We start from the raw sequence: 67,979 nt of genomic DNA on the forward strand, positions 1-67,979 counted from the left end.
TCAGTTCTCCAAACCTCTCTCGGGGCAGCTAGGTGGCGCAATGGATAAAGCACTGGCCTTGGATTCAGGAGGACCTGAGTTAAAATCCAGCCTCAGACACTTGACACTTGCTAGCAGTGTGACCCTGGGCAAGTCACTTGACCCTCATTGCCCTGCAAAAAAACAAAACAAAAACAAACCTCTCTCCATCTTGTCCATATCTTCACACTTTCCATTTCTCCCTATCTGCATCTCACTTCCCTCAATCTTCCCACCTCCTCCCCATTTTTCTTCATCCCCATATCCCCTATCACTCCTTCTAGAAAAATTTTGGTCAGCTCTTTTTATTTTATTTTAATTTATTTTAATTTAATTTTTTTTTTCCTTTTTGTGTGTGAGGCAATTGGGGTTAAGTGACTTGCCCAGGGTCACACAGCTAGTCAGTGTTAAGTGTCTGAGGCCAGATTTGAACTCAGGTCCTCCTGACTCCAGGGCTGGTGCTCTATCCACTGTGCCACCTAGCTGCCCCCAGCTCTTTTTAAATACTCAATATCTCTCATCTCCATTTCTCCCCAATTTCTGTCCATCAACTTCATCATTCTCCCTTTATTTTCATCTCCACCATCTCCCTTCTTATCTCTTTGTGTCTCCCCAAATCCTGTTTATTTTCCCCTGCCTCTTCCATCTCCCCCTAGCTTCCTCAAATCTTCATTCTTCCCATCTTTCCAACACCCCTTCTCCCTGTATATTTGCCTTTCTTCCGCATTTCTTCCTAATATCTCCCTAGCTTCTATGTTTCCCCATATTTCTCCATACTCTCACTATATGCCCCATATTTCCATCTAGGCCAATTCTCTTAAACACTTCACTTTCCCATTTCCTCCATCTTGCCATCTCTCTCACCTTTCCACATATATACCTAATATCTTTCTGTCTCCTCATATCTATCCCTGATTTCCACATCTCTCTCCATCTTTACTTCTTTCCCTAATTTCTGCCCATCTCTCCCATTTTCTCTCATCTTTTTTCTGTCTCTTTTTATTTCTCATCATGTCTGCCTATATCTTATTTTATTTTCCTATTTCTTTCTACTTTCCCCTAGTATTCTTCCTTCCCTTAATTTCCCTATCCATTTCACCTTTACCATATCTCTAAACTTTTCTTTCCCTTCCTTCACCATCTCTCTCAAATTCTCTCCATATCCCATCTTTCCTCATCAAATTCCTTCTCTCCCATCTCCCTTTGTCCTCCATTTCCCTTCATCTCCCTCATGATCTCCAATTTCTTATTTTTCCATCTTCCACATAACCTCTATCTCCCCCTATCTCTTCCCATCTCTCTATCTCCCTATCTTTTTTATCTCCCATGTGTCTACAATGTATGACAATGTTTTATCTTTCATCTCTTTCACTTCCCTCTCTCTTCCATCTATCCTCATCTTCCTTTATCTCCCTATCTTTCCATCTCCTATGTCGCTGAAGTATCTAAAAATGTTTCATTTCCCCCTCATATCTTTTCTATCTCTCCCATGATAGTTTTCTTCAAGGATCTGAAAGTTGGCCTGCCTGAAGAAGGCTTCCTCTTATCCTATTTGGCCTCAGACAACAGAATTAAATGCAATGGGTAGAAGCTGCAAAAATGTGCTTTAGACTTGATATAAGGAAAATGTCTCAATAATGAGAGCTATCCAGAAGTGTAGTGGACAACCTTAAGAGACAGAGGGGGGAAAAGAAAAAGAAAAAAAAAAGAGATAGTGGGTTTCTCTTCCAGGGAAGTCTGTAACCAAAGACTGGTGGCCAATTTGTTGGGTAGGTTGTAGAGAAAATTCTTGCCTGGGTACAAGTTAAACTAGATGATCTCTTTCAAATGTTAACTTCTATCACTCTTTCAACTAACTCTCTATGCCTCCCCATATTTCTACATCTTCTCCATATCACTACCTTTTCCCTATTTCCTCACATTTCCTCATTTCCTGTTTTCTACCATTTTCTTATCCCCCCTTCCTCTCCATCTCTTCTCAGTTCCTTCCTTTTCCTATTTCTTTCCATCTGCCTCACCTTTATTTTCTCCCCGTATCTTCTTACATCTACCCATTTCCCTTACTTGTCCTACCTTCTTCCACCTCCTGCCCCCTCTTATCTTCCCATCCTCTCCCTACCTATCCCTTATCCTTTCCCCCTCCCCATTTCATCATGTCTCCTAATGTCTTCCATCAAGACTTTTCTCTTCTCTCTCCCCAGCTTTCTACCTTATGTCAGGTCAGGAGATATAGCTCTCACCCTTCTTATCTCCCTACAGTGAGTTACCCCAAAACCCTACAGTGTGCTGAAATTCAACTGCGCTCAGATGAGGAATGTCACTGGAACTACCCAGGGAAGATTACTCCCAACATGCTGTGTGCTGGATCTGAAGAAGGAGGGAAAGACTCTTGTGAGGTGAGATGGAGTCATGGGAAAAGCAGGCACAGAGTCACAGAGGGATGGCATAAAGACCTGGGGAGTTCATGAACTGGGCTTCTCATAGAACATAAACTATTAGAGATGAAACCGACTTTAAAAAAGATTTTATGCAACCATCCTATAGTACAGTTGAAGGAATTGAAACTTTGCTATGTTAAATGCCTATCCCCTGTTCCAGATCATACTGGTGGTGAGTAGAAGAGCTCCTTCCCTATCTCACGTCGAAGAGAGAGAAGGGGGATGGACACAGATATTTGAAGAGAGATAGAAGAGACGGATGAAAAATAGAGAAAGGGAAATGGCAAAGTAGATACAGAAGAAAGACAGAGTGATATGCAGGCAAACATAAAACTTTACATAAAGCTAGACATGGAAAGACAGAAACAGTCACAGAGCCAGAGAAGATGGCAAGATAGAAAGACAGAAAGAGACAGGAGAGAGACAGAGACAAGGAAACATCCATTTGGATATAGACAGACATCAGGGAAAAGAGGCAAAATGTATTGAGGCAAAGACTGAGAATTGCAGAAAAATTGATATAATTTTTTGTTTTGTTTTGTTTTGCGGGGCAATGGGGGTTAAGTGACTTGCCCAGGGTCACACAGCTCATAAGTGTCAAGTGTCTAAGGCCAGATTTGAACTCAGGTACTCCTGAATCCAGGGCCGGTGCTTTATCCACTGTGCCACCTAGCTGGCCCCGATATAATTTTTTGAGAAAGACAGAAAGACACAGAGAAAGAAAACAGAGACAGAAAGAGAATAGGAGAAGGGCAAGAAGACAGTGGAGGGGTAGAGAACAAGCTGGAAGGGCAGAGAGAAAAGAGACAACATGAAAGTGGCAGGGAGGTAGAAATAGAAGGCATGTGGAGGGACATAAAAATGTGAAAACAGAATGAGACAAAGACCTGGAATGAAACACAGATGGACCCCATTCCTGAGAGGTGGGCAGAGAAATAGATGTTCAGAGACAGAGGTAGAAGAGATGTAGAGAGACACAAAAAGAAATGAGAGGCACAATTGGCAGAGCCACAGAGATCAAGCAAAGAGAAAAAAAGAAAGGAATGAGAGAAAGGTACAGATAAAAAGCCATCATTTAAACACATTGGGATTGCTAGAGCTCTCAAAGGTTTACTTCATTTCAACATTTGAGTGGAGAGTGAGACATAGACAAAGAAAGGGACGGAATAGAGGTGGGGACAGAGAAGAGAGAGTCAGAGATATCCCGAAATTAAGATGAGAGACATTGAAAGAAGAGAGATAGAAGGATACACAGAGGGACAGAGATGGATAAAGAGAGGGAAGGAGGAAGAAAAACAGCCAGATGAGAGAGAAAGAAAGACAAGGAAGGAACTAGGGAGGGAGAAAGAATGGGGGAGAGAAAGAGAGAGAGGAAGGGAGACAGGGAAGGAGGGAGAGAGACAGAGCCAGAGAAAGACAGGAAGGGAAGAGACTGAGAGAGAGGAAAGCATCTGCTGTGCAAAGTATGAAAGGGGCACAGGTCCAAATATTAGCTCTTCCATGGTGCTCACCTCCCATTCCTTCTATAGCCCTGATCCTAGAGTCCCCGGGAATAGCCCCTGTATAATATAGTCCTTTCTCTGGTGCTTTTCTCTCTTCCATCAGCACCAGCACCAGCACCAGCACACAACTTGTCCCCTTGGGTCAGTAACATAATAGATAAGGAACTAGACTCAGTGTTGAGAAGAACTAGGAACTAACAAATTCCTCTTCAGAGAGTAGGCATGTAATGCTGGCTAAATTACTTAACCTCTGGGTGCTTCAGTTTCTTCATCTGAAAGAAATGAAGGGAATGGACCCAGTGGACTGAGAGTCCCTTCCAGCTCTGAAGAGATGTTCCTATGATGCCCATCCCTCGATGGGCCAAAGACAGAAATAATTGTTTTGGGTTTTTTTTCTTGTTTTTAATTTTTGTTACCCTATCCTTATCCCCAACTTTACTTCCCACCCAATTCCTTGGGGAAAAAAGAAAGAAAGAAAGAAAGAAAGAAAGAAAGAAAGAAAGAAAGAAAGAAAGAAAGAAAGAAAGAAAGAAAGAAAGAAAGAGAGAGAGAAAGAAAGAAAGAGAGAAAGAGAGAAAGAGAGAAAGAGAGAAAGAGAGAAAGAAAGAGAGAAAGAGAGAAAGAGAGAAAGAGAGAAAGAGAGAAAGAGAGAAAGAAAGAAAGAAAGAAAGAAAGAAAGAAAGAAAGAAAGAAAGAAAGAAAGAAAGAAAGAAAGAAAGGAAGGAAGAAAGGAAGGAAGGAAGGAAGGAAGGAAGGAAGGAAGGAAGGAAGGAAGGAAGGAAGGAAGGAAGGAAGGAAGGAAGGAAGGAAGAGAAAAATAAAAGCCTTTGTAACAATTATGCCGAGTCAAACAAAAACAAATCCCCGCATTTCCTCTGTTCCCAAAATACATTTCATCCTGTGACTTCAAAAGTGAGTGTTCCAAAAGGATCAATCACCAGACACTGTACTAAGTGCTGGGGATAAAAAAAGAGGCAAAAGACAGTCCCTGCCCTCAGGGAGCTTACAATAAGAAGGTTCTATGGTAGTGAAATTATGGGGCCCTGGTGACCTTCAGATTGAGAGTCAAGAGATACCTTAGGAAACATCTTTTTGAACCTCATAGTTTGAGAAACTTAGGCCCAAAGGTTGAAGCGATTGGCACGAGGTCATGCAGGAAGTAAGGAACAGAGCCAAAATTCAAGCCCTGATCTTCTGAGTCCAAAACAGAGACCTTTCCTTTAACTCACATTCATATCTTCTTTCATCTGGCTTGATCACTTTGTCCAAGTTTCATGACCTTCCTGACCCCCACCCCGACCTTCCCAAGGCTGTAGTTTGGGGCCTTTGGCACTAGGAGGGGCCATCTTGGTGTGGGATCATTCTTCCAAAGGGGCTCCTCCAACATCTCCTTGTACCAAAGAATGCCTCCCATGAGTAGACCTACCCACCATCTTCCCTGTAAGAACTGATGGCCATGGGGGCAGCTAGGTGGCGCAGTGGATAAAGCACTGGCCTTGGATTCAGGAGGACCTGAGTTCAAATCCAGCCTCAGACACTTCACACTTAACTAGCAGTGTGACCCTGGGCAAGTCACTTAACCCTCATTGCCCTGCAAAAACAAAAACAAAAACAAAAACAAACAAACAAAAAAAGAACTGATGGCCAGGGTACAGGGCACAGAGCAGTGGCCTTCCTGCTGATGGTATTCCACCAGAAGGGGCCCATGTCAGCCTAGATTTCTTCATCTACCACTCTAGAGTGATTGGGACAGTGTTGAAGTAATGATGGGAGCACCAAACACAATATGTAGGTGTTGACTCTATGTTGACACAGCAAGGGTGGTTTCTTTATAGATACTAGGGGAACAAGGAAATTGAGAGAAGGCATATGGGATGAAGCATAGGAAAGAAGAAAGGCTTGTCAGACAGCATGGTGACTGATGGCATGATCGAGGTTCTGTGACCACTCTAGCTCTCTCCATTGTAGGTCTCTGCCTGAACCCCCCCCCCCAATACACACACCCAATCTTTCTCTACTTTTCTCTTGCCTTTGTCTCTGTCAACCTCACTCTGCATGTATTTCTCTCTGTTTGTTTCTTCTACTGTCTCTGTACCTCTTCTTCCATTTTCTATCTCTGCCAGAATTTCCTTGATTCAAGATTTTGTTGTTCAGTTGTTTCCCAGTCATGTCTGACTCTTTGTGACCCCGTTTGGGGTTTTCTTGGCAAAGATACTGGAGTGGTTTGCCATTTCCTTCTTCAGCTCATTTTACAGATGAGGAAACTGAGGCAAACAGGGTTAAGTGACTTGCCCAGGGTCACATAGCTAGTAAATATCTGAGGCTGAATTTAAACTTATGAAGATGTATCTTCCTGACTCCAGGCTCAGCACTCTATTCACTGCATCCCTTAGCTGCCCCGATTCAAGATACCTCATTTGAATTTGCTCTACCTTTCTTTTACCCCCTTCTGTGTATATTTTTCTCTGTCTTTTTCCCTGGACTAGATATCTTTTTGTCACTGAGTTTGTGTCTTCCTCTCTTCCCAGGGTGACTCAGGGGGCCCACTGGTCTGCAATGGGACTCTACAGGGTGTGATCTCCTGGGGGGACTTCCCATGTGGCCAGCCTAACCGGCCAGGTGTCTATACTCGTGTCTCCCGTTATGTGGACTGGATCCGGAATACAATCCAGGCCTGGGATCCCCGGAAGAAGAAGGGCGTAAAATAAAGTCAAAATCCCGAGATCACCCAAGCCACTTCATTCCTCCCATAGGCTTTACCTGCCTTTCCCTAGCAGTTCTGTGATACTCTAGCATCCTGAGCCCCTCAGAGATAAGATTCTGGATTGTTCTGGATCTGATCCAGGCCCTTCAAAAATGCTGACATTCTGGATTCATTACCGTGTCCATCCATGAGGTTCTGGATCCTCAAGATGGAATCTTTCCTTTCTATTCTTGACATTCCAGGCCCCTCAAATCTCACTGTCTCTGATCTGGACATTCCAAACCCCTGAGATTTTCCACTTACATCAGTAAATGTGCAATAGGCCTGTGCCCAGAGGTGGAGCAGAGACAAAACTTAGACAAGAGATGACCCCCTCACCCCCACCCCTGCCCTTGTGGAGCTCAAGATTTATGGGGGAGGAAGAAAGAGGGGGAACAAGACATAAGCCCAGAGAAGTCGAATCCATTCATCATGTGAGAGTCTGAAATCTGCCTCCAACACTGATTGGCTGAGTGCTTTACAAACTATAAAACACCAAAGAGATGCTATTGCTCTTCTTCATTATTATCATAGAGGAAGAAAAAGGAAGGGACTTGGTTCCACCAACAGAAAGATTGTTCTAGACCAGGAATGGCAAAGGAAGCTTCCTGCCGAGGTGGGTGGGAATCGAGCAGGGAGTTAGAAAGGAAGGACAGTCCAGGCATGGGCAACAGCCTGGGGAGAGGTTTGGAGGCAGGAATTTGAATGAAGGGGGCAGAGAACTGACTAGTCCTGATGCAGTCTAGGGCTCCAGGGTTAGAAAGATCTTCAGAGGTCATTTGGTGCAACCTCCCCTCATTTTACAGGTTAGGAAACTGAGGAGCAGGGATGTTGAGGGACTTGCTCAAGGTCATGAAGGTTACTAGTAAGTGGTGGAGGCAGAATTTGAATCCAGGTCTTCAGATTCTAAATTCAATCCTCATTCCATTTTGAAGGGTATGCATGTGAAGAAAGGATATGGTACAAGACTTTGTATACAAAGGTTTTGGGGAACAGTGCCATTGAATTGTTGAGGGACTTGAATGCCAGGGAAAGGAGATGGAGCTACTTGGAGCACAGTAGTGGATTTTTACAGAGTCTGGAGCATGATTAACATGTGCATAAGGAAAGGGGGGGGGTGTTCTCCCTTATCCCATAGTCCCTGAGTGTTCAGTATCTATAGTCAATGTCTCTGGCAAGGTTGTATTCCTCAGGCTAATAAGGTTGTAGTCCCAGACTAGTGAGTGTGGTCTTCAAATTATTACTCCCAAGATTCCAAGTCATTACTGATCGAATAACACATTAACAACACTGGGTGCATAGAACGACAGGAATGTGGAATGTCAGAGCAAGAAGAACTGTCAGAGCAGAGAACACAGGATGTCAGAACTGGATGAGGCATTAGGATGTGATGGGAGATCTGGAGGATCCTGTGGGACAGAGGACATCAGATCTGGAAGGGCCCTGAGAACAGGGAATGTCAGAGCTGGAAGGGCCCTTGGAACAGGGAATGTCAGGGCTGGGGGGGCCCTGGGAACAGGGAATGTCAGAGCTGGGGGGGCCCTGGGAACAGGGAATGTCAGAGCTGGGAGGGACCTGAGAACAGGGAATGTCAGAGTTGGGAGGGCCCTTGGAACAGGGAATGTCAGATCTGGAAGGGCCCTGAGAACAGGGGATGTCAGAGCTGGGAGGGCCCTTGGAACAGGGAATGTCAGAGCTGGGAGTGCCCTTGGAACAGGGAATATCAGAGCTGGGAGGGCCCTTGGAACAGGGAATGTCAGAACTGGGAGGGCCCTGGGAACAGGGAATGTCAGAGCTGGGAGGGACCTGAGAACAGGGAATGTCAGAGTTGGGAGGGCCCTTGGAACAGGGAATGTCAGATCTGGAAGGGCCCTGAGAACAGGGGATGTCAGAGCTGGGAGGGCCCTTGGAACAGGGAATGTCAGATCTGGAAGGGCCCTGAGAACAGGGCATGTCAGAGCTGGGAGGGCCCTTGGAACAAGGAATGTCAGAGCTGGGAGGGCCCTTGGAACAGGGAATGTCAGAGCTGGGAGGGCCCTGGGAACAGGGAATGTCAGAGATGGGAGGGGTCTTAAAACAAAATGTCAGGGCAAAGAGGATCTTAGAACACGGGATGTCAGAATTTAAAAGTCCCTTAGAAATCTTCTAGTGCAACATTTCCATTTGGGAAGGGAATAAACTTAGGCTCAAAGAGGAGAAGGGACTTGTCTCAGATCTCTTAGACATGAGTGAGGCACCGTCTGGACCGCAGGATTGTGAGCTCCCAATTTCAAGTTTTTCCCCCTACTGTGATACTGGATCTCTCTAATCTAGAGCTAGAGAGGAGCTCCCAGGCCTGGGTGGGTTTTAATTTACTTTCCTCCTCAATTCTTTGATGACGTGTGTGACTCTTTCTGTGTACTTGTTGGTTTAAGAAAGGAGTCTTTTCTAACACCGAACCAAAGGCACGAGCTTCCGAAGGCAGAAACTCCCCCCTGGATCGGAGCAGAAATCTCTTCTGCAGTATCCTGACAAGTAGCCACCCACTCTCTCCTGGGAGATTTCCAGTGAGGGAGAACTCACTGCCCCCAGAGTCAGCCCATTCAGCTTTGGGCTGGTTCTTCCTGGGACATTTTCCTTCACATTCAACTGAAATGTTCCTCCTTATTGGCTCCACTCATGCTCCTAGTCCTGCTCTCTGAGATCTAACAGGACAAACCTAACTTCTCTTCAACAGTCATTATTCAGTCATTTTTTAAATCCTATCTGACTCTCCATGACTCCATGGGAGGTTTCCTCGGCAGAGATATTAGACTGGTTTACCATTTCCTTCTCCAGCTCATTTTACAGAAGAGGAAACCGAGGCAAACAGGGTGACGTGATTTGCCAGGATCACAAAGCTAGGAAGTGTCTGAGGCCACATTTGAACTCAGGTTGTCCTGACTCCAGGGCTGGTGCTCTATCCACTGTACCACCTAGCTGCCTGTATGTTTACTATTCATATTTGGAACACAAGCCTGGGACTCTCTTGGAGACTAAATGGAGACCTGGTAGAGATTCAGGGGCTTAATGGTGGAAGCTAACTCTGCTTACTCAAGACTATTTATTCTCAGCATCATAGAATTTTTTTTAAATTTTTTTGGGGGGGGCAAGACAATGAGGGTTAAGTAACTTGCCCAGGGTCATACAGCTAGTAAATGTTAAGTGTCTGAGGCCCAATTTGAACTCAGGTCCTCCTAACTCCAGGGCTGGTGCTCTGTCCACTGCACCACCTAGCTGCCCCTAATAGAATTTGAAAGTTGGAAGGACTCTCATCCACCATCTCATTCAACCTCTACCTAATAAAGAACCTACCTATGACATTCCCAGCAAATGGCCATTCAAATTCTTCCTAAAAATCCACAGTGAAAGGTCACCCCCTCCCTTCAGAGGCAGCCTTTTCTTAGGGATAACTCTAAATATGATGACTTTTCTCTTATATCAGGTTTAAATTCAGTTTGCAATTTGTTAAGGCACAGGACCAAACACTGATCTCCAGGGTGCTCCATGGAGATGTCCTGCCCGGTGGACATTGAACCATTAATGACCTAAGATGACATTTATGAAGTGCCTACTATGTGTCAGTCACAGTGTTAGGGATACCAAAAAACCCAAAAGTCAGTCAGGCTCTGTTCTCAAATCGCCCACAGTCTAACATGGAAGATAACATGCAAACAACCATGCACAAGCAAGATATAGGAAAGGTGTTGTTCAGTCATTTTTCAGTCATGTAGGAATCTTTGTGACTATTGTAATGATTGGAATGACACCACCTGCTGGAGAGTTACTGTAGGAAAGCTCCACCATGAGAAGGCATCTGAGGGCAAGCCATGTGGTCAAGGTCCTTGGCGTCAGGAAGTGACGTTTGCTCGTGGGTACTGTTGATCAAAGCTGCCAGCCATTTAGCTTGGAGCTGTGTGTGCGTGTGTGTGTGTGGGGGGATGTTCCCAGCTTCACAGGAGGCGTTGAGTCTCTTTTGGTTCCTAACCTGGCCATGGCAGGTTGGATGATGGGGTCTCTTAGAAATAGATTTTCCCCTTTCTCTCTGATCCTAATGCTCTTTAATAAATACTTAAACACTTAAAAATACTTTTGCTAAAGCTCATAATTTATTGGTGACCACTCATTAGATTTTAGATAGTATAGCTAGAATTTTAGCCCCATACACTCCATTTGGGGTTTTCTTGGCAGAGATACTAGTGTGCTCTGCCATTTCCTTCTCCAGCTCATTTTAGAGGTGAGGAAACTGAGGCAAACAGGGTTAAGTGACTTGCCCAGGGTCACATAGCTAGTAAATGTCTGAGGCTAGATTTAATTCGGATCTTCCTGACTGCAGGCTCAGAGCTTTATCCACTGCACCATCTAGCCACCCATTTAGAAAGTACAAATTGTAGGTAATCCCAGAGGGAAGGCACTAAGATTAAGGTGGAACAGGAAACTCTCTCTTGGTGAAGGTGAGATTTTAGCCAAGACTTGAAGGAATTCAGGAACTGGAGATGAGAAAGTAGAGTTCTAGGCATGGGCAACAGCCAGGAAAAATTCGCCTTGTTTAGAGATGGAGTGTCTTGTTCAAGAAACAAGAAGTCAAGTGTTGCTTGATTGAAAAGTAAATGGAGGGGCAGCTAGGTGGCGCAGTGGATAGAGCACTGGCCCTGGATTCAGGAGGACCTGAGTTCAAATCTGACCTCAGACATTTGACACTTACTAGCTATGTGACCCTGGGCAAGTCACTTAACCCCCATTGCCCTGCAAAAAAAAAAAAAAAAAGTAAAGTAAAGTAAAGGGAGAGGTGCAAGGCACAAGAGGATTGGGGAGAGAGGAAGGGAGCAGATAATGCAAGGCTTTAAAAGCCAAAAAGAGGATTTTCTATTTGATCCTGGAGGGAACAGGGAGCCACTGAAATTTCTTGAATGGTGGGGGACTTTCATGATCATATCTGTGCTTACAGAAGCTCACTTTGGCCGCTGAGTGGAAAATTGCCTGGAGTGGGAAGTGATGGGAAGCAGGGACACCAGCCAGAAAGCTATTGCAATAGCTCAGTCAGCGCCCTTGTCAGGCATAATGTGATGATTGCCTGTACCAAGATGGTGCGGCAGTGTCAGAGGGGAGATGATGTAGTGTACAAAAGAGAGTACTTAGCAACTGATTGATTGGGGGATGTGTGGAGAGAATGAGGAATTGAAGATGATACCAAGATTGAACCAACTATTATTCAATTTGAATTCTTTTTTTATTTTATTTTTTAAAATTTGAATTCTTGAAATAGCTCCGTAGGAGGAACCCCATTGATTTCTGGAAGAGAGAGGTCTAGGAGGAAGCGAGTTAGAGACATGGTTACTCAGTTCTAGAATAATAACCCAAACTTCATTCTATGATAGCTTTTTCTTGTTCAAGATTTCTGTGTTACCTGAAATCTTGGGACAGAGGACCATGTCATAGAGCACAGAGGACTATGCAGTTTGGATCTCCTATCTCTCTCTCTCTGTCTCACTCTCTCTCTGTCTCTCTGTCTTTCTCTCTCTCTCCCCAATCTAGAAATGTCTTAGATATACAGTAATGTCAAATTTAGTAAAAATTATTTCTGGTAGACTTGAACATAAATCACAGAATACACTATAGCTATGATTTTCTTCTACAATGTTGACAGTTTTCAGCACCCCATACACCCCCTTCCTTAATCCCCTCTTTTCCCCAACTTGTTTTTATTTATTTATTTTTTTTGTTTAGTTTTGATTTGAAGGGCAATGAGAGTTAAGTGAGTGGTCCAGGGTCACACAGTTAGTAAGTGTCAAATATCTAAGGGTAGATTTGAACTCAGGTCCTCCTGAATCCAGGGCTGATGCTTTACCACTGCAGTGTCAACCTAGCTGCCCTTTTAATTTTTGTTTTGTTTTTCCATTTAAAACCATTTAACCAAAGCAGAATTTATGTTCATCTTCTTTTCTTCCTAACCTGAAGACCTTATAGCAATTTGTTCTCCTCTCTCAAATATAGCCAGAGAGGAAAGCAGCCAGTTTGAGGGTTAATACCTTTTGTATTCACATCTGGTACCAGCTCCAAAGACCGTGCAAAGGTCTCCTCTTTGCCACACGGTAACCTGACAGGAAACAACCATAGCATTTCTGCACATGCTCAAAGTTGGGATACAAAGTTTTCCATTACACATGCCTGGAAGAAGGCTTAGCCCGTCTTCACCAAGGCTCTCACTGGGTAAGCTTTGAAGTGTCAGGAGAGCAAGCATTTGTGTGTCTGGCTTTTACTTGTTGGAACTGGAAGCGTTCTGAGCTCTTTTGGAGTGGTTTTCCCTTGCATTATTTTTGTTGTCACACATACATTGTTTTCTTGCTCCTACTCACTTCACCTGGCATGTCTTCCCATGATTCTCTGAATCCATATTTGTAAATAATATCCCACTACATTCTTGTGCCACATTTTGTTCAACCCCTCTTCAATTTAAAAACACATTTAGTGGTGATTGAATTACCTGAGACAAGCTTCATTTTGTGACAGAAATAACTGAACCAAGAAAGATGCCTGTCAAAGAGTGAAACCCTGAAAGGATAGCTAAGACACAGCAGCCTGAGTAGAATCTAGTCACTGAGTTACGTCCCAGGCAGCAGCTATTTCCTTAGCCAAATAACCTGCTCAGTGTAGCCCAGAAGCAGTGGGGCCCCAATGAAGGGACAGCTCAACATCCTTGTGACCTACTTGACCCATCCCAGTAGTAGACTGACACATCCAGCTAAGACACTGTATCCTTTGGAGCAAGCCTTACTGAGTTACCTGTCTATTAGTGAAGCTGTCAACTCTGAAAAATAAAACAAAATATCAAAGAGCTCACAAAGGTTATAGCCCAAAACCCCTTATTTATTCTGTTGAAGGAAAAATAGGCATGCATGCCATGGTCTGCTCTAGGTTCAAGGATACTCAAAGCAGCAAGGCTAAGCCTTGATACATACAGTTGTAGCAAGAAAACAATCAAGCAGTGAGGTATAACCGCAGCAAAAGCAACAATGTGGCAAGTTTGCCTAAAGACAAAAGTATATTCATAGCAGAGTTTTGTGACTGAGACATGATTCCTGTAGGTGTTTGCCTGAGCTCAGGGACCACCATTTCTATGATTTAGTTGAAGCAGAGTTCATCCAGAGGGTGAGTACAAAGGACTGTTGTTATGCCAAGCTCAGGACACAGCTTGCTTGCTGGGCCTTAGCCCTGGGAAACAAGGTGTCTCCTAATAATATGATAAGAGAAGAATGAAGAGAAGTGATCTTGGGGTGGGGCCCTTGATAAAGCTATGCCTTGCATCTAGGTAGCATAGAGATTTGTCCATCAGTGAAGCTGTGTTCTGAATCAAACTTTAGGAAGATCTCCAGAAAAAGAAAGGACATTGAGGCCCTGCAGCCCTGGAGTTAAAAGCTGTCTTGGCCAAGTGCATTCCCTATCTATGTGCCTTGTTACATTTATATTACATTAGTATTTTCTTTTCTTTTCTTTTCTTTTTTTTAGTGAGGCAATTGGGGTTAAGTGACTTGCCCAGGGTCACACAGCTGGTAAGTGTTAAGTGTCTGAGGCCAGATTTGAACTCAGGTACTCCTGACTCCAGGGCCGGTGCTCTATCCACTGCGCCACCTAGCTGCCCCTTACATTAGTATTTTCAATTAATTCCTACTCTAACCCCAAGAATGCTGAGTGTATTTATGGGAAAGTACAAACCTGATTTTGACATAAATGCTTTGTAACTAGTGCTTTTGACATTTTAGTAAATGCCTTTGGCCTAAAAAAAATCAACTGGGTCTACAGGCTAATTTTTTTTTTAAATCATCAAAGTTTTTTTTTTTTTTTCATTTTCCAGGTACATGTAAAGATAGTTTTCAACATTTTTTTTTGGTGAGGCAATTGGGGTTAAGTGACTTGCCCAGGGTCATACAGTTAACAGTTAACTTAACAGCGTTAAGTGTCTGAGGCCGGATTTGAACTCAGGTACTCCTGACTCCAGGGCCGGTGCTCCATCCACTGCGCCACTGAGCTGCCCCTCAACATTTGTTTTTATAAGATTTTGAGATCCAAATTTTTCTCCTTCCCTCCCCAAGACAGAAAACAATCTAATATAGGTTATATATGTACAATCACATTAAACATATTTCTGCATTATTCATGTTGTAAAAGAAGAATCAAAACAAAAGGGGAAAACCTCAAAAAAAAAAAAAAGGTAGAAACAGCATGGTTCAATCTGTATTCAGAATCCACAGTTCTTTTTTTGAATATGGAGGACATTTTCCATCATGAGTCCTTTGGAATTGTCTTGTATCATCTTTTACTGAGAAGAGCTAAGTCTATCCTAGTTGATCATCACAGTGTTGCTGTTACAGTGTTCTCCTGGTTCTGCTCACTTCACTCAGCACCACTCCCCTTAAGTCTTTCCAGGTTTTTCTGAAATCTGTACTGGCTAATTGTTTTTTGTTTGTTTGCTTGTTTGTTTTGTTTTGTTTTGTTTTGCAGGTCAATGGGGGTTAAGTGACTTGCCCAGGGTCACACAGCTAGAAAGTGTTAAGTGTCTGAGGGCTGGATTTTAACTCAGGTCCTCCTGAATCCAGGGTCAGTGTTCTATCCACTGTGCCACCTAGCTGCCCCCTAGTTAATTGTTTGTTTGTTTGTTTTTGTGGGGCTATGGGGGTTAAGTGACTTGCCCAAGGTCACACAGCTAGTAATTGTCAAGTGTCTGAAGCGGGATTTGAACTCAGGTACTCCTGAATCCAGGGCCAGTGCTTTATCCACTGCGCCACACGGCTGCCCCCCCCCTCAGTTAACTGTTAAGGGGAAGCACACCAGTGGGGGCTTTTATATCCATGCTCTATTACTTTCCTTAGTTTCATTTCCTTCCATGTCTTGTATTCACACACCCCAGTAATTTTCTCATTGACAGGAGCAAGAAGAAGACAGAGGAAACCAATGACTAGCGGGCTTTGTGTGGGCTTCTCCTGGGAGGAGAGAGTTGGGAGAAGGAAAAGAGGGGAGGAGATAGGAGTTAATTTCTCATCCAGAAACAATTGCATCGTGGACGACTGTGACTTCCAAGTTGCTTCCCATGCAGAATCTTTGTGAAGAAGGTAGTGGGAGTGATATTATACCCATTTAACAGATGTGGACTTTGTGTCAGATAGGCAATGTGCGGCTGAGCTGTCTGATAGAATGTAAGCTATTAAAGCAAAAGAAGTGACTTTATATTTTATCTATCCTCAGCCTCCAGCATGATGCCTTAACATTAAAAAAAAATAATACCTGTCATTTTCATCAGAGTAGAGAACTCCTGTGAGGAACTTTCTCTACAAATCCAGACTGGCAGCTTCTCTGCAATTTATGGCCTCATAGAGCTGCCTCCAGGCAATGAAATATGGAGTGTCTTGTCCAGGGTCCCATAACCGTTAAGTATCAGAGACCAGCCTGGAAGTCAGAACTTCCCCACCCTAAGGCTGGACCTGTTTCCACTCTACCATAGCTTCTTGGACATATAAATGCTCACTCAATGGAACTGAATCTTTTCCCTCCAAGCCTAGTACTCTTTCCAAATGTTTCTGGCACTGGATACAAGAAAGGGACAAATGTGTTTTGGGGGCCATAAGTGAGAAGCAAAGGCATTTCAGCAAAGCATTTGGCAAAAGTGTCCTGTGATGCTCTTCTTGACAGGATGAAAAAAAATGATGATGATTATTGATAACAATATCTAACACTTAAAGGCACATAGTAGGTGCTTAATAAATGTTTATTGACTGACTAAAGCTTGCAAATACATTATTTAGCTTGATCTTCCTGACAGTCCTGTGACATAGGTGCCATTATTATCCTTGTTTTATAGGTGAAGAAACTGAGGCATTAGAGTGGTTATGTGTCTTACTCAAAGTCATAGAGAATGAGTAAATGTCCAAGGCTGAATTCAAGTCCAGCTATTATTTTTTTTTCCTTTTTTTTTGGGGGGGGGGAGGCAATTGGGGTTAAGTGACTTGCCCAGGGTCACACAACTAGTAAGTGTACACCTAGATGCCCCATGTCCAGCTATTCTTACTCCAAGGGCAGCTCTATGTCACCCAGCTGTGCTGATGAGATCTTATTGCACAATAACAGAGTGTGACAGAGAAAAAAAAGTCGATGGGACTTCAGGAGGTGGACTGTAAGTATGGAATGACACATTCACAATCATGTAGAGTTAATATATTGATTTTTTTTTCTTAGAAGGGATTTTTTTTTTGGAAAGTGAAGTTTCTCCATTGACAAAGGAAGGAAGAAAATGCCTTAATGCTACATGAGGAACAACTCAAGGGACTTTGGAGGCTTAGCCTGAAGAAGAGTGGACTTGGGGCATGTTTAAATGTCTGAAGGAGAAATCATGTGAGAGATAGAACAGACCCGTTCTTTTTTTTATTTATTTTTTAAAGCAATGGATTTCTTTTTTTAATTATAAAAGTATTTTATTATTTTCCAGTTACATGTAAAGATAGTCTTCAACATTTGTTTTTATAAGATTTTGAGTTCCAAATATTTCTCCCTTCCCTTCCCCCTCCCCAAGACAGAAAGAAATCTGATAGAGGTTATATATGTACCATCACATGAAACACATTTCTGCACTAGTCATGTTGTGAAAGAAGAATCCGAACAAAAGGGAGAAATCTTAAAAAACAAAAAAAACAAAACCAAAAAAAGTAGAAACAGTATGGTTCAAGCTGCATACAGATTCCACAGTTCTTTTTTTTTCTGGATTTGGAGAGAGCATTTTCCATCATGAGTCCTTTGGAATTCTCTTGGACCATTGTATTACTGAGAAGAGTTGTCTATCACAGTTGATTATCACACAGTGTTGTTGATACTGTATACAATAGAACAGACCTGTTCTTTTTGAAATGGAAGTGGTAGAGAGACCAAGTTTTGTTCAATGTCCAGGAAAATGTCCTAAGAATCAAAGCCAGTCTTAAGTGGCTACCTGGGGAAGGAGTGGGTTCCCCATCCCTGAAGGCCGTTGGGTGGAGTTGTGTGGGGTTGTGAGGAGCCTTTGTCAGAAGGGACTCCTACTTAGATACAGGTTAGACTAGCTGGCCTCCATGGCCCCTTCCACTCTGAAGGAAATTCAGGATTCTATGATTCAGGGAAAGCTCCAAGGTTTGCCTTCTTCACCAAGGACAACTCCCAGAAGCATTTCCTCATGCCTTTGTCATCATGAAGCTGGGAGGGGTGATGTGAAGTCAAATGAGTTTCAGGAGACAGAGGGATCAGACAGTCAGTCATAGGATCAGAGATTCAGAGACAGAAGGAACCTGGGAGGATGTTGGGTTCAACCCATTTTTGATGAATGGGGAAACTGGGACAGAGAGGTTAGGAGTTAGTCAGGGTCATTTAGTTAGTAAATATCTGGGGTGGGATTTGAACCCAGGATTAGTGGCCTCTCCTCTACACCCCAGCTCCCTGGAGACCTAAGGAAGATGCTTGATGTGGAAATGTTTTGGAATATTGGCTCTTCCCCTTCCCTGCCAATCTCTGCAGAGCAACCCTCTCCTTCTTCCCCCAGAACTTCCTGCTCAGATGTAATTTAAATTAATTCAAGAAGCATTTATTATGAATCCACAACAGTCATTATTGACTTTTACAAAACATTTTGGGGGCAGAACTGTAAGTACATTCTCTCCTTGGAGCCCCCAGCCATGCTATTCGGTAGATGGGACAGATATCCTTGTTCCCCTTATGAGAAAGGAAACAAATCATTTACTTTTTTTTTTTTTTGCAGGGCAATTGGGGTTAAGTGACTTGCCCAGCATCACACAGCTAGTAAGTGTCAAGTGTCTGAGGCTGGATTTGAACTCAGGTACTCCTGAATCCAGGGCCGGTGCTTTATCCATTGTGCCACCTAGCTGCCCCCAAATAATTCATTTTATATTGCTATCTTTGTTCATCAGCAACTTTTCTCAGGGTGAATTTCCTCCTTTCTCTTCCTAGAGAGCCATCCCTTATAAGGAAGAATAAAAAAAAAAAGAAAGAAGCATTTTAGCAAAATTAACCAATAAATTGATAAACAGTGAGTCATTGATCCCATTTTACAAATGAGTACTCTAAGGTAAAGAGAGTTGTTTAAGACCACACACAGTTAGTGGGGTATGAGTCACCATTCAAACTTAGGCCTTCTGACTTCAGGTCCTCCACTCTTTCCCTTAGACTAGGCACCTCCTAAAGTCTCTCAATTGTGATGGATTCACTATGAGGATAAATCTAAAAGTAGTCTCACTCTTCTCTTCCCTCACTTTTCCCAGGGATTATAACCTAATGGAGGAATATGGAATACACACAAATAATTGTGATACATGGTAGGATGTGCAAAAGGGGAGACCGAGATAAAGTTCTGGAAAAAATGTTGAAGAAGAGATCACTTTCAGCTGGGAAATCAGATGAAATCCAGGAAGGCTTCTTGAAGGAGGTGGCACCTGAGCTGAGTCTTGAATCTCTAGTTTCCTTCAAACCACAGCTTAGGCAGCACATTCAGGCTTTTCTGATACTCCCAGCTCTCATTTCCTGTTGAAACTTCCTTGCATTTCTCTGAATTTGCTTACTTATGTGCATGTAGCATTCTTCCAAGCGACTTGTGGGCAAGGACCTATTTATTTATTTATTTGTTTGTTTGTTATTCAAGAGGCAATGGGGGTCACACAACTAGTAAGTGTCAAGTGTCCGAGGTCAGATTTGAACTCAGGTCCTCCTGAATCATGGGCCGGTGCTCTATCCACTGCGCCACCTAGCTGCCCCCTTTTTTAAATTTAAATTTGTTTTTGTTTTTGTTTTCTTTTTCTTTCTTTTCTTTTTTTTTTTTTTAGGACCCATTTATTTTGGTCTCGGCAGCACTTAGCACAGTCCCTGGCATACAATATGCTTACATCATATGCTGATTGAATTGAAATAAAGTGAAGGAGGAGAGAATTATCACTGGACAAAGATGAGCCAGTTCTTTTTTTTTTTTTTTTTTTTGGTGAGGCAATTTGGGTTAAGTGACTTGCCTAGGGTCGCACAGCCAGTAAGTTTTAAGTGTCTGAGGCCGGATTTGAAGTCAGGTCCTCCTGACTCCAGGGTCAGTGCTGATGAGCCAGTTCTAAGCAAGGAGGCTAGTAGGGACAGGGTCACAGTATCGGTAAAAGAGAGGATGAAACCAGGGGTGTTAGATGGTTGGCATTAGCTGAAGTGGGTTCAGGAATTAGGATCGGGCTGATGAGGTAGAATGGGGATAGATTGAGGAAGGCCTGGAATACTGGGGTCTGGAATTTGTCTTGTATTGATAGGCAGTGGGGAGCCACAGAAGATGTTTTTTAAGTGATGGGCTGCCATCCTCAGACCTGGGCATCAGGAAAAACATCTGCCTAGCAGTACAAAGCTTGCTTAGCAGGGGAGAGGCCAGTTAGAAGGTTATTGCCCTAGTTCTGGTGAGAGGTGATAAGGGCCTGCAGCTGTGCCAATGGGAATAGAGAGGAGAGGAGATGGAAGTATAGACAGTGCTTTGCTACTGAGGCCCTGTAGGAGGCAGGAGGAAGACTCAGAGATGACACATGTGTTCCTGTAGTCCAGTGCTTTCTGGTTTCCAAAGGACATTCTCTTTTTGTATCTCATCTAATCCTCGAAGCAACCTCATGAGGGCAGCAGAACATGGGCTGTTTTGCAAACTGCAGTTCAGGAAGGGCAAATTACTCACCCAAGGTCATACTTCAAGTAAGGAACTGAACTAGTATTCCTTTCTGGGTCCCTTGATGACTTGCTCAGGCCTCCACCCAAGAGGACACACAAAGATCCTGACTTATCAGTAGGAAGGGGTTGGGAGGATGAAGAAATGACCCTTCTCTCCCTCTGCCCAGCTCAGTCCTTACTTATTTCTTCCTGGCACACATCCTTGGCTTCATCTCTGTCATGCTCTGCCTCTCTGCTCAGCTTTCTATCCAATGCTCCCCTAATTATCCCTACCTGGACTCTTGTTTCAGTTTAAGGTAGCTAATAATAATAATAGCTAACACTTAATCATGTTAAATAAATAATAATAGTTAATAACAATAGCAAATGCTTTCTAATAAAATAATGTTTTGAATAAAATTTAATAATACATTAAAGAATATTTAATAATAATATCTAAAATTTAACAATAATAAAATAAATAATACCATTTAATAATAATAAAACAATGACACCCAATAAATAAATAAGTTACTAACATTCAATAATAACATGAATAATAACATTTAAAATAATATAACATTTGGGAATAAATAAAATAATAATATTTAAGAACAGGAGATAACTTTTAATCATGATGAATAAAATAATCTCATTTAATAATAAATAAAATAAGTAATAACCTTTCATGATAACAGCTAACATGTATATGGTGCCCACTATGTGTGCTTTACAATTAGGTTCTCATCTGATCCTCTTAACAACCCAATTATTTATGTCCATTTTATTGATGAGGAAACTGAGGCAAACAGAATTTAAGTGATTTGCTCAGGGTCACACAGCTGCTAAGTATCTGAGGCCAAATTTTTGAACTCAGGTCTTCCTGGTTTCAGACCTGGCACTCTACCCTCTGTGTCACCTAGCTGGAGAAAAAAAATGCAACCAAAGAATTAGGCCATCTGAGTTTGAATCTCAGCTCTGCCTCTGACTAACAGACAGAGTGACCTTGGGCAAGTCACCTTCCCTTATTGGGTCTCAGTTTCTCTACCCGTAAAATAGGGAAGTTGAATTAAATCATTTTAGAGGTTTTCTAACCCTGATAGTCTTCTGTGGGCTTATAATCCAGAGGGAGATGGAGAAAATCAAAGCTAGAGATATGCTGAGACTGAGGGATATATTAAAGAGATGTTGGTCACTGTGTCCCACTGCCTCCTTTGGGCTCTCTCTGGGGCTCTCTATCATGGCTTTTGCATGATTTGTGTCTTTGCCTGGATCCATAGTTTTCTTCTGTCCTCTTCTTTTCTTCAGTATCTCTTTCTTTGTCCTCCTCTTTTTCCTCTCTCCTTCCTACGCTTTTTGCCCGTTGCCAGGTGTGGGTTTCTGACTTTGTTTGACTCTGTATCTTCTTTGTTGGTTTCTCTTCCTCCTAAACTGTCAATGGGAACAAGCCTTCAGCGACTGGGCTCCATGCCCAGCCACAGCCAGTGACACCAGAAGGATTAAAACTGGGATCCAGTTCTTCCTTTCATCATTCATTGCCCCAGGAAAATTCGAAGGAGTCAAAAGAAGTGGGTGGTGGGGCTGTGTGTGTGTGTGAAAGAGATAGAGACAAACAGAGACAGAAACCCAGAGACATAGACAGATGGAGACAGAGGTACACGTAGAGAGAGACAAAGAGAGATGCAAACACACGGGTAGTCCAGCTAGAGGGAGGCTCTAGGCAGGGAAAGGGGAAAGCTTGGGTTTGGAATGTTGAACTGCATTTGGGCCCCTCACCCTCCCCCTTTTAGCCCTGAATTACAATTAAGTGTCATTATCCAGGTGGAGCGTGGTAGGATTGGGGGGACCCGCCCCCATGCCACCACCGCCCTCACCAACTCCCACTGCCACCCAACCCGGAAATCCGCTGACCTCAGGCAGTGAGAGTTAAAAGCTAAGGCTGAGTGGGCTGGGGAGAGAGCAGAGAATGAAATGATTCAGGGACAGAAAGAGAGATAAGCAGACATACTGAGGTTTGGAGGGCAGGCAACGGGTGACTGTTGAGATCATAGGTCTGAGCAGGGCTTGTGGATGGGAGACCAGAGGGACAGCTCCTAGAAAGTTATACAGAGAGAAGGGAAGAGATATAGGTGGCCAAAGGAACAGTTAGGTACAGGAGAAATAAGTGGACAGAGATGGACAGAGACAGGTGAAGAGAGGGACAGGCAGGGAGATGACAATGAAAAATAGAGGGACAGATTAACAGAATGAGGGGCTGTGCATAGCAGAGAGAGATACAGGAATAAAAAGACAAGAACAGGAGGACAGAGAAAGCCAGACTGAGGGACAGGGGGAAATAGGTACAAGTGAACCATCCTGTAAGTCGAGCTTCCCAGGGGAGGAGAGGGGAAGCTCTGATACAGGGGCTGAAAGGAAAGTTGGAGGTCTAGGACATAGAGAGATAAGCTTCTCTCTGAATTGGTTCATTTTCCCTCTCCTCAGGCCTTGGTGCTGGATTCCAATGGAGCTCAGCATCCTTCTGCTCCTGGGTCTGCTAGGTAAGCCTCTCCATTCTCCACCCCCCCTCAGTGCTGGAGTGGGGTCTCTGAGGGCTGATGAGTGTATCACCTGTCCTTAAAACCCATCCATCATCTGATCCAGGTGCAAGAACTGTCTCCCAGATACCATTCTCCAGGAGCTGGACATGCCTGGAGTCAGTCACTGTCTTTGTGTCTGGAGTCTTCCATTTCTCAAACTCTCCCTGTTGTCTTAGGCTGTGTTCCTGACTGCCTAGGCTTCTTGCGCTGCCCATCGCTGTCTCCCTTTCTGACATTCTTTATGTCTGCTGGTCCATCTTTATTTCTTTGTCTTTGTCCCTATTTATCTGCATCAGTCTTCCTTTCCCCCCATCGCTGTCTTTCTATTTGTCTGCATTGTAATGTCTCCATCCCTCTCATTGTCTGCCTCTGGCAGTTTGCTCTGTCTTTATCTTTCTCTGGCTTTTTGATTCTTTGTCTCGATTTCTCTCCTTGTTTTCACCTGTTCCCATCTTCTTTTCTTTCTCCAAAAGGATTGAGCCAGACCATTGACATCGCTGATAGGGTTGTCATTTACAATGGCACCACCTGCATCCCTAACTCCCAGCCATGGCAAGTGGGATTGTTTGAAGGCAACCAACTTCAGTGTGGGGGTGTCCTAATTTCCCCCCACTGGGTCCTCACAGCAGCCCACTGCAACCACAAGTAAGCCCTAGCCCCACCTTCCCTAGAGTCTGAGGGAGCCCAACAAACTAAGGTCCAAGACTTTCCCCCCAGTTCTGACATCTTATGTTCTAAGATCCCTCCTAGCCTTGACGTCCTATGTCCTAAGGTCTCTTCTAGCTCCCACGTTCCCTGTTCTAAGATCTCTCCATCTCTTTTCTTAGGGCTGATATTCTGTCTTACCTGCCTCCTCTCCTCCTTTTGCTTGGGTAGGACATGAAAAGAGCCCTGGCTAAAAGTCAGGAATCCTGCAGGACCCAGACTGTGCTAAGGATATAGGAGGAGGAGGAGAGGATTGGATAGTTGGGAAAGATGTCTTATGAGAGAGGATCAAATGGGTGTTGTGATGAGAGTCACAAGACCTGGATTTTGCACTTAACTCACCAGGTGACTTTGGGCAAGTCTCTTTCCCTTTTTAGGTCTCAGTTTCCCACTCTGTGAAATGTGTCTCTACTGACTTTGAGAGCTCATGTTTCTGTCATACCTATAGGAAATACTGGGTGCACCTTGGGGACCACAGCCTTCAGAATGTGGATGGGACAGAGCAGATCCGGCGGACTGGGCGCTCAGTGACCCACCCTGGCTTCCGTGCCCAGCCAGGCAGCCATAACCATGACCTGCGTCTATTGTACTTACCCTTCCCTGCCCGCATCACACACTCTGTTCGACCCCTGGCCCTGCCTACTGCCTGTGTCATACCTGGGACGCTGTGTAATGTGTCCGGCTGGGGCATCACCCAGTCACTCAGAAGTGAGAAGGGCAGGAGGGTGGTGGATAGGAAGAGATGGGGAGTGTGGGCTGGGAGTTCTTGGTGTGGGGGCAGAAGAGGATTGCAAAGTCTGGCCTCGAGACATCTGAGTTCTGTAGAGTCAGAAATCTGCCGATGAGAATATCTCTGGGCTCAGAGAGTCTCTGGGAGCCAGAGGGGGCAGTCATTAAAGGCTCTATCATCACAGTATCTGGAGTCAGGAGATTGGGGGGGCCTCAAGGGAAGTGAGAGGGCTGCAGAAGTTTGATGTGAAGAGTCAAGTGATCATGGCCTGTGGATTTCCTCCAATGTCAAAAGAGGGAGTTGGAGAAGGCCTCTGTATGATCTTATGATTTAGGATCTAGATTCAGGGAATGAGTGACTGAGGTTGAAGGGGCTGGGGCACGGAGGTGGCAGTTGGTCAAGGAGCATTTATTAATAACGTGTGTGTGTGTGTGTGTGTGTGTGTGTGTGTGTGTGTGTGTGTTTGGGAGGCAATTGGGGTTAAGTGACTTGCCCAGGGTCACACAGCTAGTAGGTGTCAAATGTCTGAGGTCGGATTTGAACTCATGGCATCCTGATTCCAGGGTCAGTGCTCTAGCCACTGCACCACCTAGCTTATCCATTAGGCACTCTGCTAAGAGCCAAGGGTACAAAGAAAGACAAAAACAGACCCAGCCTTCAGGGAACTCACAGATTAATGGAGCAGAAAACACAAATAAATAGGTACAAACAATAGATGGATAGCAATCTGAGAAAGACTCAGGCATCTGGGGAGATTGGGGAAGGCCCCCCGGCAGATGTAGGGGATGAACTCAGTCTTGAAGGAGGTCAGGAAAATTAAGAGGTTATTATTAATTATTATTATATTATAAACCAATGAGAGGGCAGAACATCCAGGTTTGGGGAGACAGCCAGAAGGTTAGTATCACTGGATGGTTGGAAGAATGGAAAGGGAAATCAGGGCATGGTTGTAAAGTGCTTTCAAGGCCAGATAGAAGATTTTATATTGATCCTCCAGGAAACTGGGAGCCTCTGGTGCCTACTCTGGGGAGGGGGATGTAAGGGGAGGAGTTGACCTGATCAGATCCACATTTTTTTTGGGGGGGGCAATGAGGATTAAGTGACTTGCCCAGGATCACACAGCTAGTTAGTTTCAAGTGTTTGAGACTGGATTTGAACTCAGGTCCTCCTGAATCCAGGGTCCAGAGCTTTATGCACTGCTCCACCTAGCTGCCCCCCTCAGACCCACATTTTAGAGAAGCCCCCTTGGCCGCTGAGTGGAGGAGAGACAAGAGGCAGGGAGACCAGTTAGAAGCGTAGTATAAGTCCAGGTGAGAGCTAATGATGGCCAGGGTCAGACAGGCTGTGTTAGATGGGTGGCTGGGAGGGTAGGAGGCGAAGATGGCAGCAAGTTTCAGAGTCTGAGTGACCAGGAAGATGCCTTTTGAGGAATGGGGCTATTTGGAAGACGGCAGGGTTTGAGGGAAAAGATAATGAGTTCTGTTTTGGATGTGTGAAATGTGAGATGTCTATGGGACCTCCAGCTCAAGATGTCCCAAACACAGAGGTACTAGAGGTCCTGTCTTTGATGTCGGATCAGTGTCCTGGGGAGAGGTTGGGGAGATGAATAGATCTGGAGATAGAACCTATGGTCGCTGCTGAGATCACCCAGTGAGATTGTAGAGTAGGAAGAGAGCCTAGGACCTACCCTTGGAGGACACCCACCATTTATGGGTATGATCCCATTCAAGTAGCAGTAAGGGATACTGAGAAGGAGCAGTCCGAGAGGTAGGAGGGGAGCCAAGAGAGGATAGTGTCCTAAAAACCTAGAGAAGGGACAGTATCTAGGGAGCAAGTGACCAAGAGTGTCAAAGGTCAAGAAGGATCAGGATGAAGGGCAGCTAAGTGGTGCAGTGGAGAGAGCACTGGTCCTGGACTGAGGAGGATCTGAGTTAAAATCTTGCTTCTGACACTTACTAGCTGTGTGACCCTGGGCAAGTCACTTAACCCTAATTGTCTCAAAAGAAAAAAGAAAAGATGCATAAAGATGGAGAAAAAGTTTTAGCGATGAGTAATAATGAGAATAGCTAGCACTTACATAGCACTTTCAGGTCTGCAAAATGCTTAGATATGTTGCTGTTCAGTCATTTCAGTTGTGTCCAACTCTTTGTGATCCTATTTGGGGTTTTCTTAGTAGAGATACTAGGGTAGTTTGTCATTTTCTTTTCCAGCTTCTTTATATATGAGGAAACTGAGGCAAACAGTATTAAGTGACTTGTCCAGGATCACACAACTAGTAAATGTTGGAGGCCAAATTAGAATTTAGGTCTTCCTGACTCCAGGCCCAGTGCTCTATCCACTGTGCCACCTAGCTGCCCTATATACATTATATATTCATAAATGATCAATTCACTTATGTATGTCTATATAGCTCTAATCTCATTGGTAACTTTGAAAAAGGCAGTTTGAGTTGAATGATGCAGTTGTAAATGGTATTGGTAGTCAGGAGCTGAAGGGTGTCGACGATCAGAGGTTGGGGATCAGGCAATCTATACTTGAGGCCTCTGGAATGGAAGGGGCAGAAATGAAGGGGATGGGGAGCTTGGGACCAGAAGATCATGATAGGATCATGGTCTGGGGACTTAGGGATCTTGGCTTTGAGGAATTAAAGGCTGGAGGTAAAAGGCCGAGGGGGGTGGGGGGAGGGTGGAAGGTGGGGATGACGGTGTCAGTATCACCTAGAATATGTACCCCTACCCCTTTCTTCCTCACCTAGGGCCAGACAAACTCCAGTGTCTACCCTTGAGGATCACACCAGATAATGAGTGCCAGGCTGTGTTCCCTGGGAAGATTACAGAGAACATGCTGTGTGCAGGAGGTGATGATGGGAAAGATGCTTGCCAGGTGAGTGACTGGACCAACAGAGACCAAGATGATTGAGACAGAGGTAGTGAGATAAAAAAGGGGGGAGAGACAGAAACAGTAACAAAGATCAAGAGAAAAAAGAGACAAAGACAAAGATGAGAGCGAAGGATCTTGAGTTCAAATCCTGCCCGCGACCCATTATCTCTAGAAGTTTGGCCATCATTTATCTTTCTTGTCCATGGTTTCCTGCTCTGTAAAATGAGGCTATTGGATCAGACTTCTATTGATTCCTCCCATCTCAAGATCCATGAGCTTATGAAGCCTATAAGAAACAGAAAAAGAGTGACAGAGGCAGAGAGAATCAAAGACAGAAAAAATGGAAATAGGTAGGTAGGGAGATAGAGAGATCAAAAATGAGAAGAGACAGAGACACAGAGATATACAGAGAAAAACAGACAGAGAGAAACAGACAGAGGGGGAATCAAAGACAGAGAGAAACAAAGACAGAAAAGTGGGAAGAGATGTGTAGAGAGAAACAGATAAAAAATGAGACAGGCAAGATATAGGCACAGAGATATACAGAGAGAGACAGAGATACACAGAGCAAAACAGAGACAGAGAAACAGAAATAAAAACACAGAGAGAGAGAGAGAGAGAGAGAGATGGAGGAGAAGCTAAGGGAGACAACGGCTTAGAGGGGAAGGGGAGGTTTGCATTTGGGTCTGAGGTTGGGACTTGTGTCTCTGTCTTTCTTGTTACAGGGGGATTCGGGAGGACCACTGGTGTGTGACAATGTCTTGCAGGGCCTGGTGTCATGGGGCGCTGTGGGTCCCTGTGGCCAACCAGGCATCCCTGGAGTTTACACCAAGATATGCAAGTATACAGACTGGTTAGGGGAGACAATGAGGAAGAAATGAGCTGGTCTTTTCCTAGCCTTCACCTCACCTTCTACTCCCCCTCAACACCCTTCTCTTAAATAAACCCATTTGTGACAAGAGGAGGGGCTGTGTCTGTCTTTCTTGAGAGAAAGAGGGAGGGAGCAGCTAGGTGGCATAGTGGATTCAGGAGGACCTGAGTTCAAATCTGCTTCAGACACTTGACACTTACTAGCTGTGTGACCTTGGGCAAGTCACTTAACTCTCATTGGCCAGGGGAGAGGGGGGGGGGATAATCCTGTAGTCCACACAGTTCTGGATTCCCAAGCACTAGGGCACAGAATCCAGAAAGCAGATGAGCAATTTCCCCAACGGCACATAGCAGAGAAACAAGAATGGGAATTTCAGGGTTCTTTCTGCATCGGCCCCAGCTTATCTCACCAAGCTTTGTAACACCTGTAAATTCTGGATGGGGAAAGGGAGAGTATAGATGGGAAAAAAAAGAATGGAGAGAGAAGAGAAGGAGAAAGGAGGGTAGGAGAGAAGAATAAGGAAGGAGTGATAGCAAGGAGAAAAGAGACCTGAGAGGGAGAATAGGAAAGGGGACAGGAGAGGTGCAGACAGGAGAGAGGAAGGGAGGGGAAAGATGAAGAGAGGAAAGAGGAGAGAGTGGAGAGGAGGAAAGGGAGAGTGGAGAGAAGAAAGGCTCCATTACTAGGCATTTATTAAGCACCTACTACATGCCAGACACCATTCTGAGGCAGTGGAGACACATCATGAAAGCAAGAGAAGAAAAATAGAATGAGAGAGGAAGAGTGGGAGAAAGGAGAGGGGAGAGAGAACAGGCTGGAAAGGAAGAAAGAAAAAGAAAGAAAGGGAGAAAAAAGAAAAGAAATGGAAAGCAGGAAGAAGGAAACAAGAAAGATGGAAGGAGATGAAAAGGGAGGAAAGGATAGAGGGGATGCAGAAAGAAGAAAAGCAGCAGAGTAGAAAGGAGGAGGAGACCTGAGCCCAGTACTTGGTTAGGGAGGGGACCCCCAAAGGATTAAGGTTGTCTTTTTCCCATCCTTCGGAGTTCCACAGGCAGGAGTCTGGCTCACAGAGGTCCCTCGTGCCCCACCTACACACACACACACACACACACACACACACACACACACACACACACACACACACACACACACACCACCACCACCCCTTCACAAGCCCAGTCAAGTCAAAGATTCGAGGCCTCTGGGGAGGTGCCAATTTGAACTCCTAATCCTCACCTCCCACTAACTTTCTGGGTGGGTGCGCTCACGGAGGGGCCTGAACGGAAGTCACAGAAAGAGAAGAGAGAGTGATTGACACGTAGCTAAAGGGACAGAGAAGACAAAAAAAAAGGTGCTGAAGGTAGATGGAGCAGTTCTGCTTCTGCCTCGTTAAATTATATGTATTTTATATGGATAGTTTAACATGATGTAATAATATCACTTATATTGTCTTCTATTTTTATATATGTGATTCGTATAAAAGAGACAACACTTAACATCAGTGTCTTATCTAAGGACCTTTATGCTTCTTTGTGTATTGGAATGTTTTAATTTGTTGATTATTATTGTTTCCTATGAAAGAATATTTGGCTTCTAAAAAAAAATAAATTAAAAGGGACACAAGTGAGGAGACGGAGTCGGAGACGAAAGTGCAGCACAGAGACCAAGACAAGGGCAGAGATTGAGATGGAAGGAGGGAAGGTAGGAATAGAAAGAAGAGACGGAGTCAAAAGTTCCGAGAATGAAACCGAGACGAAGAGCAGAGACTTCGAGAAATGAGCAGAAAGACAAAGAGAGCTAAAAGACAAAGAGAAGAGCTAAAAGAAAAAGAAAGAAAGCTACAAAGAGGAAAGGAGATAGAGACAGAGAGAGGAAGAGGGAGAGACAGAGACACTCACAGAGACAGAGAGAGGAGATAGACTGAGGCAGAGTCTCCGAGAGACACACGACTGAGAGGGAACGTGATGATACAAGACAGGCTAGAGAGCTGGGGGGAGACGCGATGGTTTGCCCGGGGAATTAAGACCGGGCTGTCCCGGCGGCCCGGGCTGCGGAGGCCAAGGGAGGCGCGGGAGTGGACCGGCGGGGCAGGGGGAAGGCGGGCCCCAGAACACTCCGCCCCCCTGGGGCTCCCTCCCGCAGATAAGGCCGGCCCGGGCGGGCTCAATCATCTCGGGGCCCGCCCGCCGGCCCGGCCCGGCCCGGCCTCCAGTTCGCCGGCAAAGTGCACTCGCTCCCGTCCTTATCCCAGCCCCAGCCCCAGCCCCAGCCTGAGCCTGAGCCAGAGCCCCAGCCGCTCCAGCCGCAGCCGCCGCCGCCTTGGGAGACAGCCCGGAGCCCGCACCCCCCGCCCCAGCCCCCTCCCCAGGTTGCCCGCAGGCCCACTCCCACCCCGAGGTGAGCTCAGCCGAAGGGGGTGGGGGGATGGCCCCATTCTGCGCCTCCCATTCTGGCTCCTAGACCCTCGCGTCCGAGCGCCTAGCCTTGAGCTCCCCGGTCTCTCTGTCTCTGAGCTCTTGATCTCTGGGGCCTCTGCGGGTCTTTCCCTTTCTTTCTCTCAATCTCATCCCTCCTGGGCTGCTCTCCATGGGTCTAGCAGCCTCGCCTTTTTTTGTTTTCTGACTGTCCCCTCGGACTTGCACTGTCTCTGCTGCCACTCTCTGCGTGGGGCTCCCGATCGCAGTGTTTCTCCCTCTTCAGACGTCCAGGGTCCAGCTGCCCCCAACCTCCCTGACCTCTTGACCCCGGAGCTCCTGGCCCTGCCCGCCCCCGAAAGGGCAAATTGGGACACCGTCCCGCCCTCTCCAGGAGGGACTGCCCGCACTGAGACCCCGCCCACCCTGGGGCTGGGAGACCGGGAGAGCAAAAGAGAGAACCTGCCTAGACTCGAGGATATGGGGCAAGACCAAGGGTCCTGGGAGGGAGAGGGGCCGGGGCCGGGCAGGGTTGGAGAGGTCCAGAGAGAAGTTAGAATAGAGCAGATAAGGGCTTGTGTAAGTGAGTAAGTGCGTGCGTGTGTGTGTGTTGAGGGGGGGGGGCGGGGGTGGTGTTGGTGTCGGAGGAAGGCGCGAGGGAAGGGAAAGACGGAGCCAGAAGAGGGATACAAAAGGATAAACGGGAGCCCGTGGCATTTATTAACTGCCTACTATGGGGAGTTGGGCAAAATTAACCCGTGCCACTCTCCAGAATTAAAAAAAAATCATTGGGATACTACCTGCCCTCAAGGAATTTACGTTCCTAAACTGAGACGTGACTTAGTCCCTAGTAGACACAAAGTAATCTTCGATGGGGGAAGGGATCGGGAAGAGACGCTGGGATGGGATGGGGAAGGGGCATGGAATGAGATCGTGAAGGGACTCGGGGATGGGATCGGGAAGAGGTGCGGGAATGGGATCGAGAAGTTAAAGAAAAAAAAAAGGTTTGATTTATTCTGCTTGGCCTCAGGCCAGAGGTCCTCAGAGGTGTTGGCAGATGTTGGCTCAATGAATGGAGCAGCTTCCTAAGAATTCGAACTGTCCGGGGAATGGAACCCCCAGACTGCTTCAATGTGTAGGGAGTCTCTCCTGTGGCCCGAGATCTCCTGGAGATCACTTGCCAAATATATTGTAGAGGAAATGAATGCTGGTGTCCAAGTTGGACTAGATGGCATTTGGAGGTGCCTTGCCACTGAGATTCTGGTATGTGGGAGGTGGGAAAGGAAAGTAAGAGGCCTAATAATGATAAGTGCTACAGGGGTACACATTAGAGTGCAGGGCCTGGAGTCATCTCCCTGAGTTCAAATCTGTCCTCAGACATTTAACTGTGTGACCCTGGGCAAGTCACTTCCCCCGTTTGCCTCAGTTTCCTCATCTGTAAAATGGACTGGGGAAGGAAATGTGGAATTGCTCCACTATCTCTGCCAAGAAAACCCCAAAATGGGATCCTGAAGATCAGAGTGAGACATGACAGAACAACAACAAAGCATGTATATAGCATTTTAAAGTCTCCAAAGTACTTTATATGTGTTTTCTCATTTGAGATATAGGGAGAAAGGTTAAGAATAGAGGTGGTGTTGAGGGAGGCAGGGGAGCAAATAGGGGGAGAAGATAGAGGAGAGAAGGTGATAGAAGGGAACAGGGGGGGCATGAGGCATTTAGAGGGACATAGAATAGGAGGTGATAAGGAGAGAATTATGGAGATCAAGTGGGGAAGGTGGTGTAAAAAAAGCAATGTAAGAACCATTGGAGTGTTAAGAAGAACTGGCCAGGTGAACCGCAGAATCTTTTCCCAAGGCATTGTTTGATTTCTGAGCTCTCCGATCACTCACAATCTTGGGAGAGGAATTACTGCCACTAATCCCCTCTTCTGATTTTTTCCCAATCCATTGAAGAAGAGAGAGGGTTGAGAGGGGAAAATGTAGCATCCCTAGATATGAAAAAGAATCAGTAACAAAATACGCTCTTTAGTTGAATGGCTGGTTACTAAAGACAAGTATAATTTCGAAACAACCTAACCCAGCGAGAGCTGTCAGAAGTGTCTGTCATTTCACTTCAGGCTGTTAGTCAATGGAAAGGGTACCTTGCTGAAGTCAAGTATCTAGGCCTGCTTTTGAAGGGTAATTTATGAAGCAGAGTTCCATAGGTTTCTAGGGTAAATGAATGCCACAAAGACAGATCTTTGAAGGTCTACTTCTTGACTGGAATTAAGGGAGAATGACAGAGGGTGGGGATTGACAGAGGTGCTAGAAAGAAAGAGAGAAGGAGGGAAAGAAAGGGAGAGAGATGGAGAGAGAAGAAAAAGAAGGAGAAAAAGGAGAGACGGATACATGGTGAGACAGGGAGGAAGAGAGGATTGAGTGGGTTGTAGAGGGAGAAGGTACAAAAGTAGATGGAAGAATGAGGGAAGAGAGGATAGAGAAGGATAAAGGAAAACAGTGGAAAAGAAGGGAGGAGAGAAAGTTATTTGCTTGATATAGGAAATTAGCAGGAGATAGAAAACTGATGAAGATGTGCTTGAAACAGAGGGACAGGGTGGGGAATAGGGCATTGAGAGAAAGAGGGAGATAGAGCAGAGATGATCAGTTTGCTAAAACATACACGCAACTATTATGTTGTAGAAAAATCAGAGGGAAGAAACATGGTGGAGAGCATCTGAGTGAAAATAGGTGGAGTCCACATTTTCTATATATTATCCTTGGAGGATAGTAGAGACAACCTAGGGAGAAAGAGAGAATAGAATGAGGATTTAGGAAATAGATCACAAGCATGGCATCGTGTAGGGATGGGAGACATAAGAAATGCCAGACAATTACCTCTGTGTCTACTAGAACTCCCTCTGACAAAAGCAGAACTAAGAAATTCCTTAGTAATAATCTTTTTTTTTTTTTTTTGGTGTGGGGCAATGAGGGTTAAGTGACTTGCCCAAGGTCACACAGCTAGTAAGTGTCAAGTGTCCAAGGTCGGATCTGAACTCAGGTCCTCCTGAATCCAGGGCTGGTGCTTTATCCACTGTGCCACCTAGCTGCCCCCCTAGTAATAATCTAACCTTTCTAAAGATGAATTAGAGAAGCCACAAGGGGGGAACTCTTCTTGTAGATCTGATTTTTGCCTCCAGGGGAATGCTAATTGTTGGGGTGGAAAAGATAGAAACCTTGAGGAGGAGTGATCACTCAATCTTAGTGTGTGATAGAAAAAGGGAAGAAATACAGACCCAATGTTGGGCCCTAGATTCAGGGAAAATAGATTTCAAAAAGGTAAGAGAAAGGACACATAGGATTTAGTTCATTTAAATTCTATGAAGAAAGATATCCCTGAAGGAATGGGAGATTTACAAGTGTGAAATCATGAAAGTGAAAAGGGGAAGTTATCTAAAGCAAAGAATGAGTTTGCATAGGAAGCTTATCTAAATTAGTTTTGTTTTTGTTTTTGTTTTTTTGTTTTTTGGTGAGGCAATTGGGGTTAAGTGACTTGCCTAGGGTCACACAGCTAGTAAGTGTTAAGTGTCTGAGGCCGGATTTGAACTCAGGTCCTCCTGACTTCAGGGCTGGCACTCTATCTATCCATTGCACCACCTTGCTGTCCCCTAAATTAGTTTTTAAAAAGACATTTTTGGGGGCAGCTAGATGGTGCAGTGGATAAAGCCCTGGCTTTGGATTCAGGAGGACCTGAGTTTGAATCCAGCCTCAGACACTTGACACTTAATGAGCTGTGTGACCCTGAGCAAGTCACTTAACCCTCATTGCCCTGAAAAAAAGAAAGAAAGAAAAAGACATCTTTGGAAGACAAAGCAAGAAGTCAGGTATAGTTCTGTGTGAATAGAATCAGGAGTTCTAAAACTTGGATGAAGATGAGGCTGCTAGGTAATGCTAAAGACAAAAAAAAATAATAGATTAAAACTATTTTTAAAAGCTATATTAGGGAAGATAGAAGAGTAAGATTGCTGCTTAGATTTTTTTTTTTTGGTGGGGCAATGAGGGTTAAGTGACTTGCCCAGGGTCACACAGCTAGAGTGTCATGTCTGAGGCTGAATTTGAACTCAGGTCCTCCTGAATCCAGGGCCAGTGCTTTATCTACTGCACCACCTAGCTGCCCTGCTGCTTAGATTTAATAAAATGATAGAAGGCAGGTTTACTTAATATTTACTTGGCTTTTGTTTTTTTCTTCTAGATACAATGAACTTTGGGCCAGAAAGGGTAGAAAAATGGCATAAGGGAGTTAATACTAAATATGAGTAGGAAAATGGGAGAAAATTTCTGGATGGCCCTAGATGAGTTAACACTATTAGGAATAGATAAACCACATTGTTGAAAACTGAAAGAGCTGGGAGAAGGGATTGCCAAGACATTGTCACTGACTTGAAAGAAGTGGAGCATGGAAAAAGTAACTGATATTTACAAAAAGAAAAAAACTGTGAAATCTAAAAATTGTTGGCCAGTGATCTTGATTTTCAGATATCATTAAAAGGATAGTAATGAATATTTAGAGGAGAAAGCAGTGGTCAGTCTATCATGGCTTCCTCAAGAACAGATTACACCAGACTCAATTCATTTCCTTTTTTTGACAGGATTTCTAAGCTCATCAAAGAGTGGGATGCCAAAGCTTTTAATAATGTATTTCATACTCTTCTTGCAAAGGACATGGGTAGCTAGGTAACAGAGTAGATAGAACACTGGCCCTGAAGTTGAAAAGACCTGAATTAAAATCTGACCTCAGACACTTAGTAGTGCTGTGACCCTAGGCAAGTCATTTAACCCTAATTGCCTTAAAGATATAGGGTCATTTCCAGTCATCCATATATATATATATATATATATATAATCACTGAACCCAGATGACTTTGGAGGAAAGAATGAGGTTGATGATCTTGCACAGCCCTTGCTTGCTTAAATCCGATTGACCGCAAACCATGACATCAACTCAAGGTCATGGTCCTCTTTAAGAATGAAGTTCAGGGGCAGCTAGGTGGCACAGTGGATAAAACACTGGCCCTGGATTCAAGAGGACCTGAGTTCAAATCTGACCTTAAACACTTGACACATACTAGCTGTGTGACCCTAGGCAAGTCACTTAACCCTCATTGTCCTTAATTTTTTTTTTTTAAATGAAGGACAGGGGCAGCTAGGTGGTGCAGTGTATAGAGCACCGGCCCTGGAGTCAGGAGGACCTGAGTTTAAATGCGGCCTCAGACACTTAACACTTACTAGCTGTATGACCCTGGGCAAGCCACTCAATCCCAATTGCCTCACAAAAAACAAAAACAAAAAGACAGAAAAGAAGAGAACGAAGGACAAACAACAGCAAAGGACATGGAGGTGTAGGCAGGATGATCATACAGTTTAATAGATTCAGAACTAGATGGCTGGCCAGATTCATAGTTGTTTTGTTCAGTCATGGTTAACTCATTCTGAACCTTTTTAGGAGTTTTTTGACAGAGATACTGGTATGGTATGCCATTTCCTTCTCCAGCTCATTTTATAGAGAATCAAATTGAGGCAAACAGGGTTAAAGGTGACTTGCCTGGGGTCACACAGCTAGTGAGTATCTGAGGCTGGATTTGAACTCAGGTCTTTCTGACTCCCGGACCAATGCTCTATCCAATGAAGCAGCTAAAGTAGTTGCCTATAACTCAACATCAATAAGGGAAGAAGTCTCCAGTGGAGAATGCAGAGGTCTGCACTGAATCTTGTTCTATTTAGTATGTTGATCAATAACATGGACAGACAAAGATGGTCCAGACATGAGCTTTGCAGACAACCCCACTATAGGAAGAACAGCAAGGTTTGGCATGTCAGAAACTTGGACTAAGAAATTCTTGGCCTGCAGATGTTGAATGAAGTCTAATCAGATGAAACGTACTAGGGAAAAATGTCGAATTGTACTTAAGCTCACGAATCGACTTCACCAGTAAAAGATGGAGGAAGCATAATTAGGTACAGTTGGTTTGAAAAAGATTTGGGATTTTTAGAACAGCTTGAAGGCAGGGGCTCTTTTCCCCTTTTTTCTCTATATCTCCTGGGTTTAGCCCAGTGCCTATTCCATAAGAAGTGTTCAATAAATATTTGTTGACTAATTTTGATAGGCTGTAATGTTAATATTTTTCCATGTGCTGTATGGTCCCTAAAAAAAGCAAACATGATCTTAAGCTACTATAAGAATATCAAAAGCTAGGATTAGGGGGCAGCTAGGTGGCGCAGTGGATAGAGCACCAGCCTGGAGTCAGGAGGACCTGAATTCAAATCCGGCCTCAGACACTTAACAATTACTAGCTGTGTGACCCCGAGTAAGTCACTTAACCCCCAATTGCCTCACACACACACAAATGCTAGGACTAGTGAGGTGATCATCACTCTGTCTTAGGCTCTGGTCAGATGTTTGGAATGTTGTGTCAAAGCAAAAATCCAAGCTGAAGCATTTCTGAAGAAAGAGGAACAGAATGCAGAAAAAACTCAAGATCCCAAAGTACAAGGATCAGTTGAAGGAACTGAGATGTTTAGCTCTCAGTAGAGAAGATTTAAGGGGGTTAAGGATTTAAAGATTTAAGATTCCTTAAGAATTTAAAATTCTTTAATCTTGAGAAATTGAAGATTTAAGATTCTTTCATTCTTCTGAAATTGAAGATTTAACAGCACGATAGCTGTCTTCAAATATCTGAAGGGTTATCACCAGAGGGAAGGTTTGGATATAATCAACTTATCTCCAAAAGACAGAGACAGGACCAACTGGAACAACTTGTAGAGGGGCAGTAAAGATTTCTCGTAAAGAAGAGTCCCGGGCAGCTAGATGGCACAGTGGATAAAGCACCAGTCCTCGATTCAGGAGTACCTGAGTTCAAATCCGGCCTCAGACACTTAACACTTACTAGCTGTGTGACCCTTGGGCAAGTCATTTAACCCCAATTGCCTCACCAGAAGAAGAAGAAGAAGAAGAAGAAGAAGAAGAAGAAGAAGAAGAAGAAGAAGAAGAAGAAGAGTCCCCTCACCATTGGAGTCAGCCAATATGGGAATGGGCTCCTCTGGAGAAGTAGTGTGTCCCCCTGTTACTAGAAGTCTAGAGACCTAGGTTGGGTTACCAACTGGTCTGGTGCATTTGAAAGGGAATTCTCTCCACTTATGGAATGGATTAGAATGCCAATATCTCAATGTCTCAGTGTCTGAGGTCCCTTTCAACTCTGAAATCCTGTTTATTCAATGAAAGGGTAGAGTCAGTGATCTCTTCCACATCGAACTCCACTCCTCTAGCTTTCCCCCAGATCAAAGGGAATTGTTATCCTCTCCAAGGCTTCAGTAGGTGTTCATGATGACTGAATCTCCCTGGGGGAGGTGGAGGAATGGGTTGTGATTTGGGGGCTAACTCCCTGGCATACGTCTTAATGGGGCAGGTATTTCAGAGAGAGTATGAGATGGGAAAGGTTGTGTGGGAGGGGACAGGAGCCTTTCTTTCCTCAATGCCTCCACAGCATCCTTGCCTCTGTATTTCTCCAGACAGGATTTGGGGTCTGACCCTCTCCTCTGACACCTCAGATCATGCCTCTCCTGACCCTAATGGTACTTGCTCTGGTAACAGGTGAGAAATGAAGTGAGCAGAGTGGTGATGGGATATATATAACTTCGTCCCTACTTTCTCCCCAATCCTTATACATCCCTGCATCTCTTCTTATTTTCATTCCCATCCCCCAACAAATCCTTGTATCCATTCGCACCCCTTTCCCAGGACCATGCTCAACTCCCTCTCCTCTACTTCCTTCTCACTTTACTCCCCAATTCCTCCCTCCTTCCCTATTCCCCTTCCTGTCTTTCCCCCATATGGCTGACCCCAATCTTCTTCCTAGGTCATGGCCAAGCAGAGACAAGAATTATAAAGGGGTATGAGTGTCCAGCTCACTCCCAGCCTTGGCAGGTCGCACTGTTTCAGAAGTCTCGTTTACACTGTGGGGCCACCCTCATCGACCGACAATGGATACTCACAGCAGCTCACTGCCAGAAGCCGTGGGTGCGGGGGGGTGGGAGGGGAAGGCTGGGGCCCAGGGATGGGGATAAAACTTGGTTCATGGATGGTGATAAGGATGGGTTGGAAGAAAGCGTGAATTCAGAGACAGCAATGGGGAAGGAGCTAGAAATAAGGCTGGGAATGGGGATTGGGAATGATTCAACTCACATACCATACACATATGTACATATATATGTATGTATGTCTCTTGTTCTCACATGGTCCCATATTTCTTCCTTGACTGTTTCCTTATCTTTACTCTTTCCATTCCTGTATTCCACCTCTGATTTCCGTCCCTCTCATGGTCCACTGTCTCTCCTTTTTTCCCCTTCTCAAATCTTTCCCTGTCACAACTGCCAGTCTCTCTGCCCCCCATCTCCAGCCTTGTGCCTCTTCATGTACATCTGTCATCCCACCATCTGTTCCTTTCCCTCTTTTGTCTCCTTTGACTTTCTTCCCCATCTTCCTATCTCTCATCTTATCTCTACCACTTTCTTCCTAGTATCTAACCTCCATTTCTAACCCTGACTCCTTCATTTCCATCCCGACCCCTCCTCTCTCCCTCATCTCTAATCTGTTCCTTCTCTCCTATGCATTTCTTGCCTTTATCCCCTCTCTCTAGCTCAGCACCACCTATAACTCCATAGCTCATATTTGTTCCTCGCCAGAATCACAGAATTTCAGAGTTGGAAGGAACCTCAGAAGCCCATCCCTGAAAAAGAGTCCCTGCTCCAACCTACTCAAGAAGTGGTCATCCAGTCTCTCTCTGCCTGACAGCCTCCAATGAGGGAGATCTCATTATGTCCCAAGGCCACCCATCCTGCTTTGGGATCGCCCTAGTGTTAGCAAGTCTTTCCTGACCTTGAGCCTAAATTTGGCTCTTTGTGACTTTTAGCTGTTGGTCCTGGTTTGGCCAAATAAAAATCATTCTGGACTGCCTGAATTGCAGTCTTCAAATATGTGTGGATGGACATTGTGCCTCCCTCTTTTCCTTTCTTCATTGTCTCCTCTTCCTTGTTTCCTTCAACTGATCTTTATATGGCATGGACTCAGGAGCTTTTCACCAGAAACTAGAAGTTTCTCTCCTCTAAACATTCTCTAACTTATCAGTGTCCTCAAAATGTGAACCAAACATGATGAAGTCCGACTATGGCAGAGAACAGGACTGTCACCCTCCTATTCCTTAAAGCTCTGTTTCTCTTAAAATAGTGCCAAAAATCACATTAGCTTTTTTGGCTGCCCCATCCTCGTGCTGGCTTATACTGAACTTGTGGTCCACTAAGACCCTCAGGTCATTTTCAGACAAATTGCTCCCCATCTGTGCCTCTCCCATCTTGTACTTGTGAGGTAGATTTTGTGAATTTAGGTAAAAGACTTCCCACTCTTCTACATTAAATTTCACCTGGTTAGATTTGGCCCAAGATTCTAGGCTGTCAAGATATTTTTTGGATCCTGACACTGCCACCCAACATATTGGTCATCCTTCCCAACTTTGGGTCATCTGCAAAGTTGATAATCTTGACAAATCTCCAACTCATTGATCCAAATGAGAAGTGGCAGGGGGTCAATCACAAATTGCTTGAGTCCTCTTTTCAAAGTGATATGGAACCATTAAGGATTACTTTTTAGGTCCAGCCAATTGTGCTATTGTCTAATCTCCATATCTCTCCTTTTCCCCCTACAGGAATAATATGAAAGACTTTGCCAACACTTTGCCAAACTCTAGATAAACCCCATCTATGGCATTCACTTGATTTCCTCGTTTAGTAATTTGTTCAGAAAGATTAGAATGACATGATCTGATTTGAGATAAAACCATGTTGGCTTTTTGAGATCATGACTTATTTTTTCTATGTGCTTACTAACTATCCCTTTAAGAAGCCATTTGGGATATTTTCCAGTAATTATGGGTCTATTGTTTTTAGACTCTGCCCATTTCCTTTGGGACAATATCTTTTTCCAGTCTTACTTGTCTTTCCCTTTAAAAAAAAATCTATCCTTGCCCCATTTCTTTGTCTCTCTCCTCACCTGTGACATTCTTTCCTTTCTCTCATTCTTCTATCACTTCTCCCTCTTTTTTGCTTTCCTTTCTCCTCAGTTTCTTTCTCCCACCTGTAAACATTTTTTCCCATTTTGTTCCACTTCTCCCACCCCCATCTCCCCTGATTTTGTCCCTCCCACTTGAAGCTCATCTTCTCATTTTTCCTTTCTCCTCTCCGCCTGTAGCCAGTACTGGGTGTACCTGGGGGCGCATAACCTTCAGCGGCCAGATGGCTGTGAACAGAGAAGGATGGCGACCATCTCCATCCCCCACCCGGGCTTCAATGGCAGCCTCCCCAACAAGGACCATCGGAATGACATCATGTTGGTGAAGCTGAAAATCCCTGTGATGCTGACTCGGGCGGTGAAGCCGTTAACCCTACCTGAGCACTGTGTCACTCCTGGCTCCCGATGCCTCATCTCCGGCTGGGGCACCACCACGAGCCCCCAGTGTAGGGCTCCCTCTGAGGGGTGGGACCCTCAGATGCAGGGGGGCACCCTGCAATGGCAAAAGGGTGGACAGAAAATACCTGGGGAGATAGCTCGTCATACAGAGAGACATCCTGAGATCCATGGGGAGACGGGGGAGATATTAGCAGACAGAAATGAGGGAGATCCATGCAGAGACAAGAAGCTACTGGGGGATACAAAAGTATACATGGGGAAGCAGAGAGAGACAGAAGGACAAGCAACATGGACAGACAAGGGATGACATGGGAAGGCATAGAAAGAAACATAGTGAGACATGAGGGATAAGAGATACAAGGAGACAAGGGGTGAGATATGGGAACATCCATGGGAACCCTGGGGACTCAGTGAGGGTGGCACTGGGGGGAGGGAGGATGGTAGAGTAAAAAGGTGGTAAAAAGAGGAGGATGGAAGATGGGTAAATCTTGAGATGGAGATGCCATTGTGGAAAGGGAGGGAGGATACTCTTCCTCAGACCCGGCCATCCTCCAGACAGAGAGATTCCCTTTGGGAAACACAGGTATTCTCTGAGGGTTCAGAGCAGTGTGGGGAGGGCCCCAGTGAGAGAAGATTGCTTGCCTCATGCCCAACCTCTCTGCTTTCACAGTGACTCTCCCTCATACCCTTCGATGTGCCAACATAAGCACCATCGATCACAGGGAGTGTGAAGCGGCCTATCCTGGGAACATCACAGACACCATGGTGTGTGCCAGCGTCAAGGAAGAGGGCAAGGACTCCTGCCAGGTCTGCTGGAAACATAAGTCCAGTCCCTAACTACATTCTTTCCTCACCCCATTCCACTCCTCATTCCTATGCCCATTCCCACGCCCATCCCACCCCCTTCATTCCCCTCCCTATCTCCATCCCCATAGCCATCCCACCTTCATTCCCCTCCCTATCTCCATCCCCATAGCCATCCCACCTTCATTCCCACCCCTATCTCCATCGCCATGCCCATCCTTAGATTAGTTCTGCTGAGGTTAGCTTTCTCTATCTTTTTCCTACAGGGTGATTCAGGGGGACCCTTGGTGTGTAATGGAACACTTCAAGGCATCATTTCCTGGGGCCAAGACCCCTGTGCTGTCACCCGGAAGCCGGGTGTCTATACTAAGGTCTGCAAATATGTGGATTGGATCCGGAAAACCATTAAGGACAATTAACCCTGACCAAAGAATATTTCCGTTCCTCCCCCATTCCTCCCCCTCTTGTCTACTTTATTCTCAATAAATTGCCCTGGAAAGTCTTTGGTCTTTTGTTTGTTTGTTTGTTTGTTTGTTTGTTTTAGCAAATCCATGGCTCCCCCACCTGCACAAGAAGGCAACCAGGACTCAGTGAGCTGAAGAGTTAGCTGGGCTTAGTGGATAAAGCTCCACCTGAGTCAGGAAGACCTGGGTTCAAATTCTGCTCTGGACTTTTATCAACTGCAGATCCTTGAGCACCTGACACATCTAAGTCTCTATTTTCCCTTGGTAAAAATGAGGGCGTCAGACTTAATGTCCTCCGAAGTCTTTTCAGTCCTAACTCTGGGAGTCTAAGATTCTATGAATTCTGTTTCTCTACTAGGGAAAGGTAACTTGGACCCCTGTCTTTAACCATGAGGAGGGAGTCTTCCGGGCCCAGGCGCCGCCTCCCATCTCTCAAGTCTTCTCTGGAGGAAGTCACCCACTGCATTGAAGAACAAGCGGGGCCACAGCATGGGCCAGAGGAAACTGGGCTGCACTTAAAGGCAGCAAAGAGGCTTCTTGTCCAGCCATGGTTAGCATCAGTGTCGCCTGGAGCAATTCACTCTTCTCTCTGGACCTCATCTGCTTCCTCTTTAAAATAAGGGGCCTTATATATAACCTGTATCAGACTGGTTACTGTCTTGTGGGGGGGGGGGAAAGGGAGGGAGGGAGGAAAATTTGGAACTCTAAATCTTGGCATATAGTCTTCTCCCTCTTCTTCTTCTTCTTCTTTTTTTTTGTGGGGCAATGAGGGTTAAGTGACTTGCCCAGGGTCACACAGGTAGAAGTGTCAAGTGTCTGAGGCCGGATTTGAACTCAGGTCCTCCTGAAACCAGGGCTGGTGCTTTATCCACTGCAGCGCCACCTAGCTGCCCCTGGAACTCTAAATCTTATAAAAATGAATGTTAAAAACTACCTTTACATGTAAGTGAAAAAAATAAATGTTTGTTTCAAAATAAAATAAAATAAGGGGCCTTTAGAACAAGAGAGGGACAGAAAGAGAAGTGCTCTTAGAATCCAGAAAGTTAGAGTTTCAGAACATGGGATATTAGAGCTGGGAGGGCCCTGAGAACAGGGGATGTCAGGGCTTGGAGGGCCCTTAGAACAGGGGATGTCAGGACTGGGAGGGCCCTTAGAACAGGGAATGTCAGAGCTCGGGGGAATCTTATTGGAGGAATAGTGGCCCACATGAGGGAGGTATTATTCATACTTTACTTGACCTTGAAAAAATCACATCTGCTTCAGTTCTTGGTACCCTGTCAGTCAATAAATATTCATTAATTTCATGTATATGTATGTGTATATGTATATATGAAGTGTTATATACGCATATGCACATATAATGTTTATGATGATGGTGATGTGAAGTTCTAAGTGCTGGAAATGCAAAAAAAAAGGGCAAAAGACAGTTCTTTTGAGGGGCAGCTATGTGGGACAGTGGATAAAGCACTGGCCTTGGATTCAGGAGAACCTGAGTTCAAATGCAGCCTCAAACACTTGACACTTACTAGCTGTGTGACCCTGGGCAAGTCACTTAACCCCCACTGCCCCACAAAAAAAAAAAAAGGGATCAGAGTTCTGTTTGGCCTAAGAGGTGAGCTGTGGAAAGAGACATTTAGATTTCTGATGGAAAAATTTCCTAATGCTTAGAGCTGTTTAGAAGTGTAATGGGTTACCTACATTGAAGGTGGTGTAGGGGCCGAATTTAATATATAGAGAGTTAATTGGGTGACTCACCGAAATATTGGGGTCCCAGAAATAATGAGGGACCTCTAGGTTCAAAGCTCCCTCCCCTCTGAACTGCCCTTTTAGATATTTCTCCTAGGCCAATAAGAAAGGAGCCTTACAGCTTCTTTTCCACAAAAGGATCAGATTTTATTACTTTGGAATTAATTAAACAACAAAGGTGAAATTAGTAAAAAAATCAAAGATAAGGAAATAGGGAAAAGAAATACAGATAAATTCTCCTAGCTCTAACCTAAGTCTATACAATTCCCAGATTGTTTCCAATTAAGCTAATTCAAAGGAATGCAAGGTTTTTGTGTTCACTCACCATACTGGGAAATCTGCTAGTTTCTCACATCACAGGGGAAACCAGGGAGAGGGAGAGAGGGAGAGAGAGGGAGAGGGAGGAAGAGAGAGGGAGAGAGAGACAGAGAGAGACAGAGAGAGAGCACGCATTCTGGAAGCTACTCCAGCCTCCCCTCAGCGAAGGGGAGGTCTTTAGTAACTTCAAGGTGGGCCAGGTGTGGCCCCCCCAAATGAATCAGCTAAAACTCCAATAATTTTTTTTTTTTTTTTTGGTGAGGCAATTGGGGTTAAGTGACTTACCCAGGGTCACACAGCTAGTAAGTGTTAGGTGTCTGAGGTCAGATTTGAACTCAGGTCCTCCTGACTCCAGGGCCAGTGCTCTATCCACTGCACCACCTAACTGCCTCTTAAAACTCCAATAATTTTTACCACAGTGGTGAGCTCTTCCTAATTGGTGATCCTAATGATGAAATGAGGCACTAGGGGTACAGTAGATAGAGTGATGACCCAGAATCAGGTAGATCCGAATTAAAATCCTGCCTCAATCAATTCCTTAGCTGTGTGACCCTGGCCAAGTTACTTTTTTTTTTTGCCTGCCTCAGTCTCCTCCTCTGTAAAATAAGGGTAATATTGATACCTACCTCATAGGGTTGTTGTGGGGACCAAATGAGCCATTACTATGACTGCTTTGTTGGGTATATGCTGAGGGCATGGTTGTTCAGGGATGGGTTGGACTAGTTAGCTCCTAAAATCCTTTCTGACTCAGACATTTTGTGCCTTTTCGATCCTCTGTTTACCTGTGCTTTTGGAGGGATCAAACTGGAAGAGTGAGTTGGAAGGTGGGGAAGGAAGCGTGGGATAGTGGAAAGAATGATAGAAAGGGGGGCCAGAGACTCTGAGACCAAACCCCATCTCCACCATGTCTTCCTTGGGCAATTTCAGCAAATCCTCACCCTTTCCTTGGTCTTGTTTTTTTCATCTGTAAAATGAGCCCTTTGCACTCAGACACTTGGAGATCTCCCTGGGGGCCCTAGACCTGGGATCCTGAGACCAGCAGAGGGCAGCCCGACAAAGCCCAAAGGAAGCCAGTTGGCCTCCAGGCCTCCAGGCTGACACCTGGGCACATGATTCGGGATTGAAGAGGAGCCAAAGCCACCAGCCAGGATGCCCACAGCTCTGGCCCAGAGCCAGGAAGATGGGCAGCTGGGTCAGATCCCGGGGGCGGTTAATAAGTGTGGACAATTACCAGGGTCAGGTGCTCAGAAGGGAAACTAATAAGCACAGAACCTGGGAAAACCAGGAACTCAAGGCAGCCTGGGAAGGGAGTCTTGTTGAGGTAAACGGGTCTCGGAGCCTGTGATCTACTGATGAAAGAAGCTGTCAAACCAAGCTGTCAAACCTCTCCTCTCTCCTATAACTCTCCTATAACTATTGTAAAAGTACAAAATGTAGCGGGGCAGCTAGGTGATGCAGTAGATAGAGCACTGTCCCTGGAGTCAGGAGTACCTGAGTTCAAATCCAGCCTCAGACACTTAACACTTACTAGCTGTGTGACCCTGGGCAAGTCACTTAACCCCAATTGCCTCACTTAAAAAAAAAAAAGTACAAAATGTAGAGTAGGGAATGCCAGAGTTGTGAGCAACCTTGGAACAGGAAATGTCAGAACTGGAAGAGTCTTCAAAACAAACAAAAAAAATAATCAGTCAACAAACAATGTTCAAGTTCCTATTGTCTGTCAGGCACTGTGCTAAGGGTTGTCTATACAAATAAGAAAAAAGAATTTCAGTTCCTTCCCTTGAGGCTGCCACCTAACCCCCAAAAGGAAGCTGAAAGTGGGGAGAGAGGATATTAGAGCTGGGGTGCTCTTAGGATACAGAATGTTTGAGCTTGAAGGGACCTTAGACCAGGAGGCCAAGAAGGCATCTTTGTTTATTTATTTGTTTTTAGTGAGGTAATTGGGGTTAAGTGACTTGCCCAGGGTCACACAGCTAGTAAGTGTTAAGTGTCTGAGGCTGGATTTGAACCCAGGTCCTCCTGAATCCAGGGCCTGTGTTCTATCCACTGAGCCACCTAGCTGCCCCAAGAAGGCATCTTTGAACAAAGATGGTCTCGGAAGAAGAACCGGGGATCTGGGGAAGCCATTTTGAGGGAGACCACCAGACATTGTTTCAGAGATTTCACCTCGAGGCCTCACATTGTCACTGTATAAAAGGTCAGTGAGTCATTTAATGTCTCTTGGCCTTGATTTCCTGAAAAATGAAAGTCTCTGACTCAATTATCTCTGCTGGTCTGTATTTTGTGTTGTTGGGTCTTTTCCAGTGTGAGATTAAAATTGGATATTAGATCACAAATCTCCCCTACTTAACCTTTCCCTTAATTTATCTCCCAGACTAGTAAATGGAAGAAGCTTCTGGTTTTCTAGATAGAGCCTTTATTGTATGGTAGCCACAAGGTGATGTTTATTAGAAGGATAGGAAAGTAGAAATACAATACAAATTGTCTTAAGTCTAGGCTTAGTCTATATTCTGTATAAAACTCACCAAAACCCAAGGCCACTTTTGGGGAGAGAGACCGAGTCAAGCGTATGCTGTTAACCGAGAGCCGGGCCGAGTCAAACTCCAGTCCGCGTCTGTCTGTGCAGCGCAGCCAGGAGACCAGCGGAGCAGGAAAAAGCTCCACTTCTGTTCTCTCCTTGTCTTTCAAGCTCGCACCCCGGAAGTCGAGTGCGTAGCAGGCAGTCTGACGTGCGCAGCAGGCGGACTGTTGGTCTCCTCCCCAAAAGGGTGGTCCTTCAAAAAAAAAACTGGTGTCTTTCACCAGTTTTCACCTCCTCTGTTCAAGAATCTTTTCCGTCTCTGAAGTTTTGTGTGCTATAGTTCTTTGCCATGACCTCAAGTCCAGGTTCTCAGTGAATAGGGCAGCAGCCACATTCACACTCAGTTACCTGCATGGATTATTAATGTTACTGGAATGGTAAACTAACTTCTATGAGAAGGATACAAGGAGACCTGTATCAGTCTTCCCTCCATCCTGGGTCCCAATCCATTTGGGGTTTTCTTGGCAGAGATAGGAGTGGTTCACCCAGTTCCTTCTCCAGCTTATTTTACAGATGAGGAAACTGAGGCAAATGAGGTTAAGTGACTTGCCTTGGGTCACACAACCAAAGTCTGAAGTCAAATTTGAACTCAGGTCTTCCTGACTCCAGGCCTCAGCTCTATCCACTGCACCACCTAGCTGCCCTAATCTTGGTTTACTTCCGGGAATTAAATTGCATAAGCATTTTATCCCAGATAATTGGCTCTATCTGGATTAAAGATGGTTTCTAGAGGCTCTCAGTAGAGCTGTTTTTTGTTTTTTCATACTGAAGTTGATTCCAGAGCGGAACCTTTTGGAAATACACCAATATAGGGTAAACAAACCACTGGGATTTTTAAATACACAAATCCTGATTAGGTCATATAAAGTATAGTGCAGTAGGTAGAGCGTTGGGCCTGCAGTCTGGAAGACATGAGTTCAGATTTGACTTCAGATACTTACTAGCTGTGTGAGCCTGGACAAGTCACTTCACCCTGTTTGCCTCAGTTTTCTCATTTGTCAGATGAGCTGGAAAAGGAGACAGCAAACCACTCCTATCTCTGCCAAGAAAACCCCAAATGGGGTCAGGGAGAATTGGACACGACTAAAACAACTGAACAGCAACAAAGTGTAAGCCCAGCATTGTTAGGATTCCTTTGGCATCAGGGGCTCCATTTACAAACCCATCGGGCCCTCCAGTTTGTTTGTTTCTACAGGTATTCCGTCCTCTCTCTGGAGAAAAGCCCCTGGTGGTTCAGTTCTCTTCATGGTCTAACATACTATAATTCTTAACCAAACCAACATACCAATATTCAGCTGCACAAACAGACAAACAGCCCCTGGGTAGGGGTGAGAAGGAAGAAGGGGCAGGATTCGTCAGTCTCTTTCCCCAGCCTTGGCTCCCTGGTCCGCTTTGGTGTGAAGGGGTTGTCTCCCATCTCCCCTCACAATTGGTGAACTTGAACCTGTCTTGCTCTAAATCCTGGAGGACTTCTTGAAGGAGAGGGCCATTGTGAACTCTTCCCTATGTGGGAGGGGAAGGTGCGTTGTTAGAAGACAGAGAAGGCAAGGTGAACCTTGGAGCACAAGCAGCCTTTTCAATTTTTTTTTTCAATTTTTATTATTTTTTTTAATCAGGGCCTCTCCCAAGGCAGGAATCTAGTAGCAGGCTTGGTGCCAGCCCCACCCAGAAAGTCTAATTAGTTAGGGTGGAGTAGTGGGGGCTTGCTCCCCTAAAGGCTGGGTAGGGCGGCTTCCGGAGGCTGGGGGTTAAAAGGGGAGGCTTGGACTAGGGATCAGGAGCAGAGGAGCTGGTAGCCCACACACGACTAGGAGACGATCCAGCTACCCAGAGCCCCTCCCTGAGACACTGTGCATGAACCCCCCGGTAAGACTGGGGGCTCCTTCCTCAGGGCTGGGACAGGGGGAGGCTTAGGGTCTCTCGGGGAGGTGGGGAGAACTGGACTTCTTGGTCTCACCGGGCAAGTCACTCTCTGATCGGAAACCACTTGAGCTGCCTTTGGGGAAGAGCTGCCCACCATAACCGAAACTCCGAATTGTGGGGGGGAAAACAGGTGGATGCTATAGACTTTCCAGAAGTGGCATCTCTTCTGGGCTTCTGTATCTCTATGTGGATTCTGGGGAAAGATCTTGCCTAGTTTGGTTTTAGGATTTCCGAGGAGATGCTAAAAGGGGCTGTTATTATTCTAATTATTGCTATTATTGCCACAATTAGCGTATTCTCCAGTCCTGCCTGGGGGCCCCACTTAGCGAGTTATCAGATGGGAAGGCCGTTTAATCAGCGGGATGGGGGTGGGGTGGGGTGGGGCCGCGGACTGGGAGGTTCTCCAGTTTCCAGAGCTGGGCTGGGCTGGGCAGAGCTGGGGGAGTCACTGGTCTCGCTAGCCCCGAAAGCATCTCTTTCTTCCTCTCCACCTCCAGCTTCCAAGTATGAGGAATCGAAACTCCATCCACACCGTCCTGTGGTTCTTAGTGCTTGCTTCCTGCAGGGGTAAGAGAACATATGATTGGAGTGGGTGGGAGACAAGACAGGGCTCCCCAGAGAATCTGCATCGTTGGGTCTCCAGGACTTCCCCAACCTCACCTCCACCCCGAACCTTATACTCCAATTCAACCTCCCCTCCGTACAGCATTTAAGCCCATTTCCATCCTCATTCCCTCTATCCCTACACCCATTCCACACCTTTTCCCTAAATCCAGCCCTATTGTTATTCCCATCCTAAGTCTTGACTCCCTCCTCCCAAACCTCGCTTCCAGCAACCCCTCCCAGCGGCAAGCCGACCCCCCTCTCTCGTCCCCCCATCTCCACCTCTCAAACTCAGCATCCGGCAGTGGCAGAAACAGCCCTGGCTTTGGAGTCAGGTAAAGCCACGGGTAAATGGCTGGCTGAGTATGGCTATTCAAGTCCTTCGACCTCTCAGCCTCAGTTTACCTATTACTAAAACGGAGGAGTAATACCTGAACTGCTCACCGCAAGGTATTGTTGGAGGGACAGTGGGCTAGGCAAACCTCAGAGCTTTAGAAAAATCTAAATTAAGACTTCCCAACATTGGGAGAATCCAGAGCCCACGGACGTGAAACGCTATAGACCTGAGAGCTATTATTCTCATTGTTGTTGTTGCAGTTGTGTTCCTACCGTCTGGTTCCGCCTTCTTTCTTTCCTCAATACCTGTCCCTCTTCCAGGTACCCCCCCCCCTTTCCGAGACCCGCCCTTCTATTTCCCCTCCCTCATTTTGTCCCCTCCTGGTTTTGTCCTTGCCTCTTCACTGTTGGTCCCTTCTTCCCTCTCCATTCTCCTCTCTCCTTGGCCCAGCCCTCCCCCCTCAGGGGGTCTCATCTCTCTCTCCTTTGGTAGCTGCACCTGGAACCTCAGTTTCCCCAATCCCAGAGGCCTTGGAGGCCCCGGAGGCCTTGGAGGTCCGGGAGACTAGGATTACCCAGTGCGCCCGCGGCTCACAGCCTTGGCACGTCTCGCTCTTCAAAGACCTCTCATTCCGCTGTGCTGGAGTACTAGTGGACCGCAACTGGGTACTAACCGCAGCCCACTGCGCAGAAAGGTATGGTGCATACAAAGGGAGCTGGCCAGTTCTGACCATCTTACCGTTTTTTTAGAATAAAACTAGAGCTGTCTGTGCAGGGGGGCGATAAAAGGAGATGTGGTGATTTAGTTGGAGGTGAGGGCAGAAGGGGGGAGACCTCAGAGATCATGAAGTTCCCCTGCCAGCAAGGAAGGAAGAGCCAGGGATATCCAACACGGAGGGACATTCAGGACGTCCCATTGGTTCAGACTTCACACTTTGCTGATGGTGTTTCTGAGGCCCTGAGTCACAAACCAGGGCCTCTCCCACTACTACAGGCTCCGAGGATTGTGGGAAGGGAAGAGGGATGAGGAAAGGATGATTGAACCGGAAGGTCTGGGAAGGGGAAGGGAATGGAGTGGAGTCAGGACAAGGCATTAGGGCTTCATGGGGCGGGCATCTTATAGGACAGTGCTGGTGCTTAGACCTTTCCCTCTGTCTTTGGCCTGGACAGCTGGCTTTGGGCCAAACTCGGTGACTACCATCTGCTGCTAGCTGATGGAGGAGAACAACTCAAAATCAGCTCCGTGATGATCCCACACCCCAAGTACAAGGTGGGTTCTGGCCCTTCCTTGCCTGCCCGCACAGATGAGCACGACCTTCTAATGATGAAGCTTCGTCGACCAGCTGTCCTTGGACCTCGGGTCCAGGTCTTACCTCTGGCCAGGACCTGTGCTGCCCCAGGGACTCGATGCCAGGCTGCAGGCTGGGGCACTACCAGCCAACCCCGAGGTAAAGGATACTTAGAAGGTCCATGTTGGAGCAGTCAAAAAGCCGGGGTCTGCATGGGATGGTGACCAACTCAAAGGCCTGTGTGTTGATCACCAAGGGGATTAGGGCTGGCAGCTGAGATTCCTGGGTCCTCAGCTTTGCTTTTCTTCCACCAGTGAAATACAGCAAGAGCCTGTCCTGTGCAGAGGTCACTGTCCTGTCTCCCAAAGAGTGTGCTACTTCCTACCCCGGGGTGCTTACAAACAATATGATATGTGCTGGCTTGGACAATGGCCAGGATGCCTGTCAGGTGAGGACTGCAGTTGAGCCAGCACTAATGAAGGGCCTGCTGGAAGCCAGGCATGGGGCCAGGTGCTGTAGAGACAAAAAACAAACAGAAACAGTTCTTGAAATCAAGGAACTCATCCTTGGGGGTGGAGTAGGTGGGTGGGGAGCATCCAAAGTAATTCCAAGGGAGAGAGAGAGAGCGAGAGGGAGAGGGAGAGAGCGAGAGTGAGAGCAAGAGAGAGAGAGAGAGAGAGAGAGAGAGAGAGAGAGAGAGAGAGAGAGAGAGAGAGAGAGAGAGAAAGAGAGAGAGAGAGAGAGAGAGAGAGAGAGAGAGAGAGAGAGAGAGCAAGATACTGCTAACACCTGGGGGGTCAGGAAGCCAATCCAAAAGCATTAATTAAGTTATGTGTCTGAAAGTGTTCATACAAAGACAAAAATGAGATACTCATCACCCTGAAGGAATTCACATTTTGTAGGCAAGATTTGATTTAGGAAGCAGTACCTGAGTGTGGGGGCAGCTAGGTGGCACTGCAGTGGATAGAGTGCTGACTCTGGAGTCAGGAAGACAATTCAAATGTGACCTCAGACACTTGGTAGGTGGGTGACCTGGGCAAATCACCTACCCCTGTTTGCCTCAGTTTCCTCATCTATAAAATGAGCTCGTGAAGATAATGGCAAAGCACCCCAGTATCTCTGCCAAGAAAACCCCGAAATGGGCTTATGGAGAGTTGGACAGAACTGAAAACAACTGAGCAGCAACAATAATACCTCGGTGTACTTGGAAGGAAGCTATGGATAAGCTGAGGAGGGAATGCATTTCAGACAAGGGGGGCCATATTCCCTTCTGAAGAGACTTAGATATGGGTTATGGGGGGTGGGAGATAGCTAGTGGGCCGGTTTTATCAAGATTATGCCAGTAGGGAGGGCATAGAACTACTGAATGTCAGCATTTGAAGGAAACAGAATATAAAAGCAAAGAGGACCCTGGAACATAAAATATAAAATGCTAGGAGTTGGGAATGATCCTAGAACATAAAGTCTTGTCTAAGATAATCTCTTCTTTTTAAATATATGAAGAAATAAAGCCAGAGGGAAATGACTTGCCCAGGGTCACACAGCTAGTGTCAAGTGTCTGAAGCCAAATTTGAATTCAGGTCCTCCTGAATCTAGGGCCAGTGCTTTATCCACTGTGCCACCTAGCTGCCCTTAAAACTTTAAATTCTAAAACCATTATCTCTAGAATGGGGAAAATAGTCAAGAGGGGATGAAACTCAAGTCAGGCTCTTTTTCTGTCTTCCTCTAGAGTGACTCTGGAGGTCCTCTGGTCTGCAATGGAACCCTCCAGGGCATCCTGTCCTGGGGCGATTACCCCTGTGGTTCAGCCCATCGGCCAGCTGTTTATACCTGGACCTGTAAATACTACTCCTGGATTGAGAAGATCATTCGAACCCACTGAACCCCTTACAGCCTTCCCAGTAATCTTGTGACCCTCATATCTTCTGTTCTTCCCACCCAGACCCTGACTGCTTGACCTTATAACTCCTGTCTGCTTGAGGATGCCGGCAATCCTCAGCTTCCCAGCCTCACAGATGCGATCCTCTCAAAGAACCAGACACCTGGGCCCACAGCCATGACCCTCCTCTCTGGGACCCAAGGGCCTGGTCTCCTGGGTGCCTTGAAAGGACTGGGGCATCCAGTGTCTCACTTCACTTCAGTGAAAGGATCAAGCATAGATTCACAGAGCTTTCAGTCTGCTTAAGAGAGCTGTCCTTAGCATCAACCTACCTGGGACTTCTGAGGCAGCCCCACTCTTCTTTCCCAAAGCTTTGGGGCAGGTCCCTTACTTCCAACCACTTCCTTTGTCCTCCTGTTTCATTTCCTGCTTCCTGGTCCTGCTCAATGACTGTTCTACCTGTCAGAGCAGATCTCTGAATCACTGGGAAGCCTCAGTTCCCTGTCTTCCCCTCTTTCATCTCTGCACACCCCTTACCCTTAGGGTCAGTTGGGACACTGCACTTGGGCCCATGGACATCTTCAAAGACATTTTGGGGATTCTTAGAAGATAAGGGAGGAGACCCAGAAAAATAAATTTTTCTACAAATTCTTCATATTTTGGAGCTTCATTCTCCTAATACGTTCTTTTTTTTTTTAGTGAGGCAATTGGGGTTAAGTCACTTGCCCAGGGTCACACAGCTAGTTAAATATTAAGTGTCCGAGGCCGGATTTGAACTCAGGTACTCCTGACTCCAGGGCCCGTGCTCTATCCACTGCGCCATCTAGCTGCCCCTCCTAATACGTTCTTAAGATACTCTGGCGAGAATACTGAATGCTCTAAAATGAGTTGGGCTTTTTTGCCCGACTAAGCTTTGGGGTGTGACGGGTGAAATCTGGAATAACTGATGAAAGAAAGGTTGGAGCTCCCAAGCATAGTGATTTATTAAGCAATGCATGCCAATTGCACAACAAATCAGAACCAAGCCTTCTCAGCTTGGCACTCGACCCCAAATTCAAGGGGAGATAGACTTTTATGTATTAAGCAACAGGATTAAACTAAGGTACAAGATTAAGTAATCTGATTTCGGGGAAACTAGGTGGTGCAGGGGATGGAGCGTCAGGTCTGGAATCAGGAAGTCCTGAGTTCAAATGTGACCTCAGACGCTTATTAGCTGGGTGGCCCTAGTCAACTCACGTCATGCTGTTGCCTCCGTTTCATCATCTGTAAAATGAGCTGGAGAAGGAAATGGCAAACCGCTTCATTATTTGTCCCCAAAACCCCCACAAGGGGTCACACGTTACCAAAATGACTAAACAAAAAAAAATCTTTGCCAATTATGTTAAGCATTGGGGATAGGAGAAAAAGTGAACAAAACTCCTCAAGTAGCTTACATCTGAATGGAGGAGGGAGCACACACATACATCGGCATATATCAAATACACATGAAGTAAGATAAGTAACTTTTGGTGGGGAAGGCACAATCTCTATTGACAACAATAGATGGTGACCCCATAGGCTCTGGTGTTGTTTCCTAGGGGGGAAAATGGGGAGAGGTCCTAGATTTATTTAGACCTGGAAGTCACCTCAGAGGTAATTTATTCCAAGCCTGGGGTTAAGTGACTCCTCCAAGGTCACTCGGTATAAGTAGCAAAACTGACTTTAATCAGAGTTCTTGTTTCTAGTTGAAGCCCTCCATTGTACCACTCTTCAGATTGGTGCATACTTGGAGACAGATCTGGAGAGATGCAGGATAGGAGGAATACAGGGCAAAGATGGAGGCAGAAAGGAAGTGTTTTTGGGAGATGGAGGAAAAGCGGCAAGAGGGAGGAATGAGACCTCCCAGAGTCTCAAGAGGTGGAAATGACCTCTGTTTGAGAAGCAGAATGCCACAGTGGAGAGGATTCTGGGTATGGAGTCAGGAAGGCCTGAATTCTAATCCTGCTTCAGAAACTCAGTAGCTCTATGATCCTGGACAAGTCGCTTGATCTCTGAGCCTCTGTTTTCTCATCTGTAAAATGAGGAGATTAGACTCAATGACCTCTGAGGTCTCTTCCAGCCACTGAGGCTAATGGGTACAAGAGAACTAACCTGGATGTAGGCAGAAAAATTGGGGTACGTGAAGATCAGGAGATGAATATCCATCCCTAAGCATAGGCCCTGACTCCAAAGGGGAGATGTTACTTAGGTGGTATGTGACCCAGGTCCAGAACAAAAGAACTCACCTGGGACAAACTCAGTTTGGTGACAGCCTCCAATACTTACTATTTGTGTGACCCTGGGTAAGCCACTTAACCCCGACTGCCTCCATAAAACAAAACAAAATGTGAGGTAGTGCAGATGGTAGTCTGGCCTCCAAGTAAGGTGATGTCAGGAGAGGATTGCCCATTCCAGTGAGCCCAACTCATCCCCTGTGGGCAAAGGGGAAAGAGAGGCTTGTGCAATGGAAGAGACTGAAAGTTGAAGTTCAGCAACAGCAGTCACCAAGGAGAGGAGGTGCCCACACCCACGTTTGCACCCTTGGAAAACCCCAGTACACCCTGAGCTAGTTACATTTCTAATCTAACCTGATAAAGGCATTAGGGATTGGGCTGGATTTGAACTCAGGTCCTTCTGAATCCAGGGCTGGTGCTTTATCCACTTCACCACCTAGCTGCTCCCCAGTTAGTTCACTCTTGATTGGAGTCTCTAAAACCCAATGACCAACAACATCTACAGGGTATTCAGAAACAATGGGTTAAGCTAGTGATCAAGGATTCTGCTTCCTGAGATCATTCCAAGGTGGCGACCTGAATTGACTTTGAGTCAGGGACACATGTAGATGTGTGAGTAGACTTGTAGGGGTGAATGTATTCACTCGGATTGGGTGACATGTCAGACATAGTCACAGGATCAGCTGATTTTTGTTTCATCATCTTTTTGTCAAGAAGACTCTAAAGGGCAGGTAAATGTTAAGAAAGGAGCATAATGTAACGACAGAAACTAAAAACAAAAAATATATATCAATGACAATTGAAAACAATATGTCCTAGAATTTTTTTCTAGGAATTGAAATCAAGCTCAATGGTTCATCATTTGCTGATCTTAGTTTCCTCCCTTTCTTAAAAATTGGGACTCTTGGGGGCAGCTAGGTGGTGCAGTGGATAAAGCACTGCCCCTGGATTCAGGAGGACCTGAGTTCAAATATGACCTCAGACACTTGACACTTACTAGCTGTGTGACCCTGGGCAAGTCACTTAACCCTCATTGACCCCCCCAAAAAAAAATTTTTCTAAAAAACCAAACAAACAAACAAACATTGGGACTCTTGCCATTCTCCAATTCTGCTGTCAATTCCCCATGTTCTACTGTCTTTCAAAATCACTTGGGCAGCTAGATGGTGCAGTGGATAAAACGCCGGCCCTGAATTCAGGAGGACCTGAGTTCAAATCCGGCCTCAGACACTTGACACTTACTAGCTGTGTGACCCTGGGCAAGTCACTTAACCCCCACTGCCCCGCAAAACAAAAAAATGATCACTCACAGTGGCTCTAGAAATCATATCTGATAATTCCTCCATTACCTCTAGAAGCTGCTTGGTGACATTGAATAGAGTTTTGGACTTGAGTTTGGGAGATTTCAGTTTCAATCCTGCCTCAAATCCTTATTAGCTAGGTAAGTTGTAACCTCTAGGACCCTCGATTTCCTTATCTGTACATTGGGAATAATGATAACATCGACCTTACAGGGTTGTTACTGAGGATCAAACAAAACAACATATGTTAAGGACTTGGCAAAACTAAAACTACCATATAAATGTAGCTTATCTGGCTGAGTGACTTGAAGGCATCAGGTAGCTAGGAGGATTTATTTTTTTGGGGGGATGGGGTGGGGCAATGAGGGTTAAATGACTTGCCCAAGGTCACACAGAGAGAAAGTGTCAAGTGTCTGAGGCCAGATTTGAACTCAGGTCCTCCTGAATCCACTGCCCCATCTAGCTGCCCTCTGAGGATTTCTTACTGTCTCTTTACTATCTTAATTATTTGATCTGGGCTATCAATTCCCTAGTAGGCCATTTTTTCTCTTCAATTAAAAATTATTCTTTTTGGGAGGACAAATTGAAACAAAATAAGAGATGAGTAGTTTTGGCTTCTCTCCACCCTGAGTCATCACTGTTCCATATAGAAGGTCCTATCCCTCCTTTGCTCTTTCTCTTTTCCTTTATACAGTTAAGGAACCTTTTGTTGTTGTCATTAATGCTCTCAGCTTCCTTCCCTAGCCTCTGTTCATTTGGAATTTTATTCCCTCTTTTGATATCATTGCTCTCCCTTTCTTTGCAAAACCTTAACTCAAAGTGAATCAACAGGGCAGCTAGGTGGCCCAGTGGCCACGCTAGCTGTGTGACCCTGGGCAAGTCACTTAACCCCAATTGCCTCTCCAAAATACAAAAAACAACAACAACAAAAAAACCCAACAAAGTGAATCAACATTGGTCTCCTTAGCACATTCCTCTTTATTCTGTAATGTGATGGTTACTCTCCTGGCTTTGTCTCACCTCATATTTGATAATCCTATTACCTCTAAGATCAAATACAAAATGCTATTTGGAATCTGAAACCTTTTGCAATCCAGCCCCTTTCTACCTTTCTAGTCTTCTCATCCCTTCCGCCCCCCAAAACTCTTCAATGCTTGACACTGGCCTCCTGGCTGGTGCTCCATCACTTAGCTCCCAGCATTTCCTATGGATGTCCTGCGTGCCAGCCACCCTCTGGTCAGACTATGCCTTCTCTGACTTTTTTTTAATATAATAAACATGTTTTTATTTATGGTTTTGGGTTCCAATTTTTATCCCTTCCTCCCTCCTTCCTCTCCGCCCTGCATGAGGCTACAATCACATATAGGTTATACATGCATGATTATGTAAAATATCACCATATTAGTCATTTTGTCCAAGAAAATTTGGATAAAAGAAAAAAAATGAAAGCAAGTGAAAAATAGCTTGCTCCAGTCTGTTCCATCAGTATCAATTCTTTCTTAGGTGGTGGATAGTATATTTCATCAATAGTTCTTTGGAATTGTCTTGGATCATTGTATTGTTGAGAATAGTCAAATCATTCGCAATTCTTCATGGAACAATATTGCTGTCTCTGTGTGCAACGTTCTCTTGGTTCTGCTCGCTTTACTAGAAATCATTTCATACATATCTTTCCAGGCCTTTCTGAAATCATCCTGCTTGTCATTTCTTATAGCATAATAATATTCTATCACCATCATATACCACAGCTTGGGGGCAGCTAGGTGGTGGAGTGGATAAAGCACCAGTCCTGGAGTCAGGAGGACCTGAGTTCAAATATGACCTCAGACATTTGACACTTACTAGCTGTGTGACCCTGGGCAAGTCACTTAACCCCCCATTGCCTCACCAAAAAAACAAACAAAAAAAACAAACAAACATACCACAGCTTGTTTAGCCATTCCCCAATTGATGGGCATTCCTTTGATTTCCAGTTATTAGCCACCACAAAAAGAACTGCTAGAAATATTTTTGTACAAAAGGGCCTCTTTCTCTTTATTGGGATGTCTTTGAGATATAAGCCTCAAAGTGGCATTCCTGGATCAAAGGGCAGGTACAGTTCTATAATCCTTTGGGCATAGTTACAAATTGCTCTCCAGAATGGTTGGATCAGTTCACAACTCCACCAACAGTGGATTAGCCTCCCAGCTTTTCCACAATCCCCTCCAACATCCAATATTTCTCTGACTTTCTTAAACTCCAGATTTTTATAGGAAGCCTCCCCCAACTTAAGTGTTCTCTCTGTTAATAATTGCCCTCCTATCCCGTATTATAACTTGTTTTGTACATATTTGTCTGTTTTCTCTCCCATTAGATTGTAAGCTTTTTTTTTTTTTTTTTGGTGAGGCAATTGGGGTTAAGTGACTTGCCCAGGGTCACACAGCTAGTAAGTGTTAAGTGTCTGAGGCTGGATTTGAACTCAGGTACTCCTGAATCCAGGGCTGGTGCTTTTATCCATTGCGCCATCTAGCTGCCCCTAGATTATAAACTTTTTGAAGGCAGGGGACTGTTTTTTGCCTCTTTTATATCTTTTGCACACAGCAAAGTGCCTTGCATTATAGTAGGCACTTAAATATTGATTTATTGTTATATTATTATTTATTAATTATATTTATAAATACATCTTTATATAAGCTGTGGTATCCATGCTTTGATTCAAATTATCTCCTCCAGAAGCCTTCCCTAGGCCCTTAGTGGTTAGTGACCTCTCCTTCTTCAAATGACCACTTATGGCTAGCATTTAGGTTAGCTTGGTGACCCAGAGCATAGAGAGCTGAAATTAGGGAGACCCCCCCCACCCGCTGAAATCTAGCCTCAGACACTTACAAGCTATATGGTCACTTAAATATCAAAAACACTTAAAGCCTCAGTTTCCTCTCTTGTAAAATGGGGATAGTAGTAGCACCTCCCTCTCAGGGAAGCAACTACATAGCATAGTTCTGATAGAGTTCTTGGCTTGCAGTAAGGAGACCCTAGTGAGTTCAAATCTGGTCTCAGACACTTACTAGCTGGGTGACCCTGGGCAAGTCATTTAACCCTGTTTGCCTCAGTTTCCTCATCTATAAAATGAGCTGGAGAAGAAAATGGCAAACCTCTCAGGGTTGTTGTGAGGCTCAAATGAGATGACATGAAAAACCTTACAAACTAAAGTGCTACATATATGCTAGCTGTTGTTGCTGCTGCTACTATTTTTATAATTATGATTATTCCCAAACCATGAATATTTTTTTCCTTTTTTTTTTTGTGGGGCAATGAGGGTTAAGTGACTTGCCTAGGGTCACACAGCTAGAAAGTGTCAAGTGTCTGAGGCCGGATTTGAACTCAGGTACTCCTGAATCCAGGGCCAGTGCTTTATCCACTGTACCACCTAGCTGCCCTCTTTTTTTTCTTTCTTTGTTTTTTCCATGAATAATTTTTAACAACAGCTTAATATAAAACTATGAACAATCTCTACATAACAGAAACACAAAGTAGCTTAGGACATAAAACCATAGCACAGATGATAAAGAACAGTGGAAAGATTTCCCAATAATACAAACCCATAGATTATCCAGAAAAAAACAAAACCAAAATCCCCCCCAAAATGATGCCCCAGATGATTCTAATGCTGGTTGTTTGTTTTTTCTCTTCTGGATAGATCCATTATTTCATTGGTAGAAGGAAACTCTCTTAACTCCTGCAGGTCTGAACCTGCTTTGCGATTTATCACCTCAGATTGTTCCCTGGGGCACTGAGAGTTTAAGACACTTGTCCATGGTTATATAACCAGTAAGTGTCCAAAGATGGACTTGAACCTTGGTCTTCTTAACTCCAGATCCAGCTCTCCAGCTGCAATTCATTTATTAGATTGTGGTACCTCCTGAAAGCAGCAGATAATCAAGTGAGCCAATGTGTGTAAAGCACTCTACAATCCATACATCCCTGTATATGTGCCAGCCATTATCAGTGATTATAGAATCACAGATAAGCTACTCAGATAAATCTTACCTTAAAGTGTCAGTTCTCTCAAATGTAGAAAGTGGGGGGGGGAGGGGAGTGGCAGATACCTTCCCAAGTCCCTCCAGGCTTAAGGAACTTCAGATCAATATTTCACACATAACAGGAAACAATGGATATTTTTTTAAGTTCTCATTCCAACCATTCTGGAAAGCAATTTGGAACTATGCCCAAAGGGCTATAGAACTGTGAATACGCTTTGATCCAGCAATACCACTGCTAGGTCTATATCCCAATGACATTAAAAAAAAGGGGAGGGGTGAAGGACCTAATTGTACAAAAATACTTATAGCAGCTCTTTTTGTCATGGCTAAGAATTGGAAATCAAAGGGATGCCCATCAATTGGGGAATGGATAAACAAACTGTGGTATATGATTGTGATGTAATATTGTTTGTCTTTCATTCTCAAAGAGGACCATGACATCAGGGTGATGTCATGACTTGCAATGAATTGAGGGAGGGCTGTGCAAAGTCACCAACTTCACTCTCTATTCTAGAGCCATCTGGATCCAGTGGCAAAATGTATGTATGCATGCATGCTTGTATATATTATATTGTGTGTATATATACATATATAAACATCTACACTCATACATATAAGTAGATAGATAGATAGGTAGATAGATAGATAGATAGATAGATAGATAGATAGATAGATAGATAGATAGATAGATAGAAAGAAGATTGATCAGGATGACTGGAGATGGCCTTGGATGTTTAAGGCAATTAGAGTTAAGTGACTTGCCTAGGGTCACATAGCTAGTACATGTCTGATATAAGATTTGAACTTAGATCCTCCTAACTTCAGAGCCAGTGCTCTATCCAGTACACCACCTAGCTGTCCCTAATATGGTAAATACTGACAGACATAACCCACAGAAACACTCTTTGAGGAAGGGTCCTCAATTTTATTTAAGTGTAAAGGGACCCTGGGACCAAAAAGTCTGAGAAGTGTTGTACTAGAGTCTTCCCCTTGTTCTGATGGAATGTTATTGTACTATAAGAAATGACAGGCAGGATGATTTCAGAAAAACCTGGAAAGACTTAGATGAACAGATGTAAAGTAAAGTGAACAGAACCAGGAGAACGTTGTACACAGTGACAGCAATTTTGTTTAGAGAAGAATTGTGAATGACTCAACCAATCTCAGCAATACAACGATCTAAGACCATCCCAAAGGACTTACTTGTGAAGCATACTATCTGCCTCCAGAGAAAGAACTGATATCATTTGAATACAGACTGAAACATGCTATTTTCACTTTCTTTCATGTTTTTCTTTCATTTGTGTCTTCTTATACAAAATGACTAATATGGAAATGTTTTACACGGCTGCACATATATAAACTATATGTGACTGCTTACCATCTCAGGGAAGGGGGAGGGGAGGGGAGAGGGGGAGGGATAGGTTTTAGAACTCAAAACTTTAAAAAAAGTTGAAAAATTTTTAAACATATAATTGGAAGAAAAATTATAAACACACATATCATTCACATACACATACACATACACATACACATACACATACACATACACATACACATACACATACACATATACATATACATATACATATACATATACATATACATATACATATACATATACATATACATATACATATTTTGAGGAAGGGAAGGTCAATAACAAAAGTGATGGGGAAGATTGGCAATGGTGTATATGTATATATATGTGTGTATATATGTGTGTATGTGTATATATATATATATATATATATATCTTACATGGCCATCATTTAGGTTATCTAGGTGGTCTACTGGATAGAGTTCTTAGCAGGGAGTCAGGTAAATCTGAATTCTTTTGTTTTTTGCAGGGCAATGAGGGTTAGGTGACTTGCTTAAGGTCACACAGCTACTAAGTGTCAAGTGTCTGTGGCTGGATTTGAACTCAGGTCCTCCTGAATCCAGGGCTGGTGCTGCACCTGATCTGAATTCAAATAATAATTAGCATTTATTGGCATTTACTTGTGCCAGGCACTGTTCTAAGCACTTTACCAATACTGTCTCATTTGATCTTCACAATGACCCCTGGGAGATAGGTGCTCTTATTATTCTCATGTTTCACTTGAGGAAATTGAAGTAATAAAGGTTAAATGACTTGCCCAGGATCATAGGATTCAATGACCTCTAAAGTCTCTTGCAGTTCTAGATCTACAATTCTTTTTCTTTCTTTCTTTTTTCTTTTCAGGGCAATGAGGGTTAAGTGACTTGCCCAGGGTCACACAGATAGTAAGTGTCAAGCATCTGAGGTCAAATTTGAAATCAGGATCTCCTGAATCCAGGGCCAGTGATTTATTCACTGTGCTACCTAGTTGCCCCCTTGCCCAGGGTCATAGGGCTAATAAAGTATCTGAAGTTGATTTTGAACTCAGGTCTTCCCATCTAAAATCCCAGAGCTCTATTCACTTTACCACCTACTTGCCTCATACACTTCTTAGCTGTGTGACCCTGGACAAGTCATTTTAACTTTATCTACCTAAATTTTCTCATCTGTAAAATGAGGATAATAATAGTATTATCAGGGTTGTTGTGAAGGCCTAATGATATAATCTTTGTAAAGCACTTTGTAAACCTTAAAGTACCATATAAGTGATATATTTTATCTTATATCTATCCCTCCATCTTTTGATGGTATGATATGTGCCAGCAGAATGTGAGTAAGCTCTTTAGGGCAAGGAAAGTTGTCTTTGAATACCTAGAATCTTGCCTGAGGCATTGTTCATAGTCAATGGTGAATCAATACTTGTTGAATTGATAAAAATAATTGGTTGGTTGTTGCCCTTCATTCTCTCTCTCATTTGTGGGGCAATGATCACACAGCTAATGTCAAGTGTCTGAGGCTGGATTTGAATTCAGGTCCTCCTGAATCCAGGGCTGGTGCTTTATCCACTGCACCACCCAGCTATTCCCTTCTTTCTTTCTTTCTTTCTTTCTTTCTTTCTTTCTTTCTTTCTTTCTTTCTTCCTTTCTTTCTTTCTTTCTTTCTTTCTTTCTTTCTTTCTTTCTTTCTTTCTTTCTTTCTTTCTTTCTTTCTTTCTTTCTTCCTTCCTTCCTTCCTTCTTTCTTTCTTTCTGGTTTTTGTTTTTAATTTTTATTTCTTCATCCATTTCTTCATCCATCCATCCATCCATCCATCCATCCATCCATCCATCCATCCATCCATCCATCCATCCATCCATCCATCCATCTATCTATCCATCTATCTATCCATCTATCTATCCATCTATCTATCTATCTATCTATCTATCTATCTATCTATCTATCTATCTATCTATCTATCTATCTATCTATCTATCTATCTACCTATCTATCTTGCCCTCCATTCTCAAAGAGGACCAAAATGACAACACTATGTTAGAGTAAAGCTACAAGTTCTTCCGACTGAGGCTGATCAGACCAATACAAGCCTGGAATGCTCTACCACAGGTAGGACACAAATAATCCATGTAAAAAATCACCAAGCTCTTTGGAGCCACACAGAAATTCCTGGGACACTCCATTAGCAAGTTCCTTCCACACTGATTTCAAACAATGAGTGGCTTCTCTGTGGGTCTGGTAACTTTACCAGGTCTGACTCCACCTAACTCTGTTGCCATGGTTCCCACATCTCTCCAACTTTTTCAGAAGATTACAAGTGCTTGAGTTTGAGGAAGCATTACCCACTCTACTTGTTGACTCATGTTGCCAGAAGGGAAATGGGTTTGGTCTGGTGTGACCTCATGAGGGAGACAATGTAGCACAGTTGGAATGGTGATGAATTTAGTCACAATACCTGGATTGAGATCCAGGCTCTGCTGAGTGTTAGCTATGAGACTTTGAGTAAGTCACCTGACATGGAAGAGCCCTCAGATTCCTCATTCCAATCAGGGCATTGAACTGGTTGATCTCTTTTGCATTTTAGGCAAGTCTGCAATCTACATTCATTGAGTTAAAGTTGAAAGGGACCTTAGAGACCATCAATCAACCCTTGATTTGACTTGAGGAAACAGATAAGGAAGTTTAATGACTTGCCTATAGTCACATAGTTATTAAGTGTCTGATGGGTAATTTGAACCCAGGTTTGTTTGTTTTTTTAATTTTACATCCTGTGTTTCATCCACTACACCAAAGATTCCCAACATTATTTGTTTCTTGAACTCTTTTCAATTAGAACAATAATGTTCTGTGAACCCCCAGGGTAATTTAATAGAATCCTTTTAGATTTATTCATTAATTATTTACATTAGGTGCTATGTTGATAATTTTTGCCCCCAAAACTCTACATTAAAATTTATATTATATAATTATCCTTATAAAATATAAAAGTTTATTCTACCTGCATGCAACACAGGAACTTTTACAAAGAAATATTTACTTCAAAAATAATTAAAAATATACACTCTTACTCCCTCCAACAGGTGGGAGGAATAATCCTTCTCCCCTCTTGTAACACCTCAGTCTCTGGGGAAGGGAAGGGAATTAAGTTCATAGTTTAGCTTGGTTCCAATAGAGCCTAGCTTCTTAAACTGGGTGTAAATATGTAATGAATAAATTTAAAAGACAAGCATTGCATTAAAGGATTTTTGTTGTTATTTTTCAGTTGTGTCCAACTCTTCATTACCTCATTTGGGGTTTTCTTGACAAAGATACTGGAGTGGTTTGTCTTTTCCTTCTCTGGTTCATTTGCATATGAGGAATTGAGGCAAACAGGGTTAAGTGACTTGCCTAGGGTCACTTGGGTAGTAAGTTCTGAGGCCAGATTGGAATTTAGAAAGAGTCTTCCTGACTCCAAGCACAGTACTCTATCCAGTGAACCACCCAGCTGCCCTGTAATAAAGGATAAATATATTTAAATTCCACATATTGCTTCATTTTAAATAATGTTTATACATAAACTAATCTTTGTAGGGAAAGAATCTCTTCAGACATGATTTTCTTCTCTTCTAGCACTGACACACTGGCTATACTCTCATAAAATAAATAAATAAATAAACACACAAACACACAAACAAATAAATAAATAAATAAACAAGCAAACAAGCAAATAAATAAATGAAACTCTACTGAATGACTAACCAGTGTTGCCAAACAATTCATTTGAAATTCTGCCAGACAAATGAACATTAACTTGAACAGATGATGAATTCAAAATGGAAAATAGCCTTAATACTTCAAGAAGAGGTAATATACATTCCTGCAGAATGTTCAAGATGGTCTGTCAGGATTTTAAGGTGGCTTATAATGTACATAACCAGCCATCACATTTTTTTTTTCTTTCCCAACAGTCTGTCATTTATATTGCAAGAATGAGAATGTAACATCTTGATCATGTGATTACACTGCTGATAAGGTATGAATTACTGGGTAACAGAGGGGAACAAAGGAGCCACTCTAGTGCTGTGAACAGAATGGAAATGAGACCATGTGCATACATCTGACCATCTTTTGGGAATTAGTTTGTACTCAAATATTCCCTTGTGGCGGTTTAGAAACAATTTGATGACAGGTTGAGAAATTGCAAGAACAGGTTGCATTTAGTCAGAAGTGGTAGAATCTGATGTAATTTCTGTATAAACATGATGGTTTTGAATCACTGCAGTAACAGACTTATAATGCTTCAAACACAAACATGCTTATTGTCAAAGAGGAAAAATATATTTGTAACAAAAACAGGCAATTATTTAGTGCTTAAGATATTAGTAAAGAAATTTTAGCATGAACCCCTTGGATTATTGTCTCAAACTCCAAAGGGTTTGAGAACCATTAAATGGAAACCTCTAAACTACACCATACTATGTCTTATCTGTTCTCAAAGAAGTCAGACCAGCTGCTTGTGAGCATGACATCCTTTCCTGGATGATGCCTAAACATCACAGGTTTTCAGTCAACCTCAATAGAGAAGCGTTTTCAGACTGTGTTCTTTCCTGTTTTGAAATTTGGAAAATGTGTCTTTTTCTAATCCTGAAGGATCTTCTCCATTCCTCAGAATCTTCTAAAAATCATTTACAATGGCTCCACAGTTTCACTTGCCATTTCTTTATTTCTTTTTCTTTGTTTCTTTTTTTTTTTTTAGTGAGGCAATTGGGGTTAAGTGACTTGCCCAAGGTCACACAGCTAGTAAGTGTTAAGTGTGTGAGGCCAAATTTGAACTCAGGTACTCCTGACTCCAGGGCCAGTGCTCTATCCACTGTGCCACCTAACTGCCCCTCACTTGCCATTTCTTTACTCTTCAAGGCATTTAGGGGCTCTCTTATGTGTTTTTTCTTTCTTTTTTTTTTTTTTTTGGTGAGGCAACTGGGGTTAAGTGACTTGCCCAGGGTCACACAGCTACTAAGTGTTAAGTGTCTGAGACCGGATTTGAACTCAGGTCCTTCTGACTCTAGGACCGGTGCTCTATCCACTGCACCACTTAGCTGCTCCTCTCTTGTGTGTGTGTGTGTGTGTGTGTGTGTGTGTGTGTTTTTTAAATCAATTCCTATTGTTACTGCTATATACACAAGACTTTGGTAAGCATATATTAATTTATTAATATTATACCAATAAAGGATTGACCATGTGTCTCTCTAACTTCTCATGATCTCAGGCCATGTGGTAGAAGAAGCAAGGAGAAAACTTCAGCATGTCAGTTAGCTCAAGTAGGAAAAAAGCCCCAGAATACCCAAAACACCTCTAAAACCTAGAAGTATCTTGCAAGGGTTTTTATCCTCTTTTGATAGAGGTTGGTCATTATACATTCATTAGAGCTCATTGGTTAGCATCATTCAATTCCATTGGTTGACATGACATAAAGATACTCTACATTAAAATGAATGAACTCTACAGATGACACCAGGGAAAAGAATGCAAAAGACCCTCACTCAAGTTGCTTTAGGCAAAGTCCATTATCTAGGTGTGATTTAATATCACCAGTCTTTCAGCAATCTAGACAAAAGAATCTATCTTCATTCCTTTTGTTCCCTTGGGTTTGTCCCAGATAAGATTTGTTACAGTTTCTCTAGGAGAATTGGACTTTCGGGAGTGTGTGTGGGGGGACTGAAAAAGTGATCTCTGGGTCCCCCAAGAAACCCATTATTAACGATTTTTTTCTTATATTTAGTATATGCCTCTTTACTTTATGATGCCCTGGTCAGACCACATGCAGAGTATTAGGGTTAGATATGGACTCTACAATTAAGGATGTTGATTAAAATGCTATAGAAAGACCAGAGTAGGGTGACTAGAATGCTGAAGGGTCAGATGCACAAGGATTCTTTGAATGTTTAAGTCCAGGAGAGAACCTAGCTGAGACCAGCTCAGGACCACATGACCAGTCTGATGGACAGAAGGGGAACTGTGACCTTTGTCCTCAAACAGGTCTGGAGGATCATAATGTGA

General features: G+C 44.3%; 4 protein-coding genes across 5 annotated transcripts in view; all 4 read left to right on the forward strand.

The window, feature by feature from the left end:
- The window catches only part of KLK13 (kallikrein related peptidase 13), an 8,728-nt gene extending 2,062 nt beyond the window's left edge, over positions 1–6,666 (forward strand). Inside the window, exons 4-5 of the mRNA XM_043995881.1 lie at positions 2,278–2,414; positions 6,487–6,666. Coding sequence (XP_043851816.1) covers positions 2,278–2,414; positions 6,487–6,666 — 317 coding nt within the window. The remainder of the gene's footprint in view (positions 1–2,277; positions 2,415–6,486) is intronic.
- Positions 6,667–22,260: 15,594 nt separating this feature from the next.
- On the forward strand, positions 22,261–28,177 carry LOC122748288 (kallikrein-12-like). Its single transcript, XM_043993952.1, is given in 5 exon segments — positions 22,261–22,324; positions 23,455–23,626; positions 24,135–24,383; positions 27,128–27,299; positions 28,022–28,177. Coding segments are annotated over 5 exon segments (813 nt in total).
- Positions 28,178–30,370: 2,193 nt separating this feature from the next.
- Positions 30,371–42,381, forward strand: LOC122749474 (kallikrein-11-like). Of its 2 annotated transcripts, none has more exons than XM_043995856.1 (6): positions 30,371–30,564; positions 38,126–38,207; positions 38,473–38,633; positions 40,857–41,122; positions 41,746–41,882; positions 42,146–42,381. In XM_043995856.1, exons 3-6 carry the CDS (start codon positions 38,509–38,511, stop codon positions 42,296–42,298), a joined length of 681 nt encoding a protein of 226 aa, XP_043851791.1. In that variant the 5' UTR covers positions 30,371–30,564; positions 38,126–38,207; positions 38,473–38,508; the 3' UTR covers positions 42,299–42,381. The 2 variants fall into 2 exon arrangements, with proteins under 2 accessions (XP_043851791.1, XP_043851790.1); XM_043995855.1 differs by having other exon boundaries at positions 38,473–38,629.
- A 6,374-nt stretch (positions 42,382–48,755) lies between these two features.
- KLK10 (kallikrein related peptidase 10) lies at positions 48,756–53,639 on the forward strand. The gene is made up of 6 exons (XM_043997499.1): positions 48,756–48,854; positions 49,409–49,478; positions 50,344–50,545; positions 51,021–51,298; positions 51,454–51,587; positions 52,869–53,639. The coding sequence occupies exons 1-6, from the start codon at positions 48,843–48,845 to the stop codon at positions 53,019–53,021; spliced, it is 849 nt and encodes a 282-aa protein (XP_043853434.1). The 5' UTR covers positions 48,756–48,842; the 3' UTR covers positions 53,022–53,639.
- Positions 53,640–67,979: the final 14,340 nt, after the last annotated feature.

This window comes from Dromiciops gliroides, chromosome 3 (assembly GCF_019393635.1).
Source record: "Dromiciops gliroides isolate mDroGli1 chromosome 3, mDroGli1.pri, whole genome shotgun sequence".
NCBI lineage: Eukaryota > Metazoa > Chordata > Mammalia > Microbiotheria > Microbiotheriidae > Dromiciops > Dromiciops gliroides.

Excerpts from the sequence above, each read along its gene's own strand:
- LOC122749474 (XM_043995855.1), top strand. The coding sequence starts at position 38,168 with ATGCCTCTCCTGACCCTAATGGTACTTGCTCTGGTAACAG. Across the intron at positions 38,208-38,472 it reads GGTACTTGCTCTGGTAACAG|GTCATGGCCAAGCAGAGACA; the intron begins GTGAGAAATGAA and ends TCTTCTTCCTAG. Across the intron at positions 41,883-42,145 it reads AGGGCAAGGACTCCTGCCAG|GGTGATTCAGGGGGACCCTT; the intron begins GTCTGCTGGAAA and ends TTTTTCCTACAG.
- KLK10 (XM_043997499.1), top strand. Across the intron at positions 49,479-50,343 it reads AGTGCTTGCTTCCTGCAGGG|CTGCACCTGGAACCTCAGTT; the intron begins GTAAGAGAACAT and ends CTCCTTTGGTAG. Across the intron at positions 51,299-51,453 it reads CACTACCAGCCAACCCCGAG|TGAAATACAGCAAGAGCCTG; the intron begins GTAAAGGATACT and ends TTCTTCCACCAG.